The sequence below is a fragment of the Rattus norvegicus genome, chromosome 9, assembly GCF_021556685.1.
Source record: "Rattus norvegicus strain SHRSP/BbbUtx chromosome 9, alternate assembly SHRSP_T2T, whole genome shotgun sequence".
NCBI classification, from domain to species: Eukaryota; Metazoa; Chordata; class Mammalia; order Rodentia; family Muridae; genus Rattus; species Rattus norvegicus.
In genome coordinates this window covers 19,644,288-19,716,376 of record NC_141542.1, presented here as the reverse complement: position 1 = coordinate 19,716,376, position 72,089 = coordinate 19,644,288, and the positions used below count along the sequence as shown (strand labels likewise).

The 72,089-nt window shown below is 43.0% G+C and overlaps 2 protein-coding genes across 5 annotated transcripts in view; both read left to right on the top strand.

Annotated features, from left to right (window-relative positions):
* Positions 1–17,920: 17,920 nt before the first annotated feature.
* LOC134480478 (uncharacterized) lies at positions 17,921–51,972 on the top strand. Of its 4 annotated transcripts, none has more exons than XM_087568616.1 (6): positions 17,921–17,961; positions 18,115–18,478; positions 44,563–44,722; positions 46,053–46,184; positions 46,854–47,037; positions 51,181–51,972. In XM_087568616.1, exons 2-6 carry the CDS (start codon positions 18,199–18,201, stop codon positions 51,184–51,186), a joined length of 762 nt encoding a protein of 253 aa, XP_087424742.1. In that variant the 5' UTR covers positions 17,921–17,961; positions 18,115–18,198; the 3' UTR covers positions 51,187–51,972. The 4 variants fall into 4 exon arrangements, with proteins under 4 accessions (XP_087424742.1, XP_087424741.1, XP_087424740.1 ...); XM_087568615.1 differs by lacking the exons at positions 17,921–17,961; positions 18,115–18,478 and adding exons at positions 30,398–30,665; positions 40,196–40,464; XM_087568614.1 differs by lacking the exons at positions 17,921–17,961; positions 18,115–18,478 and adding an exon at positions 43,627–43,832.
* Positions 51,973–71,114: 19,142 nt separating this feature from the next.
* Positions 71,115–72,089, top strand: part of LOC148003417 (uncharacterized) — a 23,431-nt gene continuing 22,456 nt past the window's right edge. Inside the window, exon 1 of the mRNA XM_087568625.1 lies at positions 71,115–71,713. The gene's annotated coding sequence lies outside the window, so the exon portion shown is untranslated. The remainder of the gene's footprint in view (positions 71,714–72,089) is intronic.

Genomic DNA, 72,089 nt, shown 5'->3' with positions numbered 1-72,089 from the left:
AGCATTTGAATGTACAGCACCACAGGCCAACCCATTATAGGCCAATCTACTTTGTAGTTGGACTCAAAGCTTGGCTCTCACACCCGTTAGATGTTCAACCGTGAAGAAGTTATTTTACCTTTGTGTGACTCAATTCCCTTATCTGCACAGTGAGGATGATAACGAGTGTTTAATTCACAGAGTTGTCTTTGGGACTGATGAGTTAATATATCTAGTAGTTAAACATTAAACACCATCTACTTTGCATAATTAATAAAAGTCTGTGGAAGGGGCAAAGTAATAAAGCCAGAAGAACATTTGATTTGGAAATGGGTCCATACAACTACCTCTAATAACAAACTGAGAATCAGGGAATGGTGGAAGACTAAGGCCAGAGAATTGGGAAATCAAGGCCACCCTGAGCTGCGTAAGAAGATCATATCTCAAAATATCAAGACAAGTCATGGTTGTAGTAATAATAAATCAAGAAATAGTCATTGCGGCGGATCCCGGCCCGCAGCAGCTCTCTGCTCCCAAACCCCGTGGGAGAGGGACCTCACCGCCTGGTCAGGTGGGCACTCCTGAGGCTGCAGAGCAGAAGAGACCACCAACACGGCCCACCCCTGCCCACATCCCTGGCCCAAGGGAAAACTGTATACGGCCTCTGGGTTCCCGTAGAGGACGGCTCAGGAGCATCAGGATCGCTGTGCCTGAGACACCGCCATAATCTGAAGGCACCTACTGGATAAACAGTTCTCTGCACCCAAATCCTCGGGGAGGGAGAGGTAAACCTTCAGAGAGGCAGACACGCCTGGGGAACCAGAAGAGACTGCACTCTCCACACATCTCTGATGCCAGAGGAAAACACCAAACGCCATCTGGAACCCTGGTGCACACAGGCTCCCAGAAAGGGCGGCGCAGATCTTCCTGGTTGCTGCCCCTGTGGAGAGAGCGTAGGCAGCACCCCACAAGCAAACTTGAGCCTCGGGACCACAGGTAAGACCAACTTTTCTGCTGCAAGAGACCTGCCTGGTGAACTCAGGACACACAGAGGCAAAATTCCTCTAGGACCGGGCACTTCCGCTGTTTACCGGGATTCCCAAACCCATGGATCCCGGCCTGCAGCAGCTCTCTGCTCCCAAACCCCATGGGAGAGAGACCTCACCGCCTGGTCACGTGGACACTCCTGAGGCTGCAGAGCAGAAGAGACCACCAACACTGCCCACCCCTGACCACATCCCTGGCCCAAGAGAAAACTGTATACGGCCTCTGGGTTCCCTTAGAGGAGGGCCCAGGAACAGCAGACCGCCACACCTGAGGCACCGCCATAACCTGTAGGGACCTACTGGATAAACAGTTCTCTGCACCCAAATCCCCTAGAATGGAAAGATAAACCTTCGGAGAGGCAGACACGCCTGGGAAAGCAGAAGAGACTGCACTCTGCACACATCTCTGACGCCAGAGGAAAACACCCCACGAGCAAACTTGAGCCTCGGGACCACAGGTAAGACCAAATTTTCTGCTGCAAGTGACCTGCCAAGTGAACTCAGGACACAGGCCCACAGGAACAGCTGAAGACCTGTAGCTAGGAAAAACTACACGCCCGAAAGCAGAACACTCTGTCCCCATAACTGGCTGAAAGAAAACAGGAAAACAGGTCTACAGCACTTCTCACACGCAGGCTTATAGGACATCTTGCCACTGTCAGAAATAGCAGAACAAAGTAACACTAGAGATAATCTGATGGCGAGAGGCAAGCGCAGGAACCCAAGCAACAGAAACCAAGACTACATGGCATCATCAGAGCCCAATTCTCCCACCAAAGCAAACACGGAATATCCAAACACACCAGAAAAGCAAGATCTAGTTTCAAAACCATATTTGATCATGATGCTGGAGGACTTCAAGAAAGACGTGAAGAACTCCCTTAGAGAACAAGTAGAAGCCTACAGAGAGGAATCACAAAAATCCCTGAAAGAATTCCAGGAAAACACAATCAAACAGTTGAAGGAATTAAAAATGGAAATAGAAGCAATCAAGAAAGAACACATGGAAGCGACCCTGGATATAGAAAACCAAAAGAAGAGACAAGGAGCTGTAGATATGAGCTTCAACAACAGAATACAAGAGATGGAAGAGAGAATCTCAGGAGCAGAAGATTCCATAGAAATCATTGACTCAACTGTCAAAGATAATGTATAGCAGAAAAAGCTACTGGTCCAAAACATACAGGAAATCTAGGACGCAATGAGAAGATCAAACCTAAGGATAATAGGTATAGAAGAGAGTGAAGACTCCTAGCTCAAAGGACCAGTAAATATCTTCAACAAAATCATAGAAGAAAACTTCCCTAACCTAAAAAAAGAGATACCCACAGGCATACAAGAAGCCTACAGAACTCCAAATAGATTGGACCAGAAAAGAAACACCTCCCGTCACATAATAGTCAAAACACCAAACGCACAAAATAAAGAAAGAATATTAAAAGCATTAAGGGAAAAAAGTCAAGTAACATATAAAGGCAGATCTATCAGAATCACACCAGACTTTTCGCCAGAAACTATGAAGGCCAGAAGATCCTGGACTGATGTCATACAGACCCTAAGAGAACACAAATGCCAGCCCAGGTTACTGTATCCTGCAAAACTCTCAATTAACATAGATGGAGAAACCAAGATATTCCATGACAAAAACAAATTTACACAATATCTTTCTACAAATCCAGCACTACAAAGGATAATTGTCCCACGCGCGACTTTCTGCTGGCAAGAAGCACGCGAGACATAGAAATTCTTGCTATGAGTGGTACTTTATTCCTATCTCATGGAGAAGCCCCGCGCGCCGGCCAGGCGCGCCTATTTAACTCTCGCGCATGCATCCACACCTGATTGGTTGCTTACTCATGATCTCATCAGGCACGCCCCGGAATGGGCAAAGACCTGGCAGGAAGGCACTCTTGCACATGCGCACAGTTACCTTCCTGAGAGGGGGGCCAGCTGGCGCAGTGAAGGCTGGCGCCATCTTGACTGACTTGGCCTTCAACGTGGGGCGCAGTGGAAGCCAGCGCCATCTAGTGGTGGCGCATGTTATTGCGGCCCTCTACATCTCACCCTTATAATTATAATTTTATAGCAGTCATGATCACCCTATCACGTGCAATGAGGAAACCTCAGCGATGTGCAGGGGCTGATCAAAGGAAATCACTGAGTCTCCCTCAATCCCAGTGCAAATGGACCCACAGGTCCATGGGGTGCAAGAGCAGAGAACTCAGAATACAGAGAGAATCCCTCTCCTCCCAGTGCAAATGGACCCACAGGTCCATGGGGTGCAGGAGCAGGGAACTCAGATACAGAGTAAGTCCTGAGCAAGATAACCAAATTCCAGGTGAAGCCCTTTGTACAATGGCCACAAATGCTTGAGTGATAACGGCCTTGTCACGTTACTGTTGAGATCTGAGTTTGTAAACCAACCATGGTATGAATACTGATCCACAGCATAGGGCTGCATCAGACAGAGCCACTCCTGATAAGTAGTGGGCACCTCATATGGTCCTCCTCAGCTGTTGCCACCAAGGGCCGTGGTCAAGCTACTCCTATAATGAAATTTAGAATTTCCAATTGTTAGTAACTACTCCAGAAAGTTCACCCACTGTACTTGTCTAACAATAGATTGGGGGAGGATAACTCCAGACACTGCAGACACAATGTCTGCAGCAGTAATGGCTGCTACAATAGCAGCGAAAGTGTCAAGGTCTTTTCCAGGACAGTTCAGGATCAGTCATTCTTCTCTGGAACAACCAGCAGACAATGGAACCATTTCTGAGATCTGTATAACCAGGACAGAGTTCTCCAGTCACTCTAGCTTTACACAGGTGGCTTTCTGTGAAGCTACAGTCTGTAAAATGACAACACCAGTTACCAGTTAAGGCAGCAAGAGTCACCAGGGAAATGAAGGGACAGGGGTAACAGCTGGAGTCCAGTCTTCTCCAGGAAGCAGCAGTGTACAGAGTCTGAGCGTAGGCCACAGTGGGACGCGAACACACGCAGCGGTAACACTGACTGCAGCAACAGCAAAATCTCTGTGATGACAAAGGATGAAGGGGAATCTTCTACCTTCCTCTCAGGGCAGAGAAATGACTCCAGGGACCCGAACCAGGAGAGCTGAATAACCAGGATCAGCAAGTCTCAGCAACCACCCAGGCAGCTGGCACACTCCTGCAGCATCCTGTAGAAAAAACACAAACATTCCCTCTTCCCCATATAAAATATCTGGACAGGAACATGTCAATAAGTGGATCTCTCTATTTCACCTAGGTAGAAGTATGCCTAGTTGTAGGGTGCCATAAACTTTGGCATCCAAATTTTTAAAATTGAAATATTTTAAAATTGAAATAAAAGGAGCATTATTTAGCATACAGGGATAACTCCCCCTTTTTATTTATTAAGATATAGTAAAGATATTATTTATTAAGGTAAGTCCTCGAGGATTAAGTTGAGGACACTGAGCACTTGTATTTATAAATTGACTTGTATACCAAATTATTGTCTCCAGCATTATTCTTTTGGATATATAAAGAATAAGATTTTTTGACTAATTGTTCTTATGTAAGGCCTATAATCTGTCTGGAATCTTGTCCTCCCTTGTTAAGGAGCCCAGGCAATCCAGTTTGAGTTCTTAAATGTCCTATAAAGGAACAGTATTTAGTGCTCTTAACCACTAAGCCATTTTTCTAGCACCTCACAAACTTTATTTACCTAAACATAAGCATTAATTAGAAATGTCAAATCTTGTAAATATTGTCCAGATTCAGTCTTACTAGAAATCTCTGAGCTGGCAGGGTGAGGCTGGGAGTTGAAAGTAAAAAAATGGAGTCTTCCTCTTTTCATATCAACTCTATTATCATTTTCAAAGAGCTGGGTCTATGGTTTTGTTTAGTTGTCTGAGCCAGAGCACTGAAGGGACAGTGAGTTGTCAGACATTTACACTGAAATCACTCACTGATTTCATGTAGAAAACTTGCCTCTAATAAAGCATTAAGTAATTTAAATCAATTGTAAACCACAAACCACACAATGACTATCAGTATATGAAGTGAAAGCTTGATTTTTAACATTTAAAAACAGCAGCTAAAGCATGGAATTTAATAATCTGTGCTGAAGCAGCAGAAACTCAAGAGAATAAGCAAGTGATCCAATCATATCTGTAGCCTTTTCATTAGATGAACCACCTATAAATACTCTAAGCGCATTTCCTATGGGTAGTACGCACAAATATGTAGGAAGTACAAAACCATGTAAAGAATAAAATTATCAATTTTGTCTGAAAATTTTGTATATGTAATAGGCCAAATATCAGTATTTAGTAATAACCAATTAACTGTTGTTTGGAAATAAGATATGTTTTACCAGGTTTCTTTTCAAAATACTTCTATGACTCCAGTCCACAACTCTGTACTAACACAGCTGAAGCTTTATCTCCAATGTGCATAACAAAGACCTAAGTCCTCTGGTAAGGTGAGGTACTTAGCCAATTAACATATCTTTAGTAGCTTAAAATTAGTTTTAAATATTCTTTTTTGGAGTAGTGTAACAGCTACTCCCCAAATATTAAAGCTCATATTGAGAGCAAAGATATGTAGTAAAAATTTCCATATACACTAAAAGATTTAAGGTTCTAACTTCTTATATTGAAGAAGCAACAAAATTACCTAATATAAGGCTGTTAGCAATCCTCTAAATCTATCCTGAAATGGCAGTTGGAGTAAGTAAACTGGCTGTAATGTTCTCACAAGTTCCAAAACCTCATCAATCCTTCGTAAATCTTATAACAATCTCTACCTGTTTGATTTTTTCTCAATTATAAATAAGCTTGAGTTAGTGTAACGTTAGCAATCTTTAATTACAATCTTTAAGTTCTCCTTGTAACACCAGAGCACCACCACAAGGTCACCTGAGTTTTGAGTACATGACCGGGCAGTGGAAATTAGCATTAAAATACAGATAACTTCTGGGCAAACCACAACTTTGGAAAGTAAAACTCAACCTCCAACAAACAATCTAGTCTCCAGGGCACCCCAGGTCTATCTATTATGTTACAAAGTTTGACTGTCAATTCTTACATTTGGACACACAATGGTGTGGTCTCCAATACCTCAACCAGGGACAATGTCCTAAATTCTTTTAGAAGCCTGGTTTTTAGGATAAGAGTTCCATAAAAATATTACCTCAATTTAGACCTGTTTCCCTGGGTTGGCTCATGTCACATGTTATCTAGAATGACTCCATCCAGATTACCAGCTTTATGTCAACTTTCTGTTACCAATATTATACCTTTTTAACCATATCCAATAACTTGAAAGCCAATAGTCCACAACCAAGGCAAGTAGAGCATATTTATACATTTAAAACCAATGAGAAACAAAATTGAAGTGGCTACACCTATCTTTAATATTTAGACCAAACATCATTTTTACCCTTTTGTTATGATTTTAAGAGAAGCACCTTGTCACCTGTTGAGTCAATTAATAAGTCAGGGATTTTTTTAAGAGAAACAGCTATCAACTCTTGTATGAAGAAGCTGTTGGCACTTTTAAGATCAGCTCGTGCAGATGCTTAGCTTCTGGTCAGCTTCTCCAGCTAATCTAGACACCTGGCTCTAGGCACAGGGCTTCAAAGACCTGATTAAAACTGTTTTTTATTCATTGTTCCCTTCTTGAAGCGAGTTAAAACCAAGTCAAGGTGTGCATGACCGGCAGATAAAGTTTTTACCATTTTTTCTTTTGAACATGAAACATAAAACTTTTAGACAACGAGAAACAAAAACCACAGACATACACTGACAGACATGGGGACATCCTGGTGCACCAGAGACAAACAATAGACAAAGAGGGGAAAAAGCCAGATGGTGTTCACGGCGAGTGGAGCTGATATGGGTGATGGATTGTCTCAATTCCTGGACTAGTCCACCAACGTGTTGAAACCCAATTCTGTAAGACACTGAGAGATATTATCTGAGCAGTACGATCGACATTCGCCAATGGTATGGATGTGAAACATAGCCCTGAGTATTTTTACTCACAACCCAATTACATTAACTCTATCAGGCTGTGCACGGGCACTGAGATGTCCTTTTGTTTGATTCTCCTGAATAAATTTTCAGGCGGTCTGCCTCGATCAGATCTGATCAGTATGGCTCTGCAAAGCTGTCGAGTCAGCGCACGGACGCCGTGGCGTCCCGAGAGCCGGCGCGGGAGCTTAATTACACCTTTCATAAGCACTAAGACAAAGTTTTTCTCCCAAAATACTGTGTTCCTTTTACCTCCTCCCTTCTCACCCGGGGCATTCTTTCCCCAATTTTTCTCTCCCGCGGATCTAAGGTCCTCAGGAGGGTCTCTTTTCTTAAGTGCACTTTTCCCCTTTAAACTCTTTAATTCGTTATCTAACCCTGTTTCTGACGCACTGTCTTGCCCTTCCCCCAATGCTCTCCGCTTTGCTGTTATAGCTGAGCAGTTCCCACGCGACCTCCGAAGCCGTTTGGCGGTAGCTAGAAACTCAAAGGTCAATAGAAACAACTCGAGGGTTGCCAGAGCAACCATAGCGGCACCTGCCGCGTCCGGCAGGGGACTGAGTTGGAGCTGATCAAGGCTAGCCATGGTCTCTCAGAGTTTTTTACCTGTATTCCATAGCTTCTGAATTTCTTCCGTGAAACGGAGGCCTCTCGTAGCGCCGGCGATGTTTTTGTCCCGGGTTTCTTGGCACCAAATGTCCCACGCGCGACTTTCCGCCGGCAAGAAGCACGCGAGACATAGAAATTCTTGCTATGAGTGATACTTTATTCCTATCTCATGGAGAAGCCCCGCGCGCCGGTTAGGCACGCCTATTTAACCCTCGCGCACGCATCCACACCTGATTGGTTGCTTACTCATGATCTCATCAGGCATGCCCCTGAATGGGCAAAGACCTGGCAGGAAGGCACTCTTGCACATGCGCACAGTTAACTTCCTGAGAGGGGGGCCAGCTGGCGCAGCGAAGGCTGGCGCCATCTTGACTGACTTGGCCTTCCACGTGGGGCGCAGTGGAAGCCAGCGCCATCTAGTGGTGGCGCATGTTATTGCGGCCCTCTACAGATAATAAATGGTAAAGCCCCACATAAGGAGGCAAGCTATACCTTAGAAGAAGCAAGAAACTAATCATCTTGGCAACAAAACAAAGAGAAGAAAAGCACACAAACATAACCTCATATCCAAATATGAATATAACAGGAAGCAATAATCACTATTCCTTAATATCTCTCAACATCAATGGCCTCAACTCCCCAAGAAAAAGACAAAGATTCACAAACTGGATACGCAACGAGGACCCTACATTCTGCTGCCTACAGGAAACACACCTCAGAGACAAAGACAGACACTTCCTCAGAGTGAAAGGCTGGAAAACAACTTTCCAAGCAAATGGTCGGATGAAGGAAGCTGGAGTAGCCATTCTAATACCAAATAAAATCAATTATCAACTAAAATTCATCAAAAAAGATAAGGAAGGACACTTCATATTCATCAAAGGAAAAATCCACCAAGATGAACTCTCAATCCTAAATATTTATGCCCCAAATACAACGGCACCTACATACGTAAAAGAAACCTTACTAAAGCTCAAAACACACATTGCACCTCACACAATAATACTAGGAGATTTCAACACCCCACTCTCATCAATGGACAGATCATGGAAAAAGAAATTAAACAGAGACGTAGACAGACTAAGAGAAGTCATGAGCCAAATGGACTTAACAGATATGTATAGAACATTCTATCCTAAAGCAAAAGGATATACCTTCTTCTCACTCCTCATGGTACTTTCTCCAAAATTGACCATATAATTGGTCAAAAAACAGGCCTCAACAGGTACAGAAAGATAGAAATAATCCCATGCGTGCTATGGAACCACCACGCCCTAAAACTGGTCTTCAATAACAATAAGGGAAGAATGCCCACATATACGTGGAAATTGAACAATGCTCTACTCAATGATAACCTGGTCAAGGAAGAAATAAAGAAAAAATTTAAAGACTTTTTAGAATTTAATGAAAATGAAGGTACAACATACCCAAACTTATGGGACACAATGAAAGTTGTGCTAAGAGGAAAACTCATAGCGCTGAGTGCCTGCAGAAAGAAACAGGAAAGAACATATGTCAGCAGCTTGACAGCACACCTAAAAGCTCTAGAACAAAAAGAAGCAAATACACCCAGGAGGAGTAGAAGGCAGGAAATAATCAAACTCAGAGCTGAAATCAACCAAGTAGAAACAAAAAGGACCATAGAAAGAATCAACAGAACCAAAAGTTGGTTCTTTGAGAAAGTCCACAAGATAGATGAACCCTTAGCCAGACTAATGAGAGGACAAAGAGAGTGTGTCCTAATTAAAAAAATCAAAAATGAAAAGGGAGACATAACTACAGATTCAGAGGAATTTCAAAAAATCATCAGATCTTAATATAAAAGCCTATATTCACCAAACTTGAAAATCTGCAGGAAATGGACAATTTCCTAGAGAGATACCAGGTACTGAAGTTAAATCAGGAATAGATAAATGAGTTAAACAACCCCATAACTCCTAAGGAAATAGAAGCAGTCCTTAAAGTTCTCCCAGCCAAAAAGAGCACAGGTCCAGATGGGTTTAGTGCAGAATTCTATCAGACCTTCATAGAAGACCTCATACCAATACTATCCAAACTATTCCACAAAATTGAAACAAATGGAGCACTACCGCATTCCTTCTATGAAGCCACAATTACTCTTATACCTAAACCACACAAAGACCCAACAAAGAAAGAGAACTTCAGACCAATTTCCCTTATGAATATCGACGCAAAAATACTCAATAAAATTCTGGCAAACTGAATCCAAGAGCACATCAAAACAATCATCCACCATGATCAAGTAGGCTTCATCCCAGGCATGCAGGGATGGTTTAATATACGGAAAACCATCAACTTGATCCATTATATAAACAAACTGAAAGATCAAAACCACATGATCATTTCATTAGATGCTGAGAAAGCATTTGACAAAATTCAACACCCCTTCATGATAAAAGTCCTGGAAAGAATAGGAATTCAAATCCCATACCTAAACATAGTAAAAGCTATATACAGCAAACCAGTTGCTAACATTAAACTAAATGGAGAGAAACTTGATGCAATCCCACTAAAATCAGGGACTAGACAAGGTTGCCCACTCTCTCTCTACTTATTCAATATAGTTCTTGAAGTCCTAGCCAGAGCAACCAGACAACAAAAGGAGGTCAAGGGGATACAGATCGGAAAAGAAGAAGTCAAAATATCACTATTTGCAGATGATATGATAGTATATTTAAGTGATCCCAAAAGTTCCACCAGAGAACTACTAAAGCTGTTAGACAACTTCAGCAAAGTGGCTAGGTATAAACTTAACTCAAATAAATCAGTAGCCTTCCTCTACACAAAAGAGAAACAAGCCGAGAAAGAAATTAGGGAAACAACACCCTTCATAATAGACCCAAATAATATAAAGTACCTCGGTGTGACTTTAACCAAGCAAGTAAAAGATTTGTACAATAAGAACTTCAAGACACTGAAGAAAGAAATTGAAGAAGACCTCAGAAGATGGAAAGATCTCCCATCCTCATGGATTGGCAGGATTAATATAGTAAAAATGGCCATTTTACCAAAAGCGATCTACTTATTCAATGCAATCCCCATCAAAATACAAATCCAATTCACCAAAGAGTTAGACGGAACAATTTGCAAATTCATCTGTAATAACAAAAAACCCAGGATAGCTAAAACTATCCTCAACAATAAAAGGACTTCAGGGGGAATCACTATCCCTGAACTTAAGCAGTATTACAGCAATAGTGATAAAAACTGCATGGTATTGGTACAGAGACAGACAGATAGACCAATGGAACAGAATTGAAGACCCAGAAATGAACCCACACACCTATGGTCACTTGATTTTTGACAAAGGAGCCAAAACCATCCAATGGAAAAAAGATAGCATTTTCAGCAAATGGTGCTGGTTCAACTGGAGGTCAAGATGTAGAAGAATGCAGATCGATTCATGTTTATCACCCTGTACAAAGCTTAAGTCCACGTGGATCAAGGACCTCCACATCAAACCAGATACACTCAAACTAATAGAAGAAAAACTACGGAAGCATCTGGAACACATGGGCACTGGAAAAAATTTCCTGAACAAAACAGCAATGGCTTATGCTCTAAGAACAAGAATCGACAAATGGGATCTCATAAAACTGCAAAGCTTCTGTAAGTCAAAGGACACTGTGGTTAGGACAAAACGGCAACCAACAGATTGTGAAAAGATCTTTACCAATCCTACAATAGATAGAGGCCTTATATCCAAAATATACAAAGAACACAAGAAGTTAGACTGCAGGGAGACAAAAAACCCTATTAAAAAATGGGGTTGAGAGCTTAACAAATAATTCACAGCTGAGGAATGCCAAATGGCTGAGAAACACCTAAAGAAATGTTCAACAACTTTAGTCATAAGGGAAATCCAAATCAAAACAACCCTGAGATATCACCTCACACCAGTGAGAATGGCTAAGATCAAAAACTCAGGTGACAGCAGATGCTGGTGAGGATGCGGAAAAAGAGGAACACTCCTCCATTGTTGGTGGGATTGCAGACTGGTACAACCATTCTGGAAATCAGTCTGGAGGTTCCTCAGAAAATTGGACATTGAACTGCCTGAGGATCCAGCTATACCTCTCTTGGGCATATACCCAAAAGATGACCCAACATATAAAAAAGACACATGCCCCACTATGTTCATAGCAGCCTTATTTATAATAGCCAGACGCTGGAAAGAACCCAGATGCCCTTCAACAGAGGAATGGATACAGAAAAGTGGTACATCTACACAATGGAATATTACTCAGCTATCAAAAACAATGACTTTATGAAATTCGTAGGCAAATGGTTGGAACTGGAAAATATCATCCTGAGTGAGGTAACCCAATCACAGAAAAACACACATGGTATGCACTCATTGATAAGTGTCTATTAGGCCAAATGCTTGAATTACCCTAGAAGCCTAGAACAAATGAAACTCAAGACGGATGATCAAAATGTGAATGCTTCACTCCTTCTTTAAGAGGGGAACAAGAATACCCTTGGCAGGGAATAGAGAGGCAAAGATTAAAACAGACATAGAAGGAACACCCATTCAGAGCCTGCCCCACATGTGGCCCATGCATATACAGCCATCCAATTAGACAAGATGGATGAAGCAAAGAAGTGCAGGTCGACAGGAGCCGGATGTAGATCGCTCCTGAGAGACACAGCCAGAATACAGCAAACACAGAGGCGAATGCCAGCAGAAAACCACTGAACTGAGAATAGGACCCCCGTTGAAGGAATCAGAGAAAGAACTGGAAGAGCTTGAAGGGGCTCGAGACCCCTTATGAACAACTATGCCAAGCAACCAGAGCTTCCAGGGACTAAGCCACTACCTAAAGACTATACATGGACTGACCCTGGACTCTGACCTCATAGGTAGCAATGAATATCCTAGTAAGAGCACCAGTGGAAGGGGAAGCCCTGGGTCCTGCTAAGACTGAACCCCCAGTGAATTAGATTGTTGGGGGGAGGGCGGCATGGGGGGAGGATGGGGAGGGGAACACCCATAAAGAAGGGGAGGGGTGATAGGGATGTTTGCCTGGAAATTGGGAAAGGGAATAACACTCGAAATGTATACAAGAAATACTCAAGTTAATAAACAAACAAACAAACCATAAAAGAAATAGCCATTGTAAAGAATTACAAAAAGCAAAGCAGTGAAGCAGAGTGGACTCTGTGTGTCAAGTCCCTCTGCTGTCCATCTCTGGGACCAAGTATGCATCAGATCAGTGACGGGAATGGGGTGCTGAGAGCCTGGAGCAAAGGGATGCTGGCTGCATGGCCACATTTGAACAGCACTCAAGCAGGACTAAATGCTAAGAAAAAAAAAGCCACATGCAAACCATGTAAATTTTAATGTCCTCCAGAAAGGCAAAACCACAATAATTTTACTGTTTGTAAAGCTGCTTGTGTCACCAAACTTCTAATATTGGTAAGGATGTGAAAACTCTTGTGATGCAAACCAGTTGCCAATAAGAAGAACAACCACTGTCCAGACCAAGGTGACCTGGATGCTGTCAAATAGGCCGAGGCAGCCTGGACAGCCATCAGAGTATGTTTAACACACAGATATCTGTCATTTCAAAGGGGGGAAAATGAAGGCTGACTTTTCCCCCCACTTTATGCAAAACCAAGAATACTCCAGCATTGAGGCTTACAAATAAAAATATGCCAAGAAACTTCATAGAATATGGATTTCTCTTGTGTGTGCTCCTGAGTGTGTGTTTTGTATGTTTTGTGTGCGTGTATGTGTGAGTGTGTGTGTATGTGTGTGAGTGTGTGTATGTGTGTGAGTGTGTGTGCTTGTGTGTGTGAGTGTGTGTGTATGTGTGTGAGTATGTGTGTGTATGTGTGTGTGTGTGTGAGTGTGTGTGTTTTGTGTGTGTAAGTGTGTGATTTTTGTGTGTGTGAGTGTGTGTTTTGTATGTGTGTGTGTGTGTGTGTGTGTGTCTGTGTGTCTGTGTGCACTAATGCTTCAATTATGTGCTATGGTGAATACTGTCCCCAACTCAATTATGGAGGTTAGTAATAAGCTGTGAGTAGTATGTAGAGAGTGGTCACAAAGAATAATTAGGAGTCCTCTTCAGTTAAGTTGTCTGAGACTCCCAAATGCTGCATGCTGTGAGTGGGCCTCACATCTCAGCACACTAACTCTATTAAGTACAATTCCCATGTGTTTTTCTTAAACAATTTTCTATGAAAACCTTTAATAATTTTTTTCTCCCATTCATTTTTAGGGGGCACAAGGGTCTTTGGGGTTTTGTTTTCCTTGCTTATTTTAGGTCCACAGGATTTTCTGTAGCCTTTGAGGAAGTCATAGTTAGGACACTGGATCTGTATACTTTAGGGAATTAACCAGTTCACTGAGCACATTTTTTCTTTGTTTGGTTTCTGTTTTTCTTTTGAGATCTCACTGTGGGAGCAGAGGAAGCCCTGAGGAAGTGAATCCCTGAGTGGATGTGTGCTGTAAACCTGATATGACCATGCCATGGACCCAAAGCCATTTATCAGTGGGGAAAAGGCAAAGGCCCCCATGCCCCTTGAGGCTCAGAGACATGCCAAAGCCTTCTCAGGATGGCATTGATAGTGTGTGCAGAAAAAGTCTACTCTACCTTTCTCCCTGGCCCCATCTGGATATTTACAGCCTGAAGACTGCTCCCTGCACAGACTGCTCCTACTGAGATTAGCTAAATCTGCCCCTTGTCAGTTACATATGCATAGTCCTCCCCTCCTTGTTTATCTGCATGTACTGCCCACCTTCGTGCTGCCCTGTGCAACAGCCCTGCTTCCTGGCCAGCTCTATATAATAAACATGCTGAGCTTCTGGGATGCTGCATTTTCTCCAGCTCACGGACCCAGCCTTCCCCATGTATGTGTGTCCAATGTCATTCTTCATTTCCTCCTCACCCCTGGTCAGGCCCAAGTCCCTGGAGCCACACAAAGGACTTGGCAATCTCAGTCTGCTCCACTTTGAAGGAAGTGCTTTCTAAACTGAAATCTAAAGCACACAGTGGGTTCAGCTCCCTCCCAAGTGTCTTTGGTGAGGGTTGGGGTGGGTGTGAGACCAGTTGCATTATGACTATTGCAGAAGAGTAAAGGATTCACAGTTTGCTTTTGGTGAAGGTGAGCTCCCCAAGAGGCTCTCATTGCCAACGTTTTCCCAAGTCAACTTCTAGGCGGTCAACTGACTCCTAGATGAGTCTTTGGTTACACTGCTTCAGTTTTCTGTGGCTACACTGTCCAAATGGCACCCACTGGTCACACATGGCTATTTGAGATGAACTAAACTTAGAACTAAAATCTACCTCTTTAGTCACAGCAGGCAAACCAGGAGGCAAACAGCCAGTCAGAATCCATAGCCAGAAACACAGCAGATATAGAATATTTCTATCATCTAGAAATTTCTCCTGGACAGCAGTGGTCTAGGTTCTTGGTGTCTGGTTTTTCCTTCAGGGAGAATTACTTTCCATACTAATATCCAACGGTTTATTTTTAAAGCAACTTTACCAAAATATGAATTACTCACCCCCAAATTATCCAGTTTAAGTCTACAATGTAATGGTTCCCCATAAATCTACCTGAATTCGTCGCTAGTAAAATGTTATGCAATAGTATTGATCACTGCAGAATTATACTGCACTACTTTTGAATTCTTCAAAATCAGGCCTTTTATTGATAGTTGTACAAAAATACATCATCCTAGAGTTGAGAAAATATTACACAGTATTTCATCTGGGCTTTGTATTTCATTGAGACTTTAAAATTTTTGCCTCTTTTGCTAGTATCGTTAGATTATTTATAAGAGTTTTACTTTGTGGAGTTCATTATTTGTTGTTGTTGTTGTTTTTTGTTTTTTGTTTTTTTTGCCAATCTGGTCAGTATTTGATGCCATTTCAATGTTCTCATGATTTTGAGGATAATAATACCACAATGATAAAGTGATATTCATTTTCTTGAGCCATTTATATATGTATATGCGCACAGATGGGAAGTTATGTATACATATTTCTATGCTATACTGTGTAGAATAAAATTCTATTATATGTCAACATATACAGTTTACTCAATATGATTTCTGTGAATGTTATCAGTCATGGGGAAATATTAAGAGCCTGAATAAACATGGACAATATTTGCAGAATTCACATAAAATTGAAGATGGTATATGAGCAAAAATGTGAAGTATATCACTTACAGTTTTCATACCGAATGTACTTTAAAATTTTAATAGATTAAAAAATTTAAATCATCTTTAACCAATTTCATGTTTTTTTTTTCACAATGTGTCTCCTGGATGATTTGAATTATAATTATATATGCTGCTCAAGATCCTTTTAACAACAGTAACCTAATGCCTTAAATGTGTTTCTGATATTTCTGTTCACTTGATCACTGTTCAATAATTGTACCAAATTGATAGCTGTAATTTTTTTATCATTTTAAGAATGTAAATTTCATGTGTGTGTATACACTTTTGATCCTAACTCTTTGAGGCATAGGCAGGTGGATCTCCTTTTGAGGTCAACCTGGTCTACATAGGAAAACCCTATCTTAAAAAATCAATCAATAGGGGGTTGGGGATTTAGCTCAGTGGTAGAGCGCTTGCCTAGGAAGCACAAGGCCCTGGGTTCGGTCCCCAGCTCCGAAAAAAAGAACCAAAAAAAAAACAATCAATAAATAAATAAGCAAATAAATAAAAAGAATTTAAAACACTTGAAATTAATATGAACATAATCACATCTTTAATAACAATTGATTTTTTATTGCAGATAATTCATATAATCCATTTACAAAACGTTATATAGTGTCATATGGGAAATCAATTTCATCATAAAATAAACCTGCTTTTCTCTTTTCATTGGTTGCTCTTAGTTAACATTTTCATACACATATATAATTTATTCTGATTATTCTCTCCCCCACATCGTCTCATCCCCTCCCCTATGACTTAAACTTATACAGTCTTCTAAATTTAGGCTTTACAAATTTAGGATTTCTCTTTTATTTATTATAAATGTATATCCCTTTACTTTTCCATCTACATTTTATTATATCTTAATAAGAAACCCATTCTGTCATTCGCATTATCTCAGTGTTTGGTAGGAGACATTCACATTCTTCAGTAGCTTGTCATCAGTGCAAGAAATGACCTCGAGGTCTCTCTCTCTCTCTCTCTCTCTCTCTCTCTCTCTCTCTCTCTCTGGCGCTGTCTGTCTCTGTCTCCCTCTCCGTCTTTCTCTGTCTCTCTGTCTCTCTGTCTCTCTGTCTCTCTGTCTCTCTCTCCATCCCCTCCCCAATTGTTTTGTTTTCTAATACAAGGTCTCACACTTTAGTCTAGCATTGAACTCTAGACAATCCACCTACCTCAGCCTTGTGAGTGTCGGGATTCCAGGCATACACCATGTTGCCCAGTGATTTTTGTGACTCTCGTACATCCCTTTACCATTTCTGAATTATTTTTAATATTGCTGTGACCCTTTTCTAGCTTCTAGATGTAGATACATTAACTGATTAGAAGGTTTTATCTTTAAAGATTTATTTATTTCTGTACATGAACACTCTGTTTGCGAGTGTGCCTGAATGTCAGAAGAGAGCTTCAGACATAAGAGGGCTTTGGATCCCACTACAGATAGATGTCGGTCACCATGTGGTTGCTGGGAATTGAACTTGGGAGCACTGGAGAAGCAGCGCTCTTAACCACCAAGCCATCTCTCCAGCCTGATAAAAAAGATTTTAAATTTCATTCTTTTCGTGTTTGTTTGCAATCTTTCTTCTTGACAACACTGTAATGGAATGTCCAAATGGTGATTAGTGGCGGTTGGTAGAAGGAGCCATATGTGTGATGCTGCCATATGTGTGAGGGGCTGGCAACAAGGTGCAGAGCCAAGACCATGGCCCCGTGTCCTGAGGCTCGCCTGCTGGACATGGGCTCTGAAGCACCATCAGGATGCCTTCAGGTGAGGAAAGGTGGTGGTGGCTTGCGCCCTGCTGAGCCAGCCTAGGAGAGTGGCAACCACAATCACAATGTCCAAGCCTCCAGCCTGGGGCAGCGCGAAGCTCCGGAGGCAATGGCCTCGGGTAGGTCACGGTGGTCCCGGGGCCCCCAGAAGCCGCCCTGGGCCACCGCAGAGCCCTGAGGGGGGACTGACGGGCCTGGGCGGAGCCCGGAGCTCCACACCACAGGCCTCGCCATGTCCCGCCTCCCGGTGTTGCCTGCACCGCGGAGTGGGCACCCGTGTCCTTCCCACCCCGACCCTCGACCGCGCCCGAGCCGGGCCTCAGGGCACGCGGAGCTCGTGGGTGAGCGCGTGGCCTGAGGGGGCGGGGCGCTCGCGTTATATTTGGCGCCCGCAGCAGCGCGTGTTCCTGGGCGAGTTTTCCTTCCGCAGGTGCCAGCAGCCGGGGCGCCGCCGCCCAAGCTGACTCCTCTCTCTCCCTCTCCAACCACGGCAGGGCCCAGAGGTGAATCTGCCTGCACGATGTCCTCCTTGCTGGAGGGGAGCTCTTCGCAGGCGCCACATCGTGAACAAAAAGAGAATGAAGAAAAGAAAAGAAAAAGCAGAAGAAGCGGCCAGGGAAGCGGGCCTTAGCGGCTTTGGGGGTCAGCTCGGTCACCAGAGGGCGCGCTATGACAGTGGAGGGGTTTCCAACGGAGACTGCAGCCTCGCAGTGTCCAGGGACGAACCCCAGGCATGCCCTGCCAGGGGACCTGGAGGCGTGGTGCTCGCGCTGACCCCTAGACCAACCTCCGGTCTGGTCCCCAGGGACAGCAAGCAGCAAGCAGGGCGGGCTGCACCGCCAGAGCAGCAGAATCATGGTAGGTAGGAAACCCGAGTCCCTCCTTGGGCTGGTTCTGGCCCTGCCCCCCGCCCCTGGCCCCCTGCCCTGGGAAAGCAGTGGCAGAAGGAGGCAATGCAAAGTGAGCCCATTGGGTAGGGGAAGGGAGGGTTCAGGGATGTATGGAGAGCAGAAGCAGGGATTTGAAAGCCCATGGCATTGAGAAAGAATGGAGAGGTAATCTGAGTGTGCTGTTAAAGGACGGGGATCGTGGGAAAATATTTTCTTAAAACCTCAGGCAATGAATGTATTATTTAATAGATTTTTTCTGATCTACTTTGAAATTGGTTGCCCCTTGCAAGAGATTGTAATTGGAGGATGTTAAATACCCTCCTTCAATTACTTGGAGAAAGGGAACATGAACAGAGGTTTCCTCTTTTTTAGCCTCCAAAGCTCTGAGAGATTACAGTTCTGCATAATTTAATTCTTTCCTGCCTGCTATGAGCAGGCCTCCAGATCAGCAAGTTCCTTTGGAACGGTTTTGCTTGTTTTTATTTATTTTCCATGGTGCTGATTAGAAAGCCATGAATTATTTTGTGAATTTTAAATTTCAAGAGGTGACACCCAGAGTTTATGGTGGTTTCCTTCAAACACTGCAGTGTAGTTGCAGCATAAAAAAATACTTCTTGTGACAAGAAGTGGAAAAAGAAAGTTGATGAGGTAAGAAAAGTAGAGCCTTGAGCCAGATCAACCATTTGGCTTCCTCAAATATGGAGCAAGCATGGAATGTGGCTTTTTCAGAATCGAAGGGGTTTTTAGGATAGGACAGTGAATACTGTGTGGTGCTAACCTGTCCCTTTTGTGGCTGACAACCCTTAGGAGACAGGTCAGAATGTGCCAACGGCACAGAGTGGGCACTGGTGGTATTTGAACTCAGAAGTGCTCAGGAACTGTGAAAGTTTGTCTGTTATCACCCTGGAGCCATCTAGTGAAATAGACTACTGTGATGCTGTGTAAGAGGCCGTTGTGAGGACTGGAGAGATGGCTCAGTGGGTAAGAGCACCAAGTGTTCTTCCAGAGGTCCTGAGTTCAAATCCCAGCAACCACATGGTGGCTCACAACCATCTGTAATGAGTACTGATGCCCTCTTCTGTTGTGTCTGAAGACAGCTGCATTGTCTCACATATAAATAAATAAATTTTACAAAAGATTATCATCTACTGCAGTTTCTATGTGGACAGAGCACAGTTGAAGGGCTTAAAGATCAAGTACATTGCCTGTCTTTAAAGATCAAGTGTATCACCTAACTTTCAAACAGAGAAATGTAGTGTCTTTTTGCTGCTTGTGTAGCTTTTAGTGGTTTTTTCTCCTAGTACGTCGTTTGTTTCCATGATAGTTGTTTTCAAGTATATATGATTATCGCTCCTATTTGCAGAGCTATTCAATATTTTCATTGGATAAACATTTGTGGTGAATTTACATTGTGATATCAGTAAAAGGCTATGTGAAAATTTTAGAGAATATACGGGTTTGGGTAATTTTAATAACCTTTGCCCTCAAGTGGTGGCCTGTTTTCACATTGAAAAGACTGGAATTCATTACCATCCATAGCAGGATTGATAGGGAAGCGAAATGGACAGTGACAGTGTTGTTCTCTTTGACAGTTGTGGGAGCCAAGAAAGAAGTGTGACTTGCTTTTTGTGACTTACAAAATCAAGACTGAGTATCATTACGGTAGAAGCCCATGGCAAAAATGATGAAGTTTTCAGAAATCACCAGTTAAAGAAATGGTGGTTTTGCTTATATTGAATTCTGAGTTTCAAAGTTATGTTTCATTTTTCTTTATTCCTTACTGAGGCTTTTTATTGTTTTTATTTACCATTACACCCTTAGATGCACAGTACTAGGATCATAGTAGGTGCTCAATAAATCACTGACCATCGGGGAGGAGGAATGATAAGAAAGTATGTATTTTCTGTAAGTTCTGTTAGTTTTGGTTGACCAGTCATAGCTTGGTATCTTGTCCAACATAAGACAACTTGACAGAACCCCCTTTCTGGCCATTATGTTCAACTTATTTTACTATTATTCATTCTTGAAAATCATGGAAGTAGTGTGGAAAATTGATTTTACCTGCAGTATAGCAAAAAACAGCAGTCTAGATAGGTAAGCAGTTATGTTTCTCCATGAGCTGATGTCTTAAAACATCTAGATTTAGGAATTTAGTGTTGTGTTTTCTAAACATACATCATAAAGCATAGAGATAACATCGTAATAGAATAAAGGAATCTTTTGATTTAGCACCAAATTCCATAAAGCAGTGACTACTGCACAGTTCTCTTGGCCATATGAATACCCGAAATTATATTTCACTCTTTTAAAGAAATAATGAAAGAACTTAAGGTTAAGCAAAGCCCATGGGAAAAGTTTGCTGTGGTGTTTTTCTTTGGTTTCTTGTGCTCTTTCTAGAGAATGACTTTAAGAAGTCAGGGTGGTCAGGTGGTCAGTGTGGTCAGGCAGTCATGAGCAGATGGTTAAGTGATGTGCTAGGTCCCCATAGGCCAGTGAGCCCAGCTGAAGAGGACAGGCTAGCCAGTGAGCCTGACTGAAGAGCAGAGGCTAGCCAGTGAGCCTGACTGAAGAGCAGAGGCTACCCAGTGAGCCTGACTGAAGAGCAGAGGCTACCCAGTGAGCCTGACTGAAGAGCAGAGGCTAGCCAGTGAGCCTGACTGAAGAGCAGAGGCTAGACAGTGAGCCTGACTGAAGAGCAGAGGCTAGACAGTGAGCCTGACTGAACAGCAGAGGCTAGTCAGTGAGCCAGGCTGAAGAGCAGAGGCTAGACAGTGAGCCTGACTGAAGAGCAGAGGCTAGCCAGTGAGCCTGACTGAAGAGCAGAGGCTAGCCAGTGAGCCCAGCTGAAGAGGAGAGTCTAGCCAGTGAGCCTGACTGAAGAGCACAGGCTGGACAGTGAGCCAGGGTGAAGAGCAGAGGCTAGCCAGTGAGCCTGACTGAAGAGCAGAGGCTAGCCAGTGAGCCTGACTGAAGAGCAGAGGCTAGCCAGTGAGCCTGACTGAAGAGCAGAAGCTAGTCAGGGAACCTGACTGAAGAGCAGAGGCTAGCCAGTGAGCCTGACTGAAGAGCAGAGGCTAGCCAGTGAGCCTGACTGAAGAGCAGAGTCTAGCCAGTGAGCCTGACTGAAGAGCAGAGGCTAAACAGTGAGCCTGACTGAAGAGCAGAGGCTAGCCAGTGAGCCTGACTGAAGAGCAGAGGCTAGCCAGTGAGCCTGACTGAAGAGCAGAGGCTAGCCAGGGAACCTGACTGAAGAGCAGAGGCTAGCCAGTGAGGCTGACTGAAGAGCAGAGGCTAGTCAGTGAGCCTGACTGAAGAGCAGAGGCTAGACAGTGAGCCTGACTGAATAGCAGAGGCTAGTCAGTGAGCCAGGCTGAAGAGCAGAGGCTAGCCAGTGAGCCTGACTGAAGAGCAGAGGCTAGCCAGTGAGCCTGACTGAAGAGCAGAGGCTAGCCACTGAGCCAGGCTGAAGGATGAAGAGCAGTGATTTTAACGTTTATTTCTAAGTTCTTCAGTTTTCCTAAAAGACAAAAGTTTGCCTCCATAAAGTTTGACTTAGAAGGTTCTCCTTGCTCTCTTCTTCTTATCTCCTGTTCTCTTGCTCTTATGACACAATAATTTCCTTACTCTCATTGCCTTACTCTCAACGCTATGCCTTTACTTCTAAGTTCTTCTTGAGTTCTGTTCTCTTCAGTTCAGTTCTGTCTAAAAAGCTTTCTCTCTCTTTGTCCTCAGCATTTGTATATCTTTCTGAACACAGCATCACATGGTGAAAAGGTCACCACAAGTTTGCACAGGAATTCAAATCATAAGTTGGATAATCAGTTTAGGACAGGGAATGTTTACATGCATATCCATGAAGAGTAATCATCAGGATAAACCGTCACCATCTGTCACTGGCTCTGCACATTCATGGAGAGTTAAAAGCTGTAATTTTTATGAGAAAAGAATAAGTGAAATTGCCTATAGGCAAATCCAGTCAATTATTTATGTTCAGTCCATGCACCTATACTAAATCATTAGTTCTCTTTTTATGAACCTTGGTTAATTGGTTTATACCCTCTTAGGATGGGCTGTAATTTGTAGATCCTGCTTGGTATTGCAGAAGCAATTCACTCATGACACTTTAAGAATAGAAGAGATTTCAATGCAATTTTGATTACCAGAGAAAACATAATAGCAGTCCTATTATAAAAGCTTAAAATTACTAATCTAATTTTAGGAATTCTTATACAACCATCATTAGGAATTAAGAAATCAACTATTTGTCTACACATCATCAGGCCAACACAATACAACTTCGTTGCTCTGTGGTGATATGCTCAAAAGAGTGGCGTAAAGAGCATGACAAATACAGAAGCAGATACTTGCAGCCAACCATTTAGCTGAAAACAGGGTCCCAAATGGAGAAGTAAGAGAAAGGATTGAGGGAGCTGAAGGGGTTTACAGCCCCATAAGAACAACACTAAGAAACAGCCAGAGCTCCCAGGGCCTAAACCACCATCCAAAGAGTACACATGGACAGACCCATGGCTACAGCTGCATGTGTAGAAGAGGATGGCCTTCTTGGGTACAAATGGGAGGAGAAGCCCTTGGTCGTGTCAAGGCTTGATGCCCCAGTGTAGGGGAAACCAGAACAGGGAGGCAGGTAGGCCTGGGTGTTTGGGTGGGTGGTAACACCCTCACAGTAGAAGGGGGAGGCACGTTATAAGGGGTTTTGTGGATGGGAAACCAGGAAAAGGGTTAACATTTGAAATGTAACAAAAGCCCTCTCTGGGGATGGACTGCTGCTAAGGTGCTCTGAGACCCTACTTCCCTGCTGCCTCCCTTTGATCTCTACTGTGGTGCAAGGTGTTGGCCTGGGAGTCCCCATGGGCTGCTGCTGGCCCTGGTCCTGGTGTTCAGGGCCAAGAGCATGATGATCAAGGAGCACATGGTTTATCCCGATTCAGAGCTGGGCAAGTGGCCACCAGAGGACTAGCACAGCTTCCTGTACGATCATGAGGTCTTCCTGGGTAAGGAGAACTCCAAGACCTTTGATAGCTTAGCCTGGACGAGAGCAGGAGAGGCTGGGGAAAATTGTTGATCCAATTGACAGTGGCTTATGCTCTAAGATCAAGAATCAACAAATGTGATCTCATAAAACTGCAAAGCTTCTGTAAGGCAAAGGACACTGTGGTTAGGACAAAACAGCAACGAACACATTGTGAAAAGATCTTTACCAATCCTACAACAGATAGAGGCCTTATATCCAAAATACACAAAGAACTCAAGAAGTTAGACCGCAGGGAGACAAATAACCCTATTAAAAATGGGGTTCAGAGCTAAACAAAGAATTCACAGCTGAGGAATGTCGAATGTCTGAGAAACACCTAAAGAAATGTTCAAAATCTTTAGTCATAACGGAAATGCAAATCAAAACAACCCTGAGATTTCACCTCACACCAGTGAGAATGGCTAAGATCAAAAACTCAGGTGACAGCAGATGCTGGTGAGGATGCGGAGAAAGAGGAACACTCCTCCGTTGTTGGAGGGATTGCAGACTGGTACAACCATTCTGGAAATCAGTCTGGAGGTTCCTCAGAAAATTGGACACTGCCTGAGGATCCAGCTATACGTCTCTTGGTCATATACCCAAAAGATGCCCCAACATATAAAAAAGACACGTGCCCCACTATGTTCATAGCAGCCTTATTTATAATAGCCAGAAGCTGGAAAGAACCCAGATGCCCTTCAACAGAGGAATGGATACAGAAAATGTGGTACATCTACACAATGGAATATTACTCAGCTATCAAAAACAATGTCTTTATGAAATTCGTAGGCAAATAGAATGAACGAGAAAATATCCTCCTGAGTGAGTTAACCCAATCACAGAAAAACACACATGGTATGCACTCATTGATAAGTGTCTATTAGTCCAAATGCTTGAATTACCCTAGATGTCTAGAAGAAATGAAACTCAAGATGGATGATTAAAATGTGAATGCTTCACTCCTTCTTTAAAAGGGGAACAAGAATACACTTGGCAGGGAATAGAGAGGCAAAGATTAAAACAGACATAGAAGGAACACCCATTCAGAGCCTGCCCCACATATGGCCCATGCATATACAGCCATCCAGTTAGACAAGATGGATGAAGCAAAGAAGTGCAGGGTGACAGGAGCCGGATGTAGATCTCTCCCAAGAGACACAGCCAGAATACAACAAACACAGAGGTGAATGCCAGCAGCAAACCACTGAATTGAGAATAGGACCCCCGTTGAAGGAATTAGAGAAAGAACTGGAAGAGCTTGAAGGGGCTCGAGACCCCATATGTACAACAATGCCAAGCAACCAGAGCTTCCAGGGACTAAGCCACTACCTAAAGACTATACATGGACTGACCCTGGACTCTGACCTCATAGGTAGCAATGAATATCCTAGTAAGAGCACCAGTGGAAGGGGAACCCCTGGGTCCTGCTAAGACTGAACCCCCAGTGAACTAGATTGTTGAGGGGAGGGCAGAAACGGGGGGGGGGAGGATGGGGAGGGGAACACCCATAAAGAAGGGGAGGGGGGGGGTATGTTTGCCCGGAAACCGGGAAACAGAATAACACTCGAAATGTATATAAGAAATACACAAGTTAATAAAAAAATAAAATAAAGTACATAGCATGTGAAAAAAAAAGAAATAGCCATTGTAAAGAATTTGTAAAAAGCAAAGCAGTGGAGCAGAGTGGATGCTGTGTGTCAAGTCCCTCTGCTGTCCATCTCTGGGACCAAGTATGCATCAGATCAGTGACAGGAATGGGGTGCTGAGAGCCTGGAGCAAAGGGATGCTGGCTGCATGGCCACATTTGAACAGCGCTAAAGCAGGACTAAATGCTAAGAAAACAAGCAATATGCAAACCATGTAAATTTTAATGTCCTCCAGAAAGGCAAAACCACAATAGTTTTACTGTTTGTCAAGCTGCTTGTGTCACCAAACTTCTAATATTGGTAAGGATGTGGAAAACTCTTGTGATGCAAACCAGCTGCCAATAAGAAGAGCAACCACTGTCCTGACCAAGGTGACCTGGATGCTGTCAAATAGGCCGAGGCAGCCTGGACAGCCATCAGAGTATGTTTAACACACAGATATCTGTCATTTCAAAAGGGGGAAAATGAAGCCTGACTTTTCCCCCCTTTAAGCAAAAGCAAGAATACTAAAGCATTGAGGATTACAAATAAAAATATGCCAAGAAACTTCATAGAATATGCATTTCTCTTGTGTGTGCTACTGAGTGTGTGTGTGTTTTGTATGTGTTTTGTGTGTGTTTTGTGTGTGTGTGTATGTGTGTGTGCTTGTGTGTGTGAGTGTCTGTGTGTCTGTGTGTGTATGTGTGTGAGTGTGTGTGTATATGTGAGTGTGTGTGTATGCATGTGAGTGTGTGTGTTTTGTGTGTGTGTGCGTGTGTGAGTGTGTGTGTGTGTGTGTGTATCTGTGTGCACTAATGCTTCAATTATCTGCTATGGTGAATATTGTCCCCAACTCAATTATGAAGGTTAGTATTAAGCTTTGAGTAGTATGTGGAGAGTGGTCACAAAGAATAATTAGGAGTCCTCTTCTGTTAAGTTGTCTGAGACTCCCAAATGCTGCATGCTGTGAGTGGGCCTCACGTCTCAGCACACTAACGCTATTAAGTACATTGCCTCTGTTTTTCTTAAACATTTGTATGAAAACCTTTAATAATTTTTTCTCCCATTCATTTTTTTGGGAGGCACAAGGGTCTTTGTTTGGTTTTTGGTTTTTTTGGTTTTTTTTGTTTGTTTGTTTATTGCTTATTTTAGGTCCACAGGATTTTCTGTACCCTTTGAGGAAGTCCTAGACTTAGGACACTGGATCTGTATACTTTAGGGAATTAACCAGTTCACTGAGCACACTGTTCATTTGTTTGGTTTCTGTTTTTCTTTTGAGATCTCACTGTGGGAGCAGAGGAAGCCCTGAGGAAGTGCAGCCCTAACTGGATGTGTGTTGTAAACATGATATGACCATGCCATGGACCCAAAGCCATTTATCAGTGGGGAAAAGGCAAAGGCCCCCATGCCCCTTGAGGCTCAGAGACATGCCAAAGCCTTCTCAGGATGGCATTGATAGTGTGTGCAGAAAAAGTCTACTCTACCTTTCTCCCTGGCCCCATCTGTATATTTACAGCCTGAAGACTGCTCCTACTGAGATTAGCTAAATCTGCCCCTTGTCAGTTACATATGCATAGTCCTCCCCTCCTTGTTTATCTGCATGTAATGCCCACCTCCTTGTTTCCCTGTGCAACAGCCCTGCTTCCTGGCCAACTCTATATAATAAACATGCTGAGCTTCTGGGATGCTGCATTTTCTCCAGCTCACGGACCCAGCCTTCCCCATGTATGTGTGTCCAATGTCATTCTTCATTTCCTCCTCACTCCTGGTCAGGCCCAAGTCCCTGGAGCCACACAAAGGACTTGGCAATCTCAGTCTGCTCCACTTCGAAGTGAAATCTAAAGCACACAGTGGGTTCAGCTCCCTCTCAAGTGTCTTTGGTGAGGGGTGGGGTGGGTGTGAGACCAGTTACATTATGACTATTGCAGAAGAGTAAAGGATTCACAGTTTGCTTTTGGTGAAGGTGAGCTCCCCAAGAGGCTCTCATTGCCAACGATTTCCCAAGTCACTTCTAGGAGGTCAAATGACTCCTAGGTGAGTCTTTGGTTACACTGCTTCAGTTTTCTGTGGCTACACTGTCCAAATGGCACCCACTGGTCTCACATGGCTATTTGAGATGAACTGAACTAAGAACTAAAAATCTGCCTCTTTAGTCACAGCAGGCAAACCAGGAGGCAAACAGCCAGCCAGAATCCATAGCCAGAAACACTGCAGATATAGACTATTTTATCATCTAGAAATTTCTCCTGGACAGCAGTGGTCTAGGTTCCTGGTGTCTGGTTTTTCCTTCAGGGAGAGTTACTTGCTGTACTACTATCCAAAGGTTTATTTTTAAAGCAACTTTACCAAAATATGACTTACTCACCCCCAAATTAATCCAGTTTAAGTCTACAATGTAATGGTTCCCCATAAATCTACCCGAGTTCGTCTTAGGCCACGGAACAAAAGAACGAGAATGTTTGCAGTTATGTAAAATGGTATGCAACAGTATTGACCACTGCATAATTATACTGCACTACTTTTGAATTCTTCAAAATTCAGGCCTCTTATTGATAGTTGTACAAAAATACATTATCCTAGAGTTGAGAAAATATTATACAGTATTTCATCTGGGCTTTATATTTCATTTAGACTTTAATATTTTTGCATCTTTTGCTAGTATCGTTAGATTCTTTATAAGAGTTTTATTTTTTGGAGTTTTTTCCTTTTTTTTCCTTTTTTTGCCAATCTGGTCCGTATTTGATGCCATTTCAATGTTCTCAGGATTTTGATGAAAATAATACGACAATGAAAAAGTGATACTCATTTTCTTGAGCTATTGACATATGTATATACACACATATGGGAAGTTATGTATACATATTTCTATGCTATACTGTGTAGAATACAATTCTATTATACGTCAACATATACAGTTTGCTGAATATGATTTCTGTGAATGTCATGGTGAAATATTAAGAGCCTGAATAAACATGGACAATATTTGCAGGATGCACATAAAATTGACGATGGTATATAAGCAAAAATGTGAAGTATATCACTTGCAGCTTTCATATCAAATGCACTTTACAATTTTTAATAGATTATAAAAATTTAAATCATTTTACCCAGTTTCTTGATTTTTTTCAAAATGTGTCTCCTGGATGATTTGAATTATATATGCTGCTCAAGATCCTTTTAACAACAGTGACCTAATGCCTTAAATGTGTTTCTGATATTTCCATTCACTTGATCACTGTTCAATAATTGTACCAAGTTGATAACTGTACTTTTTTTTTATCACTTTAAGAATGTAACTTTCATGTGTGTGTATACACTTTTGATCCTAACTCTTTGGAAGTATAGGCAGGTGGATCTCTTTTTTGAGGTCAACCTGGTCTATATAGGAAAACCCTATCTTAAAAAAAAATCAATCAATAAATTAGCAAATAAATAAAAAGAATTTAAAACATTTGTAATTAATATGAACACAACCACATCTTTAATAACAATTGATTTTTTCTTGCAGATAATTCATATAATCAATTTACAAAATGTTACATAGTGTCATATGGGAACTCAATTTCATTGTAAAATAAACCTGCTTTTCTCTTTTAATTGGTTGCTCTTAGTTAACATTTTTATATGCATATGTAATTTATTCTGATTATTCTCTCCCCCACATCGGCACATCCCCTCCCCTAAGACTTCAACATATACAGTCCTCTAAATTTAGGCTTTCCAATGTCTGATTTCTCTTTTAATTATTATACATTACTTTTCCATCTATAGTTTATGATATCTTAATAAGAAACCCATTCTGTCATTCGCATTATCTCAGTGTTTGGTAGGAGACATTCACATTCTTCAGTAGCTTGTCATCAGTGCAGGAAATGACATCGAGGTCTCTCTCTGTCTCTGTCTCTCTCTGTGTCTTTCTCTGTCTCTCTGTCTCTCTGTCTCTTCTGTCTCTCTGTCTCTCTGTCTCTTTCTCCATCCCCTCCCCAATTGTTTTGTTTTCTAATACAAGGTCTCACACTTTAGTCTTGAAATCAAGGCAATCCACCTACCTCAGCCTTGTGAGTGTCGGGATTCCAGGCATACACCATCTTGCCCAGTGAATTTTGTGACTCTCGTACATCCCTTTACCATTTCTGAATTATTTTTAATATTGCTGTGACCCTTTTCTAGCTTCTAGATGTAGATACATTAACTGATTAGAAGGTTTTATTTTTAAAGATTTATTTATTTCTGTACATGAACACTCTGTTTGTGAGTGTGCCTACATGTCAGAAGAGAGCTTCAGACAGAAGAGGGCATTGGATCCCACTACAGATAGTTGTAGGTCACCATGTGGTTGCTGGGAATTGAACTTGGGAGCACTGGAGAAGCAGCGCTCTTAACCACCAAGCCATCTCTCCAGCCTGATAAAAAAGATTTTAAATTTCATTCTTTTCGTGTTTGTTTGCAATCTTTCTTCTTGAGAACACTGTAATGGAATGTCCAAATGGTAATTAGTGGCGGTTGGTAGAAGGAGCCATATGTGTAATGCTGCCATATGTGTGAGGGGCTGGCAACAGGGGGCAGAGCCAAGACCATGGCCCTGTGCCCTGAGGCTCGCCTGCTGGATGTGGGCTCTCAGCCCCATCAGGATGCCTTCAGGTGAGGACAGCAGGTGGTGGCTAGTGCCCTGCTGAGTCAGCCTAGGAGAGTGGCAACCACAATTGCCATTACCAAGCCTCCAGCCTGGGGCAGCTGGAAGCTCTGGCTGTGATGGCCTCGGGTTGGTCACAGTGGGCCTGGAGGCCTGAAGAAGCCGCCCTGGCCTCCGCAGAGCATTGAGAGGGTACTGACAGGCCTGGGCGGAGCCCGGAGCTCCGCACCACGGGCCTCCCGGTGTCGCGCCTCCCGGTGTTGTCTGCCCCACGGAGTGGGCACACGTGTCCTTCCCACCCCGCCGCTCGACCGCGCCCGAGCCGGGCCTCAGGTCAGGCGGAGCTCGTGGGTGAGCGCGTGGCCTGAGGGGACGGGGCGCGCGCGTTATATTTGGCGCCCGCAGCAGCGCGTGTTCCTGGGCGAGTTTTCCTTCCGCTGGTGCGGGCAGCCGGGGCGCCGCCGCCCAAGCTGACTCCTCTCTCTCCCTCTCCGACCCCGGCAGGGCCCTGAGGTGATTCTGCCTGCACGATGTCCTCCTTGCTGGAGGCGAGCTCTTCGCAGGCGCCACATCGCGAACAAAAAGAGAAAAGAAAAAAAGAAAAGGAAAAGCAGAAGAGACCAGGGAAGGTGGCGGTAATGGCGTGGGGGTCACCTCGGACACCGGAGGGCGCGCTATGACAGCGGCGGGGTTTCCAACGGAGACTGCAGCCTCGCAGTGTCCAGGGACTAATCCCAGGCCAGCCCTGCCAGGGGACCAGGAGGCGTGGCGCTCGGGCAGACCCCTTGCCAGACCTCCGGTCTGGTCCCCAGGGACAGCAAGCAGCAAGCAGGGCGGGCTGCACCTTAAGAGCAGCATTATCAAGGTAGGTAGGAGACCCGCGCCCCTCCTTAGGCTCCTTCTGGCCCCCCTCCCCCGCCCTGGGAAAGCAGTGGCAGAAGGAGGCAATGCAAAGTGAGCCCATTGGGTAGGGGAAGGGAGTGTTCAGGGATGGATGGAGAGCTGAAGCAGGGATTGGAAAGCCTGTGTATTGGAAAAGAGTGGAGAGGTGGTCTGGAGTGTGCATGAGAGCTGTGCTCTGACATCCCCAGAGCAACTTGGGGCTGTCACCACTCTCCAGATGACTTGGAATTGAATGGCCTGTACCTGCCAGGGCAGGACAGGCTTTTCAGAGGCAGCTTAGCCTGGTGGCACACTCCCTGTAATGTTTCCATTGTATGCTAAAGGACGGGGATCATGGGAAAATATTTTCTTAAAACCTCAGGCAATGAATTATTATTTAATAGATTTCTTCTGATCTACTTTGTAATTGGTTGCCCCTTGCAAGAGATTGTATTTGGAGGATGTAAAATACCCTCCTTCAATTCCTCAGAAAAAGGGAACATAAACAGAGATTTCCTCCTTTTTAGCCTCCAAAGCTCTGAGAGATTACAGTTCTGCATAATTTAATTCTTTCCTGCCTGCTATGAGCAGCCCTCCAGATCAGCAAGTTCCTGTGGAATGGTTTTGCTTGTTTTTGTTTATTTTCCATGGTGCTGATTAGAAAGCCATGAATTATTTTGTGAATTTTAAATATTAAGAGGTGGCACCCAGAGTTGATGGTGGTTTCCTTCAAACAAGGCAGTGTAGTTGCAGCATAAAAAAAAAAATTTCTTGTGACAAGAAGTGGAAAAAGAAAGTTGATGAGCTAAGAAAAGTAGACCCTTGAGCCAGATCAACCATTTGGCTTCCTCAAATATGGAGCAAGCATGGAATATTGCTTTTTCAGAATCGATGGGGTTTTTAGGATTGGGCAGTGAATGCTGTCTGGGGCTAACCCGTCCCTTTTGTGGCTGACAACTCTTAGGAGACAGGTCAGAATGTGCCAACAACACAGAGTGGGCACTGGTGGTATTTGAACTCAGAAGTGCTCAGGAACTGTGAAAGTTTCTCTGTTATCGCCCTGGATCCATCTAGTGAAATAGACTACTGTGATGCTGTGTAAGAGGCCGACGTGAGGGCTGGAGAGATGGCTCAGTGGGTAAGAGCACCAAGTGTTCTTCCAGAGGTCCTGAGTTCAAATCCCAGCAACCACATGGTGGCTCACAACCATCTATAATGAGTACTGATGCCCTCTTCTGGTGTGTCTGAAGACAGCTGCATTGTCTCACATATAAATAAATAAATCTTACAAAAGATTGTCATCTACTGCAGTTTCTATGTGGACAGGGCACAGTTAAAGGGCTTAAAGATCAAGTACATTGCCTGTCTTTAAAGATCAAGTGTATCACCTAACTTTTAAACCAAGAAATGTAGTGTCTTTTTTGCTGCTTGTGTAGCTTTTAGTGATGTATCTTTTCTCCTAGTACGTCCTTTGTTTCCATAATAGTTGTTTTCAAGTATATATGATTATCGCTCCTATTTGCAGAGCTATTCAATATTTTCATTGGTTAAATATTTGTGGTGAATTTACATTGTGATATCAGTAAAATGCTATGTGAAAATTTTAGAGAATATACCGGTTTGGGTAATTTTAATAACCTTTGCCCTCAAGTGGTGGCCTGTTTTCACATTGAAAAGACTGGAATTCATTACCATCCATAGCAGGATTGATAGGGAAGCACAATGGACAGCAACAGTGTTGTTCCCTTTGACAGTTGTGGGAGCCAAGAAAGAAGTGTGACTTGCTTTTTGTGATTTACCAAATCAAGACTCAGTATCATTACTGTAGAAGCCCATGGAAAAAATGATGAAGTTTTCAGAAATCACCAGTAGAAGAAATGGTGGTTTTGCTTATATTGAATTCTGAGTTTCAAAGTTATGTTTCATTTTTCTTTATTCCTTAATGAGGCTTTTTATTAAGTTTTTTATTCACCATTACACACTTAGATGCGCAGTGCTAGGATCTTGTAGGTGCTCATTAAATCACTGATCATTGGGGAGGAGGAATGATAAGAAAGTATGTATTTTCTGTAAGTACTCTTAGTTTTGGGAACAGGTGGTTTTAGGTTTACCATCATAGTTTGGTATCTTGTCCCACATAAGACAACTTGACAGAACCCCCTTTCTGGCCATTATGTTCAACTTATTTTTCTCTTAAACATTCTTGAAAATCATGGAAGTAGTGTGGAAAATTGATTGTACCTGCATTATAGCAAAAAAGCCCAGTCTAGATAGGAAGCAGTTATGTTTCTCCATGAGCTGATGAATTAAAACATCTAGATTTTAGGAATTTGGTGTTGTGTTTTCTAAACATACATCTTACAGCATACAGATAACATCATGATAGAATAAAGGAATCTTTTGATTTAGCACCAAATTCCCTAAAGCAATGACTACTGCACAGCTCTCTTGGCCATATGAATAGCCGAAATTATATTTCACTCTTTTAAAGAAATAATGAAAGCACTTAAGGTTAAAGCAGAGCCCATGGGAAAAGTTTGCTGTGGTGTTTCTCTTTGGTTTCTTGTGCTCTTTCTAGAGAATGACTTTAAGAAGTCAGGGCGACCGGTCAGGTGGTCAGTGTGGTCAGGCAGTCATGAGCAGATGGTTAAGCGATGTGCTAGGGCCCCATAGGCCAGTGAGCCCAGCTGAGAAGCAGAGTCTAGCCAGTGAGCCTAACTGAATAGCAGAGGCTAGACAGTGTACCTGACTGAAGATCAGAGGCTAGCCAGTGAGCCAGGCTGAAGAGCAGAGGCTAGCCAGTGAGCCTAGCTGAAGAGCAGAGGCTAGCCAGTGAGTCTGACTGAAGAGCAGAGGCTAACCAGTGAGCCAGGCTGAAGAGCAGAGGCTAACCAGTGAGCCTGACTGAAGAGCAGAGGCTAGTCAGTGAGCCTAACTGAAGAACAGAGGCTAGCCAGTGAGCCTGATTGAAGAGCAGAAGCTAGCCAGGGAACCTGACTGAAGAGCACAGGGTAGACAGTGAGCCGGACTGAAGAGCAGAGGCTAGCCAGTGAGCCTGACTGAAGAGCAGAGGCTAGCCAGTGAGCCTGACTGAAGAGCACAGGCTAGCCAGTGAGCCAGGCTGAAGAGCAGAGGCTAGCCAGTGAGCCTGACTGAAGAGCAGAGGCTAGCCAGTGAGCCAGGCTGAAGAGCAGAGGCTAGCCAGTGAGCCTGACTGAAGAGCAGAGGCTAGCCAGTGAGCCAGGCTGAAGACTGAAGAGCAGTGATTTTAACCTTTATTTATAAGTTCTTCCGTTTTCCTAAAATTTCTACAAAGGTTTGCCTCCATAAAGTTTGACTTATAAGGTTCTCCTTGCTCTCTTCTTCTTATCTCCTTTCCTCTTGCTCTTATGACACAATAATTTCCTTACTCTCAATGCCTTACTCTCAACGCTATGCCTTTACTTCTAAGTTCTTCTTGAGTTCTGTTCTCTTCAGTTCAGTTCTGTCTAAAAAGCTTTCTCTCTCTTTGTCCTCAGCATTTGTATATCTTTCTGAACACAGCATCACATGGTGAAAAGGTCACCACAAGTTTGCACAGGAATTCAAATCATAAGTTGGATAATCAGTTTAGGACAGGGAATGTTTACATGCATATCCATGAAGAGTAATCATCAGGATAAACCGTCACCATCTGTCACTGGCTCTGCATGTTCATGGAGAGTTAAAAGCTGTAATTTTTATGAGAAAAGAATAAGTGAAATTTCCTATAGGCAAATCCAGTCAATTATTTATGTTCAGTCCTTGCACCTATAGTAAATCATTAGTTCTCTTTTTATGAACTTTGGTTAATTGGTTTATACCCTCTTAGCATGGGTTCTAATTTGTAGATGCCTGCTTGGTATTGCAGAAGCAATTCACTCATGAAACTTTTAGAAGGAAGAGTTCTCAATGCAATTTTGATTACCAGAGAAAACATAATAGCTGTCCCATTATAAAGGAGCCTAAAATTACTAATCTATTTTAGGAACTCTTATAGAACCATCATAAGAATTAAGAAATCATCTATTTGTCCGTACATCATCATGCCAAGACAATACATCTTCGTTGCTCTGTGGTGATCTGCTCAAAAGAGTGGGGTAAAGAGCATGACAAATACAGAGGCAGATACTTGCAGCCAACCATTCAGCTGAGACCAGGGTCCCCAATGGAGGAGTAAGAGAAAGGATTGAGGGAGCTGAAGGGGTTTACAGCCCCATAAGAACAACACTAAAATACACCCAGAGCTCCCAGCACCCAAAATCACCATCCAAAGAGTACACATGGACAGACCCATGGCTACAGCTGCATGTGTGGAAGAGGATGGCCTTCTTGTGCACAAATGGGAGGAGAAGCCCTTGGTCTTGTCAAGGCTTGATGCCCCAGTGTAGGGGAAACCAGAACAGGGAGGCAGATAGGCCTGGGTGTTTGGGTGGGTGTGGTAACACCTTCACAGTAGAAGGGGGAGGGGGTTTTATAAGGGGTTTTGTGGAAACCAGGAAAACGGATAACGTTTGAAATGTAACAAAAGCCCTCTCTGGGGAAGGGACAGCGGATAAGCTGCTCTGAGCACCTACTTCCCTGCTGCCTCCCTTTGATCACGACTGTGGTACATGGTGTCAGCCTGGGACTCTCCATGGGCTGCTGCTGGCACTGGTCCTGGCGTTCATGGCCAAGAGCATGATGAGCAAGGAGCACATGGTTTGTCCTGATTCAGAGCAGGGCGAATGGCCACCAGAGAATAAGTACAGCTTCCTGTACGATCATGAGGTCTTCCTGGGCAAGGACGACTCCAAGACCTTTGATAGCTAATCCTGGACGAGAGCAGGAGAGGCTGGGGAAAATTGTTGATCCAATCAACAGTGATGAAGGCAGCCTTGTTACTACTGAGGACCTGAAAGTTTGGATCAAACAGGTACAGAAAAGATACATCAACCCAAAGGTGGCTAAACTCTGGAAGGATTATGATAGGGACATAGATGAAAAATCTCCTGGGAAGAATACAAGCAGGCTACCTATGGCTACTACCTGGGAAACCTTTGCTGAATTCCAAGATAGCTCTGATCATCACAACTTTAAAAAGGTGCCTCCACGAGATGAGAGGATGTTTAAGGCCTTGATGGTGACCTGACAGCTACTCAGGACGGGTTCATTGCTTTTCTGCACTAAGAGGATTTAGAACATATGAAGGAGATTGTAGTTCTGGAAACGCTGGAGAATATCGACAAGAACGGGGATGGTTTTGTGGACCAGGATGAGTACATTGTGGACATCTTTTTCTCACGAGGACAATTGCCCTGAGACCGACTGGGTTTTGTCTGGGGAGCAGTTCAATGATTTCCCAGATCTGAACAAGGATGGGAAACTGGACTAGGATGAGATTCACCACTGGATCCTCCCTCAGTACTATGACCATGCACAGGCTGAGGCCCAGCATCTGGTGTATGAGTCAGATAAGAACAAGGATGAGATGCTGACCAAGGAGGAGATTCTAGACAACTGGACCATGTTTGTGGGAAGCCATGCCACCAATTACAGGGAAGATCTTACCAAAAATCATGATGATCTTTGAAAGAAACTCATCCTCATGTGGCCACAGTCACATGCTTTCTACGGATATTCTGGTTGATTGCTATATTTGTCAAGTATATAGCAGTTGTGTCCCTAAACAATAAGAAACCTTTCTAAAGCTCAAAAAAATCATACATTGCACCACAAACAATAATAGTAGGAGATTTAAACACGCCACTTTCATCAATGGACAGATCAGGGAAACAGAAATTAAACAGAGACACAGAAAGACTAACAGGTTATGAAACAAATGGATTTAACATATATTTATAGAACACTCCACCCTAAAACCAAAGGATATACCTTCTTATCAGCATCCCACGGTACCTTCTCCAAAAGTGACCATATAATCGGTCACAAAACAAGCCTCAACAGGTACAGGAAGATAGAAATAATCCCATGCATCCTTTCAAAAAACCACGGACTAAGGCTGCTGATCAATAACAACAAATAGGACAGAAAGCCCACATATACATGGAAGTTGAAGTCAATGACAACTTGGTCATTGGAGACATAAGAAAGAAATTAAAGACTTCTTAGAATTTAATGAAAATGAAGATACAACATACCCAAACTTATGGGACACAATAAAAGCAGCGCTAAGAGGAAAACTCATTGCTCTGAGTGCCTGCAAAAAGAAACAAGAGAGAGCATATGTCAGCAGCTTGACAGCACACCTAAAAGCTCTAGAAAAAATTAAATAAACCCTAGAGGAGTAGAAGGCAGGAAATAATCAAACTCAGGGCTGAAATCAAACAAGCAGAAACAAAACCGAGTATCAAAAGAATCAGCAAACCCAGGAGCTGGTTCTTTGAGAAAATCAACAAAATACATAAACACTTAGCCATATTAACCAGAGGTCACAGAGAGTGTATCCAAATTAATAAAATCAGAAATAAAAGGGAGACATAACAACAAAATCTGAAGAAATTAAAAAGATCATCAGATCCTACTACAAAAACATATATTCAATAAAACTGGAAAATGTGGAGGAAATTGACAATTTTCTATACTGATACCAGGTACCACAGTTAAATCAGGAACAAATAAACCATCAAAACAACCCCATAACTCATAAAGACATAGAAACTGTTATTAAACATCTCCCATCCAAAAAGTGCCCAGGACCAGATGGATTTAGTGCAGAATTCTATCAGACCTTCATAGAAGACTTCATACCAATACTGTCCAAACTATTCCGCAAAATAGAAACAGACAGAGCACTACCAAACTCCTTCTATGAAGCCACAATTACTCTTATACCTAAACCACACAAAGATACAACAAAGATAGAGAAATTCAGACCTATTTGATTTATGAAAATTGATCAAAAACGCTCAATAAAATTCTTGCAAACTGAATCCAAGAACGCATCCAAACAATCATCCATCATGGTCAAGTACGCCTCATGGCAAGGATGCAGGGATGGTTTAATATACGGAAGTCCATCAACGAAATTCATCATATAAACAAAGTCAAAACCACATGATCATTTCATTAGATGCTGAGAAATCATTTGACAAAACTCATTACCCTTTCATTAATAAAGTCCTGGAAAGATCAGGAATTCAAGGCCCATATCTAAATATAGGAAAAGGCAAAATACATCCAACCAGTAGCTAATATCAAACTAAACTGAGAAAATTGAAGGAATCCCACTAAAATCAGGGACTAGACAAGGCTGCCCACTCTTTCCTTACTTTTTCAATATGGTACTTAACGTCCTAGCCATAGCAATCAAACAATGAAAGTAGGTCAAAGGGAAAAAATTAGAAGGGATGAAGTCAAAACACTAATATTTGAAGATGATATGATAGTCTACTTAAGCAACACCAAAATTCTACCAGAGAACTACTTAACCTGATCAACAACTTCAGCAAACTGTCCGAGTATAAAATTAACCCAAACAATTCAGTAGTCTTCCTCTACTCAAAGGGTAAACAGGCTGAGAAAGAAATTAGGGAAATGACACCCTTCACAATAGTCCCAAATAATATAAAATAACTTGCTGTTACTTGAACCAAGCAAGTAAAAAATCTGTATGACAAGAACTTCAAATCTCTGAAGAAATTGAAGAAGGTCTCAGAAGATTGAAAGATCTCCCATGCTCATAGATTGGCAGGATGAATATGGTAAAAAATGACCATTTTGCCAAAGGCAATCTACACATTCAATGCCATCACCAACAATATTCCTACTCAATTCTTTATAAAGGTAGAAAGTGCAATTTGCCGTCATTTGGTATAACATAAAACCCAGGATAGCAAAACTCTACTCAACAATAAAAGAACTTCTGGGGGAATCATCATCTCTGACCTCAAGCAGTATTACAGAGCAATAGTTTGAATGGTATTGGCATACAGACCGGCAGCTCAGTGGAACATAATTGAAGACACAGAAATGAACCCACACACCTATGGTCATTTGATCTTTGACAAAGGAGTTAAATCATCCAATGGAAGAAAGATAGTATTTTTAACAAATGGTGCTGATTCAACTGGAGGTCAACATGTAGAAGAATGCAAGTTGACCCATTCTTATTACCCTGTACAAAGCTTAAGTCCAAGTGGATCAAGGACCTCCACATCAAACCAGATACACTAAAAGTAGTGGATAAAAAGTAGGGAAGAGTCTCGAAGACATGAGCACTAAGGAAAATTTCCTAAACAAAATACCAATGGCTTATGCTTTAAGATCAAGAATCGACAAATGGGACCTCATAAAACTGAAAAGCTTCTGTAAGGCAAAGGACAGTGTCATTAGGACAAAAAGGCAACCCACAGATTGGGAAAAAATCTTGACCAATCCTGCATCTGATGGAGGGCTTATATCCAAAGTATACACAAAACAGAAGAAGTTAGAGTACAGAGAGCCAAACACCCCTGTTAATAAATGGGGTTCGGAGCTGAAGAAAATATTCTCAGCTGAGGAATATAGAATAGCTGAAAAGCACCTAAAGAAATGCCCAATATCTTTAGTTATCAGAGAAATGCAAATCAAAACAACCCTAAGAATCCACCTCACACCAGTCAGGATGTCTAAGATCAAAAAATCAGGTGACAACAGATGCTGGCGAGGATGTGGAGAAAGAGGAACACTTGTCCATTATTGCTGGGATTGCAAACTGGTACAAGAACTCTGGAAATCAGTCTGAACGTTCCTGGAAATTTGGACATTGCACTACCTGAGCACACAGCTATACCTGTCCTGGGCATATACTCAAAAGATGCTCCAACATACAATAACACATATGATCCACTATGTTCATAGCAGCCTTATTCATAATAGCCAGAAGCTGGAATGAACCCAGATGCCCTTCAACAGAGGAATTTATTCGAAAAATGTGGTATATCTACACAATGGAGTACCACTCAGCTATCAAAAACAATGACTACGTTCAATTCATAGGCAAATGGAAAGAACTAGAAAATATCATCCACAGTGAGGTAACCCAATCACAGAAAAACACACTTGGTATGCTCTTGGGAGCGATGGCCTTGAAGCCCTCCATTATTGATGTTATTATTATGGTTAGCATTAAGTATGACTGGGTTCATGGAAAATAGCCAGCCAGCTGCAGAAGACTAATACAAATGTGGTGGTCAAGATGAATAATCATATGATAACGTCTGACATTAAGATACCCAAAGTCATGACCTGTAACCTTTCTGAAAAAACAACATCCTGCTGACTAATAGATATTACAAACCTGTGACCTTTCTGACAACCTGTCAACATCAGCCGATTCCCTGACCACATGAATATTGTGTCCTTGGCGTGGGTAAATGTTTCTTACTACTCTCCTCTCTCTGTTATCCATTTTATGCTACAAATTCAGCCTTGGGGAAAAATAAAATTGTCGCCTTGATCAGACTCTTGTCTTGGAGTCCTTCTTCACATCTCTTGTCCCTCATTCTCTTCCAGGTACTCAGAAGCCCTCATTGACAGTATGCACTCATTGATAAGTGGATATTGACCAAAACCTCGAATTACCCAAGATGCAATCTACAGATCTCAGGAAACTCAAGAAGAAGGATGACCAAAGTGCAGATGCTCCCACTCCTTCCTAAAATGGGGAACAAAAATATCCATAGGAGGGGATATGGAGGCCAAATCTAAAGCAGAGACCGAAGGAACAGCCATTCAGAGTCTGCCCCACATGTGGCCCATATATATACAGCCACCAAAACTAGGTAAGATTGATGAAGCTAAAAAATGCTTACTGAAAGGGACAGAATATGCATCTCCCCTGAGAGACACATCCAGGGCATGTCAAATCAAGAGGTCAGTGCTGGCAGTAAACTACTAAACTGAGAACAGGACGCCCTTTATGGGAATTAGAAGAAGGATTCAAAGAGCTGAAGGGCTTGCAACCCCATAAGAACAGCAATGCCAACCAAATAAACCACTAGCAAAAGACTATACGTGGACTGACCCAGGGGTCCAACTGCATATGTAGGAGAGAATATCCTTGTTGGGGCACCTGTGAAAGGGGAAGCCCTTGTTCTTAACAAGGTTGGACCCTCAGTGCAGGGAAATGTCCGGGAAGGGGTTTCTAAGTGGCATGGATTGGGGGACCATACATATGGGAGAGGGCACGGCAGGGGGGCTTATGGACCAAAAGCTGGGAAAGGGAATAACGTTTGAATAAAACATATATATCTATTAAAAAAACTGAAATTTAAAAAAATGATACTAATACCAAAAAATAATCAAAAAATGTGAATAAGAAAGAAATTTTAGGTTTTGGAAAAAGATGAAGGCCAGGTATTTGAAAAACTGTATGACCATGGTAAACACTTTAATATACTTGAGAAATTTTTTATATGTTAATGAACTGCATCTTTTTTTTTAAATAGTGAATGGAAAAACAGTCCCTCCCTGGCTGTGAGGCTAGGTATCCAGATGTAGTGGAATTTATTATTTGTTGGTCCTGAATCTTTGAGTCTGCTTCTAATTCAGCTTATGCCAAGGAAACTAGGCCAAGGTGATATCTAAGCCATTGACCCAACTATCTGGACTACCAATTACATGTGAAATTCCAACTTGTAAATGGGAGGAGAGGAATAAAAGATACCTTTAAGGATTTAAAAAAGATGAAATGTACCCAAAAAAATCCAATAAAAAAGTTTAAAATAAAAATAACTTAGGAAATACAAAATACTGGGGTGCCATTCCACAATCATGATGTGTTTCTTCTTTGATAGCTTACAGGTTAATTTACTTCTCTATGACTGTTTTCTTATTTCAAAGTAAGTAATGGCATCATCTGTGGAGTGATGGTGAGAACAAAAGCTTTGTCGAACTTGAATAATTGATCCCTCTGGAGCATGTGCTTAACATTCTAAGCACAGGGAAATTTCCTGAGGGGATTAAAAGACAAAATCCAAACATAAAACAGGAACAACAACGATGTAAAAACATTCTGCACTCTGGGTATGAAGGCATGTTGCAACTTTAATCAGCTTTGTAGGTATTTCTAATAAACACACAAAGAAACAAAAATCCTATCACAGTCCTAGCAGTTGCATCTAACAAAGAGAGAGCTGTGAGGTAGTGCATGCTGCTTCTCTCCCCAGATACCCCTGGGCCTCAGGCCTGCACCCAGTGAGCTGGACCAAGAGCAGCCAGGTTGAAATTCCTGCTGCCATGGCAGGATTCTGCAGGAACATTTCCCTTTGACAACAAGGAACCGTGTGGAGAAGACCTCTTGGTGAGTCCTCAAGGACTCTATGTGTCCTATTCTACAGGGAGAAGCCCTGCCAGGTCTTTGGCAAGGCCAGCCATTTGTATGGGGAAGTCTCTGGTCCTGTGGCAGAGGGCGAGGAATGGCAGAAAGAATGGCAGCTCCACTGAGAGCAAAGGCTACCCCTTCTAAGCCTGTGACCTCCTAATTAATTTATCTTTCACCCAATGCCCTATTCACATTTTCTTACTATCATACAACTGTGATCTTGATGAGCAGCTGGGCTCTTGTTTTCTTAATCAGTTCTTTGTTATCACAGACGTTTTTAACTTACTCCAGCCCCTGAGACTTATTCATACCTTCTGTATGCAGTAGGACCCTTGGTGGGCCTGTCATCTCAAAAATAGAAGGTTCGGTAATCCAAAAGATTGGACTCCAGTTTACCTCAGGCCAGAAAAGAAGTCAACCACCATTAGTAAAAGAGCAAGGGAAATATTACATAGGAAAAACAAGTGGCTTAATCAGAAGAAAAGATCCTCAACTTCTAGGGCCCGCACATCTGCACCCCTCTCTTCTGAGCTTTGTATAGTGATGTTGTATAACTCCAGATGGTAGTAAAAGTCAGAGTTCTTCCCAGAATGGTCAGACATGATTTTCACTCTTACATCTCTGAGGTGGGGTGGCATTATACCACACATTCATGTTGAATTATTATAACACCTATGATAAGAAGACAGAATCCATATATCACAATGCCAAATAGACTCCCTCCTGAACGTATGGACCCATTAAAATTGAGGTTCAACCTGAACTCAGGCCATTCCACTCCCTTTCCATCCTCCTGATTCTTCTGTTTGCTACAAGTAAAAGTTCATGGTGTAGTCCCCAATATTCTCATGCCTAGACTTGTCTATTCACGAAGAATGATATTGGAGAAGTGATGGCTATATAGTTACAATGTTTTAACACAAGGTACTGGTTGACATTTGCTCACTGATGTCCAATTTAATTGTCTTGTTATATATGAGAAAGGGAGGATGTCCTACATAATATATAAAACAGACAGAAATTTATTATTTTATATATGCCATGTAGTTGATCCCTATGTTCCCAAGAAAAAGTTTTTATTGCAAAAAAATAGGATTATAGACCATTGATTTTGAGAAATACATGGATATGTAAATGAAAACAATGTCGGCTTTCAAGGACTGCACAGTAAGCAAATATTTCCAGGTTTTATACACTCAGAGGTATAGAAGAAATATATTGGCCTCCAGAAGAAGGGAAAAGCTTAGGAATGGAAATGTGTGTCACATACATTGTCTCAAGTAGTTGATTTACTTTTAAGAAAAATCTCCCTCCTCCTTAGTCCCTAGAGATTTGGGTGCTAAGAAAAATCTGTTCTCCAATTCAGGGTTGTAAGCAACCCTCCCCAGCAAAAGCATTGTTGACTTCTAATGAAGCAGAGAGACATATCTAGCTTTGAAATAGAGGTTGCCAAATGGTATTCCCAGTGACACATGGGAGACTGGAGGAAAGGGTCCCCACAGAAATTCATCAGTGAGGGGAGAGCTGGTTGGTAGGTAGGCCATAGAATTTTCCAGTGACATTACCAGTAAGCCGTTCACTGGACACTCTATTGTATCTAAGAGATCCCTAGAATCTTCTGTGATGTCACCAGTGTTGTGGTGACACCAACTGCCTTTGGGATATTACTTCAGTTCCCTTTGGGTTCACAAGCAGGCATGTTTCGCCAGCTGCTCAGGCTTTTTCGGAAGGAAAGTGTTGATCAAGGAGAGACCACACCAGGTCAGAGAGAAGCTGTCCCCCTCTCTAGTGACACAGGAAGGAGGAAATCATTCTGGGGAAGGCTTGGTGAGTCGTGGGCAGAGTTGGGGAACATCCTCAAAGAGGTAGGTTTGAGATGTGCTTTCTAAGACTAGGCCTTACAAGCAGGAGCCTTGGGATTTTTCAAAGGCAAACCAAGAGTCAGGAGTTCCTGTTCTTTAATTTGAGAGAAAGCCATAAAGTGGAAAGACTTTAGTGTCTTTTCTTGAAGCTTTTTAACTGTGAGTGTCAACGAATGGCAGTAGGAGGCACTGTGGGATTAACAATGTGACGATCCATGGTTGGGAGTTGAAGCACTTCATCCTCTAGATTACTGTAGGTTACATAAGTGTCTGATGGCGAGAACAAGGAAGGATGCACCCCTAGTCATGAATTGAGTTCTCAGACACTTTGGGCTGGACCACACTTGGTTAGAGCTTGATGGTGGTAAGCATTATGAAGTCATTATGAACTCCAGGATTATCTGCACCACATCTGATATGAGATAACAATGTCGCAGATGTTTATGTCTCAGTCAGAAAATAACTTTCAGTGCCGGGGGTTGTGTAATAGTGAGTGTGGCACGTTTATGGCATTAGAGGTTGGGAAGAGGGACATAGCTTAAGAATCAATCTTTAAGAAAGCTTTTCTGCTCTTTCAGGGATTCACCCAGTCTCTACCATTTCCCCTTCCTCAACCTCCTTTTCGAATTCAGAATGATCTTTTCTGCCCACGGGCCATCAAATATGCAAATTCACTTGGGTTTATATGTCTACAGGTTTTGGTAGGAAGGCATCATCCCAAAATGTCATCAGTAAGCAAGAGGAGTGTCTAAAGGAACTGGAGGAACTCAAATTTGAAATCCAGAAGTGTCAATTCGAGAGGGATGAACTTTATCAAATCCTGGATCTTTATATCTATGATGAGTGGGACCACAGGTAGTCATTATGCCCAGTAACCTGTTCACTGTCTTGCGCTCTCTCTCTGCTACCTCGAGATTTACTCATAGCACGAGAAAGTTTCACCTCTCATCCTGGATTTTAAGGAGATTTGGCAAGCATTTGCTTGTGAGATAAGCTAGGTGCTGTGTGTTTAGGGTCAACCTCTTTTGTACTTGACCCTGAGCTCCTTGGATTAGCGTTGGTTTTGTCAGCAGCTGGAAGGACATGGTCACACTTGCTGAAACTGTGTGTGTGAATGAAATGCCTGCATGTCATCACTCTTTTACTCTGAATTTGTTCATTATACTCTGATTCTATGGCACCTCCATGGATGTAGTTGGCATTCTAAATGTGTTTGGATATGGGTTGGTATGCATGTATGTGGAAGTACATGTGGTGTTTTACTCAGGATCAGGACGTCTGGGACCTTTGATGGGGTCTGAGGATTTGTTTGATCAACACTTTGCAGGTCATGATAGTGATGAGTACGTGGAGGCCCACACTGATCAAAAGAGCACTTTGCTCCTTCAGTATACCTTGGTGGCACCCAGGACTCTCCTGACGGGAGGAGGTGCTATAAATCCTCTTCCCGGTCAAACTTAGTTATGCCCTCTGGGAATTCATGTAACGATAGAAACCAAGGATTGAGTATACCTGCTTTCAAAACAAGAGAAAGGTCATCACAGTTTTCTCTTGGGCCCAAAGCTGTGGCACAGACTGGAGGAATCTTCTTCCTGAACTAGTCAATTCCATCATGCTCACCTTGCCAGCTCTTTAAGGTCAGGTCCTTCCAATTGGTACCGTGGCTCTGTTGTCCTGTGCCCAGGATAATAAACTTAACCAGTACAAATACTTTGAAGGAGCAAATATGTGGTACATACTGAGTTTAAGTAATAGAGAGAACAGTCTGATTTTACCTAATTTGTTTCACCTGCTTTGGTCTTTAGTTTTTTATTTTTTTAACTATCCAGGGATTGATTATTGTGACCTAGAAAGGTCACTGTGGTATTGACCGTTGTTATTCCCAAACAGGCAGCTCTCAGGCTCTGCCCCCTCCTATATAGTGAGTCTTTGCAGAACCATATCTCTCAGGATTCCAAGGAGTCCTTATTTCAAAACAAATGTTTGCTTATGTACATAGAAATATTTTCTGTGGATTGAGTCTCACTGTTGGGTTTTGGTCTGGTTTTTGACTTTGCCACTTTCTTCCCTTCCACCATTCCTTGAATTTGAAATTTTTTATTATATATTTTCATTTACATTTCACCTAATTCTGAAATCGTGAGTTCAAAACATTATTTGTTCCTTTGGCCATGACCTAACCCAGGCTGCATGTCGAATTGCCAGTCCTTCAATCTGAACATGAGATGAGAATGATGGCTATGCAAATGATGACCAACTCAATAAGCGATGCCATGGAGAGGTACAAGGAGCTCATACAAGTGAACAGTTCCTACCGGTGAGTCGCTGACAGAGATGAGAACCCAGCACTAGGCAGGGAATGCTTCTGTCCTGTATGACTTTGAACCAAAGTCAGGGCTCTGGTTCTGTAGTGTCTGACTCTTAACAAGAAGGCTGCCTCCTGGCAAGGGTCTTAGATTTGTAGCTCTTGGACTCAGTTGTCGTACATGTGAAGGTTGTAGAAGACCCTCCAATTGTTATTTTCCCCGTTAAAGTTCCTCTAGATAGAAAAGGTTTGCACCATGATGGGAGTATCAATCAACTCTGAATCTCTAGGACTCTGACAGGAGATTTAAAGATCTGTGATCCATGAGAAACACATGGAAAGTTTGTATAGCTATTGGGTCTTCAACTCCCCCTCAGAGGGGCTTTCCCCACAACGTGAAGATGGTTTCACCATACCATGGACATACGAGCTCCCTTATGGACCATCTCTTCTACCTTGATTTATATAAACCGTCTTAGTGTCAGGATTTTCAGAAGTACTTTGATTCATGTGGAATGTGTGCTCTGGATTTGACCTCCTCTAATTGGTGCTAACTTGTATAGTGTGGCTCTATTCTGGGGATTTCTGAGGATGAGGACCCTTGAAGGGATGATTGTACTTGCAGGAGTGACAGGCAAATAGAAGCTGGCTGGTATTTACCATTTTTTGTTTGTGGTTCAGCATCAGGCAATCCCAGCTCCTGCGTGAACAAGCTCAATTGAAGAACAATATACAGATTTTGCTGAATGAGAAGAGAGAACTGCTGGTGGAGCAGACTGAACTGCCAGCATCCTCTGTGGAGACAAAGAGGCTCTGTGAAGAGGCTGGAATGAACATCTGTGACCCCAGAGCCACGCAACAGCAGGTAGGGTTAGGACTCAGGGTCAGGTTGTCCTCAGGTCTTACCATAACCATAGACAAACCAATGTAACTGTCTATTGACTGATCCATGTCCTGACCTAGGTCTCATCCAAGTGTTCATTCATGTGATGGTTTACAAGGCTCTCTGTGGAGATAGCCCCTTTTCAAGAAACTGCATGTTTGGAAAGCAAATGCTCCTGATCTTCGAGAGTCTGCACTTCATTAAAGGAGATAGGTTGATCACACAGGACAGCACTACGTGCCATTATGTATGGAGGGTGCTATGTGGGAGCCCCTCTTTAGACTAGAACAGGGCTTTGAGGGATGAAGCAAAAGCCCGGAGCTCATTTTCTTTACAGGGATCATGTGAGACTCAAGAAGTAAGTAGTTTTCAAGGAGGAGAGCCTGCTGGAAATGCCAAAGAAATGGTTCTCATTGTCATTTGTGGTGGCTTTTGTTCTTCCTCCCCTCATGTCCCTGTATATGAAGATGGTGACTTCATGCTTCATAGATCTTGGGTAACTACAGAGCCTGTATATCAGCATGTCAGTCCTGTCTTATTTGAGTGCTCCTGGAGAGTTCATAACTGGGCCTTACAACCTGAAGCTGGTTAGAAGAGCAAGGATGTGGAAAAGGTTTCTCAAAGGCTGAGGGTTGGCATGAGAGACTTGAGACTTCAAGAACAAAGTTATCCGTATGTACCCCCAATTCTCACCAAGAAAGGTGCATTGCTGTGCTGACCTGCATCTTAGGGAGCATGCGGGGAGGCCAGTTCATGACATGCAGTTTTGTCCAGTCATTATCTAACTTAGTCCCTTAAGCCTACGTCTCTCAACAAACATGAAGCTTCCTGTTTTGTGCTGGCCAGCAGTCTTTGCATCATTCGTCCAGTTCCAAGTGGAGCCCCCTCTCTTATTTGTCTCAACACATTCTTAAACCATTCAGCTCTTTTAAAAATAAGGATTAGATTTCTTCGCTTTACCTGAACAGAGTTATCCCCCGGGGAAGATTCTGGATTGTCTTATTCCATGATATTGCATGGAATCCTAGAGTGCAACCCTCTGCTGACATTGCTTTGCTGACTATATCATGGGCACTGCATTCTTTCAGGATAGATTCCCTCTCAATATTGTACACAGTGCTGCATTTCAGAAAAGTCAGGGTATGTTATTTATTTAGCCTTTTTCTGACTGACACAGAGGTTGTTTTAATATCACAGGAACTCTAATGTCATGAAATGTTCCTGGTAACTGACCGTGAGTTACTGTCTTCTCTGATGCTTCCAAAGTCTTCTATGAAGGAAACAGGGTAGTTTTAGTGAGGGGCCTATGATGAGTCAGCATAGAGCTCGATGGAGTCTTTTCCTAGAAATCTCTCTCTTGGGGATTTGATGTTGTGTTGTTTAGGCTATCTGTGCAGAACATGTAACTTACTTGTCGGACCAGCAAGTATCTGCATAGAAAGGTTTCCTGAAGTGGAAATGAGTACAGGCCAGGGCAGCACAGCCTGCTTGAGTCTAAGAGACTTGTACACAGCATTGTTCCCACTAATTCCTCACTCAACAGGAAATGTGCTGCATAAGAGCAAAGTTTTCATTTGTGCATGCGAGTGTGTATCTGTGTCTGTGTGTGTGTGTGTGTGTTTGTGTGTGTGTGTGTGTGTGTGGGTATGTGTGTGTGTGTGTGTGTGTGTGTGTGTGTGTGTGTTTGCAGTAGTGAACCTGTGTTTCCCTCAATTCCAAGTTTCATGAGAAAAGTACTCTAAGCATTCACTTTACATCCATGAAACATGAAATAGAGCTGCCCAGTCATTTGGCATCTCCATCTAGCTCTGTACAGCAAAAGGACACTTAAATTACTAACTTACTCTGTTTCCAAAAATTTCAGAACAGAATTATCTTGTGAAGTCTGGGGGAGGAGTGGAAATATGTTCAACTGAGTCGTGTTTCACAGGGGTAACAAATGGTACAGGCCTAGAGCTTGCAGGTCCCTTTTTGTTATGGTGTAGAAGCAGGACAATAAAATCCTTTAGAAATGCAACCCCCAAAAAGAGGACACAAAAACACCTGTAAAGTTAGATTTTCAAGTGATTAGGGGCAAAACTACTGATCTGCATTGAAATCCTTTGGAGCACATCAAAGGAATGGAGTACTGGGAGGTAAGGGCAAGGCTTCTCTAGAAAAATCCATGAGTTTATTCTGCTTCTCTGTTCTTTGTGAATTGTGAAAGCCCACTGGAAGGTTGTGTCACTCACTGTGTCTTCTCCAAGGTTGCTTTCCACATTGCCTGCTACCATTTCTTTCGAGCTACCTTGGCACACTACAACTTCCCCTGGGAGTTTGGCTTGGATTTTATTCATTGAGAATTCGAGTTGCTTGGAATTGTATCGTCATCCAGAAAAAGTCCCATAGCTATGCTGTGGTGCAAGAACAGGGCAGTTTCAGGAACCCCTTTAGGTGCACAGTTAATCCAAAGCGCTCCTCTATGTTATCTGTGTAGCATTCTGCAAGTTCTGTCGATCAACATCATTTTCTCTCAGTTAATTTCAGCCTCAATGGGTTAGGAGAAATGATGAGCCTCAAATGGGTCTGACAGTGTAAGAACAGGTAGCCCTATGAGAAGCCATGTTCAGAAAGTGCAACAGAAGTTTTAGTTAACCCAGTGATTCCACAACAAGGAGTAGGTATTGCCATTGCAACTATGGAGCATCAATGTTGTAGTTGTCCCAGAGTAACCTTGAAGGAGAATCTATCCAGAAGTCCATCAGCCAAGGAGTAAAAGTGTACCATACGATGGAGCCCTTCCATAGATTCTGATTCAGTGTGAGATAATCCATGCAAGCTTTTACTTACTTATTCAAATTATCTGTGGAACAATCACATTACGGGGAGAAAATTTGTTGATTTGGATCCTGGTTATGGAGATTTCCTATGATTCTAGCTTTGGGCATGAAGTCACTCAGGCTATGGTAAAGACAGCTCCGATTAGAAGAAGTTGCACACTTTGGGGAAAGTCTGAAAGAGTGAACAAGAACAAGAGTCTAGTCCACCACCAACATATGATCCTTTGCTGAGCAACAAGACAGCTCTACACAGCCTTTGGGACTTGCTAAGCCGGATTGTTAATGGGGAAAGAACCCTGAGTCTATGACGGTTTATGGGAGGACAGCACATCACTGACTGAGCTGTCTATAGGCTCTGGCCACTATGTACATATCCCACTCAACATTTGTTTTTATGTCTCCAGCGAATCCTGGGGAATCTTTACATTAAGCATTAATGTTCAGGTAGGAACATAGGCTGGAAGAAGCCACTTGAATATCCTTCCGTATATAAATACCCTTTTTGGGTGGATGACCACCCCACCTGGATTTCAGCCTCAGGCAGTTAAAGAGCTACTCAGAGTATTGTTCTGGTACAGTTCATGTGAATTTTGCCCATGAAACAATATATTTGATCCTCTGGATTTCTTGCTATGTTCTACTCCTTTCTTCCTGTGATCTCTCCGGAAAGATCTGAGGGCATTTTCTCTTCTGTCCTCTCACAAATTGCCTTACACTAGCCATAGACTTACGGGAGTGCTGTTCTCTTTCTACATCACAATCACCTTTAATGTCCGTGTGTACGCTGGGAAGATTTGCATGGAGCACATTCTCAGTGATTACAGGATCTATGCAATTCCCATGGATTTGATGTGAGATGGCTTCTCTGTGTATTTGCAGATACAGTGGTTACAAATTGAACCTACGCAGGTTCCTTCAGTCCTAACATAATCAGAAATTTCACCTCAATTCTGGGCATGTTCTCCAGAAGGATTCCATATGGTATTCTAGGTTGCTCATACCTCTCTTGAACTCAGATTCAGACATAGCTACAATGTTATTATTCAATGTCATATACCTGGACCAGTGGGAAAAAATGCTCATTTTTCTCTTAATCCCAGTACAGTGCATAGTCCACAGTTCAAATTCTAGCAGTGTTAAAAGCTGAGATATAAATCCAAGCGCAGGTACTCTATGTCACTTGGGGATGCAGGGACTGACCTCAGCTGACAGGTCATGCTGGATAGTCCAACTGAATAGAGCTGATGTAAGAGGGAGAGCTGAATTGACAACCACTCAATAAATCTTTATTCCCTTGCTCTGCTAGGTCTGAAATTCTCCAGCAGAAACTCGAACATGACACAGACCAGGACAAGATCTCCCTTGGAGAGAAGAGCTACAGGAGGAGAACTAAGTGTGCACAGCAAATACACCACTATTGCGTCTCATCTGTAGTGTCCATAGCAATTGTGGACTGCATTTTCCTCCTTTAGTTTAACTTCTTTGGATTGAATAGGCCGTACTTTCACCTCAGCTCTCTCCAGCAAGTGTGCACATTTAGGGGGACTCAGAGAAGTGCTGATGCACATCAATCAAGAGCTGCTGGTCATCCAGAAAGACTGTGCACGTGTAAATTTGTACTTGTCCTGATGGGTCATCCAGAAGAGTTTCATGGAGATCAGTTCACAACATTGGAAAGACTTTGTGACAAAGTCTGTAATATCATTTATACTCAGTATTGGTAGGCTTTTTCCTTAATACCCCCACTCCAACAAAACAGACCTACTTCCACTCCTCTCGAAAAGATTGTTACCATCACTAACTGCTTGTCTACTATGTCTCCAAGGCAAGCCACAGGCTATAAGTCTATTCTGCAAAAGGAGCAGCAAAAGAATGCTTAGCGCAATTCTTCTATTTAAAGTTTGGTTAATTTTTAATTGTTTTGGTTATTTGGTTTTCCTTCTATTCATTTGAAGATTTATTATTTATCTGTTGTTGTTGTTTTGTTCATTTGCTTTTCTATTTTGATAAGGATATAGTCTCTACATATTGACTGCCTGCATCTGGTTACTATCAAGTAAATTGGATGTATTCTGGTCAATAAAGGAGTAATCTCAAACTCTTCACTCTTAAGAACCTTCTTTATTGATCATTAGTGTCAACATCTGAAGTCCCACAGCTATCAGGGAGGGATGGATCTCTGCATTCTCATTGGGACTGGGCATCAAATCACTTCCCAGTCAGACTGAGATTCACAGGCATTTATACAGTCACTGTGCACTGTGTTTCCAACTCTGAATTTCAACTTTGTCATGCATACATTACCCACTGTGTATGCTTGCTGTCAAATATATAGTTACCTCTAAAAATACTCTGTCGATGACAGTTTTGACCAAATTAATAGGATAAACATAAATTTTTCTGTAATACCTCCCAGGACATATAAACATGGTATAAGGGAGTTTAAAGCCATCGGGAATCCTGCACCCAAATCCTGGGGCAGAAAATGCTGAAAACCCTGGAATGCAGATAATCCTGAGACCACAGGAAATAAAGCAACTTCTGACCAGCTCTTCCCACATCTCTGGCCCAATATTAATCTGCATGGTGCCTCTGGAAACAGGAATAGAGGAGCAGTCAGTGGCAGGAACCTGCTTGGTTCAGCCTAGGCCCAGAACCTACCTGGGCCCCAAGCATATTTGAAGAAAACCAGAGGCATACAATTCTCTGTTTCCTGACTGTGGCTTTTTTTGATTCGAAGCTCAAAGTACCATTTTGTTGTTGTTGATTTTTAGTTGGATATTTTTCATTTCTAATTCAAATGTTATTCCTTCCTTGTTTTCCAGAAATAAGTCTGAATACCATCGCCCTCCACCTCTGCTATAAAAGTATTCCCTTCACCAGCCATCCACTTTCCCAGCCTAGGCAGGACCAAGGGCTGCTCATTCCATTTGTGCCCAAGAAGACCATCCTCTGATACACATGCAGATGGAGCCATGGCACAGTCCCTGTATAGTGGTTGGGTACTGGTTTAGTCTCTGGGAACTCTGCTTGGCAGCCATGGTTGTTCTTATGGGTTTGCAAGTCCCTTCAGCTCTTTCAATCTTTCTGTAATTCCTCCAACTGAGGTCCAGTTCTCAGTTCAATGGTTTGCTGCTAGCATTCACCGCTGTATTTGACATGATCTGGCTGTGCCTCTCAGGAGACATCTATATCCAGTTCCTATCAGCCTGCACTTCTTAGCTTCATCCACCTTATCTAGTTTGAAGGCTGTATATGTATAGGCCACATGTGGGGTAGACTCTGAATGGCCATTCCTCTAGGCTCTGTTTTAAACTTTGCATCCCTATCCCTTCAATAGGGATTCTTCTTCTCCTTTAAAGGAAGGAGTGAAGAATCAGCATTTTGGTCATCCTTCCTGAGTTTCATTTGGTCTGTGAATCTTGGAGAATTTGAGCATTTGTGGTAATATCCACTTATCAATGAGTGCATACCATGTGTGTGTTTCTGTGATTGGGTTAACTCATTCAGGATGATATGTTTTAGTTCATTCTCTTTGCCTATGAATTTCATGAAGTCATTGTTTTTGATATCTCTGTAGTACTCCATTGTGTAGATGTACCACACTTTCTGTTTCCATTCCTCTGTTGAAGGGCATCTGGGATCTTTTCATTTTCTGACTATTATAAATAAGGCTGCTATGAACATGGTGGAGCATGTGCCCTGTTGTATGTTGGAGCATCTTTTGGGTATATGTGCAAGAGAGGTATAGCTGGGTCCTCAGCTAGTGCAATGTCTAATTTTCTGAGGAACCTCCAGACTGATATCCAGAATGGTTGTACCTGTCTGCAATCTCACCAACAATGGAGGAGTGTTCCTCTTTCTCACATCCGTGCAAGCATCTTCTATAGCCTGAGTGTTTGATCTTAGCCATTCAGACTGGTGTGAGGTGGAATCTCAGGGTTGTTTTGATTTGCATTTCCCACATAACTAAAGATGTTGAACATTTCTTTTGGTGCTTTCAGCCACTCCATATTCCTCAGCTATGATTTCTTGTTTAGCTCTGAACTGCAATTTTTAATAGGGTTATTAGTCTCCCTGCAGTCCAACTTCATGAGTTCCTGTATATTTTGGATATTAGCCCTCTATCAGTTGTAGGATTAGTAAAGGTCTTTTCCCAATATGTTGGTTGCTGTTTTGTCCTAACCACAGTGTCCTTTGTCTTGCAGAAGCTTTGTAGCTTTATGAGGTCCCATTTGTCTATTCTTGATCTTAGAGCATAAGCCATTCGTGTTTTGTTCAGGAAATTTTTTCCAGTGTCCTTGTGTTCAAGATTCTTCCCTGCTTTTGCTTCTATTAGTTTGAGTGATCTGGTTTGATGTAGAGGTCCTTGATCCACCTGGACTTAAGCTTTACACAGGGCAATAAGAAGAGGATGACTTGTACTCCTCCATATGCTGACCTCCATTTGAACCAGCACCCTTTGCTAAAAATGCTATCCTTTTTCCACTGGATGCTTTTGTCTCCTTTGTCAAAAATCAAGGGACCATAGGTGTGCTGGTTCATTTCTGGGTCTGCAGTACTATTCCACTGGTCTATCTTCCTGTCTCTGTACCAATACCATACAGTTTTATCACTAATGCTCTGTAAACAGCTTGAGTTCAGGGATGGTGATTCCCAGGGAAGTCCTTTTATTGTTGAGGATAGTTTTAGCTATCCTGCGTTACTTGTTACTCCAAATGAATTTGCAAATTGTTCTGTCTAACCCTATGAAGAATTGGAATCGAATTTTGATGGAGATTGCATTGCAACTGTAGGTCACTTTGGGAAAATGGCCATTTTTACTATCTCCATACTGCCAAGCCATGAACATGGGAGATCTTTCCATTTTCTGAGACCTTCTTCAATTTCTTTCTTCATATCATGAAGTTCTTGTCACACAGATATTTCACTAGTTTGATATAAGTCACACTGAGGTATTTTTATATGATTTGGGACTATTATGAAAGGTGTCATTTCCCTAATTTCTTTCTCAACTTGTTTATCTTTTGTGTAGAGGAAGGCTACTGATTTGTTTGAGTTAATTTTGCCCAGCCACTTTGCTGAAGTTGTTTATCAGGCTTAGGTGTTCTCCGTTGTAACTTTTGGGGTGTCCCATGTATACTACCCTATCCTCTGCCACAGTGATATTTTGACTTCTTCCTTTCCAATCTGAATCCTTTTGACCTCCCTTTGTTGTCTGAGTTCTGGCTAATGCTGGGGACAACATACAATGGAAACATCTCAGTAGCCCGCAGTAGCTTTTTGTAAAAACTGGTTGTTTCCATTTCTCCAAACCTTAGCCCTGGACAACGGCTGTATAGATTTCATTTGTGTGTGCCTGCCTATCAGTTGGCCTTGGTGTGCACAATTATTGTATTATATCTGACTTTTCTACTTCTTTCTCCTTCTGCTCTGGTGAATTCTGTGAACCTAGATGTTCCTTGATGTTATGATTCTTAGACAATTGGAAATTGATGCATAGGGGCACAGCACAGCACAGCCCTAGTGGCCCAGGTGGATACTGTGTGTTCTCATCTTGGAAAAAATGTAATAACTGCAGAATTGTAGTTCTAGATTAGGGTTTGATTTGCAAAGACAGCTTGAAGAAAATAAGAGAAAATGAATTAGAGCCAACATTGGGACCCTAAGAAAGGAAAAAGTTATTGAAGTTAGGAAGTAAGTTTTACATAATATTATAGACTAGTTAAGGAAGTATAGAATATATAAAATAATATACTAGTAAACTAAGTCTAACTACTGGAACCCTTATGAGTGTCATTGTGTGCAAGGAGCAGAACGCTAGTGGAATTTGTGTGCTAAGGGTTACCTTGATTCTTTCTGGCCACTGCCTGGCAGTTTTGCCTATGTCATTTATCATTAGAGTGTCTAGGAAAATGCAATTAGCTGATATCGGGGCTTTGGACTCTGAAGTATAAAAGTAAAGAGTTAAAGTTTAAATAATGATAAGTTTACAATTATTATTATTATATTGGCCACAGGCCTGGATATAGGGCAAGCCTGAAACTTTGTAGAACGGTTGTAATTCTTAGTTCTTGGTGAGATGTAGTCATTCTTTGCATTTGATTTGGCAATGATTATAAATCTTTTTTCTACCCGATTTTGGATTATTAATAAAGGACTGGGGCAAGAGAAAGGCTACAGAACATGTGAAGACAAAATGAGAGAGCATGAGGGAGTGAATGAGAGAGTAAATGACAGAGCTAATGTAAGAACAAATGTGAGAGCGAATGATAGAGCATGACAAGAGCATGTGAAGAGTGAGTGGAGAGAGAATGTGAAGAGTGAATGAGGGAGCTAATGAGGGAGCGAGTCTGAGAACAAATGTGAGAGCCAGGGAGAGAGCATGAGGAGAGCATGTGAGAATGAGTGAGGAGAGAATGTGAGGTGTCTGTGAAGACTGTGTGTGTGCGTGACAGGAGAGTGCATGTGGTGTGTGTGAGATATGTGTGAGGTGTGTGTGAAGATTGTGTGTGTGCATGACAGGAGAGTGCATGTGCTGTGTGTGAGATATGTATGAGGTGTGTATGAAGACTGTGTGTGTGCGTGACAGGAGAGTGCATGTGGTGTGTGTGAGATATGTATGAGGTGTGTATGAAGAGTGTGTGTGAGAATGAAAGGGTAATGAACAGACGTGTGCATGATTGTGGGAGTTTGAGAAAAGAAAACTGCAATAAAAAAAGCAGAGTGCACAAAAGAATGCAGCGTGTGTGCAGCCTCAAGCTGAGAGAGAGAGAGAGAGAGAGAGAGAGAGAGAGAGAGAGAGAGAGAGAGAGAGAATGACTTTAAGCCTTGAAGTTGCCTATCAGTTTGTACCCAAAGAGGAATCTGTGGATATGTATTATGTGCCTTCCAGATAACCCTGCTTCCAGGTGAGAACTCTGATCCTGTGACCGAGGGCCAGGAAAGGCTGACAGAATGGCTGCTCCCCTGAGGGCAAAGGATAAAACTTTTAGGTCTATGACCTCCTAATTTATCTTTTCACCTGAAGACTTATTATTCAAATTTTCTTACTGGGATAAAACTATGATCCTGGTGAGCGTCTTGTCTCTTGGATGCTCAATCAGTTCTTTGTTGTCACAGACTGTTTGAGCTTACTCCAGTCACTGGGACTTATTCACATCTTCAATTTTCCTGAACTTTTCAGATTTCTAACATTTGTGGCAAACTGAGTAAAAAAGCAATGAATGTTGAGCACTTCCCTGGGGTCCAGTGCATATGGAGCTACGGGTGTATGGATATGGTAAATCACTAGGAGTTACTCTAAGAATATAGGACTGTGCTCTTAAGACCCCTGCCTGACCTCACTTCACTTTGCCAGCTTTGTGGGCTTCTACACTGCTGCTCTGAGAAGAACTGAAAACTAAGGGAATAGATGTGTAGCCTCCCATTACCTTTGTTATTGTTAGGATATTAGTAGGATAGGTTGGATTGAAATATACTCTCAAAAATATTAACAAAACCATTGCCTCTTGTGTACCATCTGGATGAAGGACCAAGTTCACAGACATTTCTTCACAAACTTCCGAAAGCCAGCAAATTGGAGCATGAAGAAAGCCAAGTCCAAGGCATTCAAAACCAGCATCCTCACCAATGCCCCCAGGAAAGGCTTTGGTTAAAGAAGGGAGGTACTGAGACAGTTGGCCCTCATACACTCAGAGAAGACTGTGCCAGGAGAATTGGGGAAGGATTGTGGGAGAGTAATTAGGTATCAGTAGTCAGTGAGCAGAACGTAAAGTGAAAAAGAAAAAATATATAAATAGAAATAAAACAAAGTTCTTTAACAAAATGGGATACAATGTATTGCTGAACTAACTCTACTGTATTTACATTTGCACATGCTTTAACAGATAGAGAGACTAGATGTGATAAAGTAGGATGCCCTTTTCATTTACATATATTATGTATACAAGATAAATGAGGTGGAGAACATGCAGTTCAAAGATCCATTGTTCCCTCACATCTATGTGACTCTGCTTCCCTTTATCAGGACTGTGGAGGCCTCTGCTCATCCAGGTCTCAGGGCTCAACCAAAATGCAGTCCCCTATGATCTCTGGCCAAGTGCTCTTGTGATCACAACAGAACTCTGCCTCAGGCTGCAGAGGCACTGAAGGGCCAGCCTTCACCTTCAAGGTGCAACCACTCTTTCAGTCTTTCCAGGCTCTCTGTTACTCAACTGGAGGTTTCAACAGAGGCCTTTCATCTCAATAACAGAAGCTTACCTAACCCAAAACATTGGGAAGCCATCCTACACTCCTGATTGGCTGGTTACCTGAGACCAAACTACATAGCTCTCTTCTTTATGCCTGTTTTCCTGATTTGAAAGTAAATAATGTGATCATCTGTGGTGTTGGTGGTAAGAATAAAATTCTTAACATGAATAAGAGGACCATGCAGAGCACTGGCTTCACATTCTAGGTACAGAGTGAAGAGCTAGAGAGAATTACCAAAGAAAACAATAAGAATCCTAAAAACAATTACAGAAATAATGAAATGAAATAAAACAAAAACAAAAGCAAAAACAAAAATACCTTGTGGGTGCTGGTATTAAAGGCATGTATTAATTCTGACCAGCTTTGTAGGAATTTCCAATAAAAACAAACAAACAAACAAACAGCCTTATTACACTTGCAGCAAGTGCAGGAGAGAAAGCTGGGAGAAATCCTATGCTGCTGCCCCCATGCTGTGATTCTGCAGCAACAACTTCCTTGGGAATAGGAACCTGTATGCAGTGGGATCCCTTGCTGGGCCTATCATCTCAAAAAGAGGGGCTTCCCTAATCCAAACCTTAGAATCCAGTTTACTTCAGGCCAGGAATGAAGTCAACCATCATTAGTGAAAGAGCAAGGGAAAAATTATACAGGAAAAAATATGTGCCTTAATCAGAAAAGATCCTCAACTTCTAAGGCCTCCACAATCTCCACCCCTCTCTTCTGAGCTTTGCATAGTGATGTTGTATAACTCCAGATGGTAGGAAAAGGCAGAGTTCTTCCCAGAAAAGATCATACATGATTTTCACCCTGACATATGTGAGTTGAGGTGGCATCGTATCACAGAGTCAGCACACCCGGGATAAGGACACAGAAGCCACAGATGACAATGATAAAATGGACTCCCTCCTGAACTTATGGACCCATTAAAATTGAGGTTTAGCTTAACCTTAGGCCATTCCACTCCCTGCCCATCCACCTGATTTTTATGTTTGCTCTGAGTAAAAGATCAGAGTGGACACCCAAATATCCTCATGATTGGACTTGGAAATTCCGGAAGAATGATATTGGAGAAGGGATGGCTATGTGGTTACAATGTGGTAACTAGTTTCTGACCAGGAACCTCGTCCGTAGCCAATGGGGAATTTAAGGCCGGGCCTCCTGCTTGTTCCAGTCTAGGCTAAGACTTCAGGGTCAGGCCAGCTCCTGAGCCCCACACAGGGCTGCCTGCATACTCTTGTGACTTCATTAGAGCCAGAGTGCTCTCCACCCTATCCTCTTCTCTCCTCTTTGTCACAGCCATGGTCCCCAAGAGCACTTGTCAAACACATTTATACATCTATCTCTATCTCAAAGTCAGGTTCCCAGAGAATCAATCCCCATAGCTGACCATAAATGAGGATTCACTGTGTGTGTGTGTGTGTGTGTGTGTGTGTGTGTGTGTGTGTGTGTGTGTGTGTGTGTGTATAGTATTTTAGAACACAGAATGGGGATTCTTGGTGAAAGCTTCATGGACATGTATTGCAGAACTAGAGTTTTAAAAAGGTTACTCATTGTCAGAGTCCGGATGTGCAGGGCCGGACATGCCTGAGGGAGAGCCAGAGATAGGACTTGCCAAACCAGCTATCAGCCCCAAGGACATTGACCATCTACAGTCACCCCCTCCCCTTCCTTCACCCCCCTGAGTGAGATGAGCCACCCTACCTGCCTGCCGAGCTGCTAGAGAGCACGTACTCCTTGCTGATGTAATTTCGCGCCGAACGTAACTGTGCACCATTTGAATTGACCAATCATGTGTAACCTCGAGAATGCCCCTAACCTCCCCTATATAAACCCTTGAGTTTGGAGGCTCGGGGTCGATTCCTCTGTCTCCTGTGTGAGATACGTGTCGACCCGGGATCCTGCTAAGACCCGGGATCTTGTTAATTAAAGCTACCTCTTGCTGTTACATCAAGAATGGCTACTCGTGATTCCTGGGGGCACCCCAGCCCGCGATCGGAGCGAGAGACGGGGCTCCCCGTTTTGGGGTATGCTCTTTCATTTGGAGCTCGTCCGGGATCTGACCGTGACCCCCCCGGAACCACAAATGCCACTTGGAGGTACGTTAGTGTGAGTGCTGGAAAGCGGCTGCTGTGTGTGAGTGTGTGTGAATTAAGTCCTGTAGTCTGTGTTTTTCAGTACCGGTTTAAGGTCTTGGTGCACTGTCTGGGCAGATGAAGGATTCCTGCCCTGTGCACGGGTGGAAGAAGGATTCCCACCCCGTAGAAAGCTAGCTTGAGAGTGCACTGTCTGGGCAGAAGGAGGATTCCTGCCCTGTGCACGGGTGGAAGAAGGATTCCCACCCAGTAGAAAGCTACCTTGAGAGTGCACTGTCTGGGCAGAAGGAGGATTCCTGCCCTGTGCACGGGTGGAAGAAGTTTCCCCACCCCGAATAGGCGCCTGTGAGTAGATGAAGGATTCCTACTCCGAATAGTCTTTTTTTTTTCCTTTTCCTTTTAGAAAGCGCACAGGGGGACGCCCCAATCGCGCAGGTTCTGGGACGCATGAGAACGTTCCACGAGCTGAATTTTGCAGGGAGGACCCGGCAACTGACAGTCAAAAAGATCTGACTGTGTTTAAAATCTTGGACCGACGACTGTGTTTGAAATCATGTTTTGCTTTGTTGGTCGAAGAGTTTTACTTGGTCCCCTTAATGCTTAGTGAGTAAGAAACTTAATCTTATGGACCCTGCTCTAGTGGCGGTGTGTTGGTTGATAGCCAAAGTTAATTTTTAAAACAGTGTTTTATCTGTGCTTGTGCTCGCAGCCAGCTGAGATAAGCTAGAGAAAGATTTAAATTTTGCTTGGGAGTAAGGAATCTTAAAGGCGGAGTTTCAGCCGTTTTGACACTTAGTGCGTAGCTGCCTAAAAGATCAGAAATGCTGTCAACAGGCTATCAAAAAAAAAAAGAGAGAGAGAGAGAGACAGGCTGTGTTAGAAATGCTACAGGAGGAACTATCTGAAAAGGCTGAGAGCGAGGTGGGAGAGGACTATAAGGAAAACAAGAACAAGAAAGGAATTTCTGACATTTGCTCACAGTAGGAGAGCGCTCATTTAGAGAAGTTCTTTAAGGGAACCTGCCTTATCAGGCGGTGGCCAAGGTCAGGATTAATGTTTTCTTTTCCATGGGCCTTTAAACCCAGTGAGACAGTTTGGTAAAGGGCTGCTACTGAGGTCCTGATCGCCCCAGGTGAATTGGTTACGATTCTTTTGTCAGCCACCTGTCCTCTAGCACCCAGGTTCTAACCATCTCTCCATCCTTTGGTTATACTCCTTGAGGGAAAAATCTAAGTCTAGAGAGATAGTCGATAACAGATCTGCTGCCTCTCTGCTCACCTTTCCGTTTCATAGACAAAGCTTGTGCTTATTTGTACAATGGCTTTTTGTCCAAGAAGGCCTCCTGGTTTAGCTGTGTGACTAAATGCTGTTTGCCCTCTTCATGCTTGTTAGTAACTGTTACAGGTTTTCTTTACCACTGAGGAAAGACGGGATCCTACTAGAGGCCAGAAAAAATGTTCCAGACACGGATAGAAGGCCCTCACTTCTGCCTGCTCTCTTCAGACGCCTGAAGGTAGGGAGTGCTCCAGGTCTGCCGCCAGGCTCAAAGGGTGGTCTCTGAGGGGCTGGAAAATGCCCCACCAATCTGGCTAAGATAAGGAAAGGATATGAAGAGAAAGTTACAGAAACTTGAAGGGTTAAGCTAAGTCACTGAGAGAGTTATTGTAAGTTGCAGAGAAAAATAGCTGTAGAAGAAGGTGCAGACAGAGAGATTGAAAAAAAGAAAGAAAGAAAGAGGATAAAAAGAGCAGGGAGCTAAGGAAAAAAAGAGACAAAAAGAAGAAGAAGTTAGAGAGCTAAAGAGAGATAAAAGATGAGAGAGGAACATATACTGGCCAAGTAGTTAGGGAACCTAGGAAGATAGTACCTGGCAACAGAAGAGAATTCCTGGCTAAAGATCAGTGTGCCTAATGCAAAGAAAAAGGACACTGGGGCAGGGACTGCCCAAGAAAGAACAGGAGGGGCCACTGGAGAGCTTCTTGGTCCTAGAGTGCTGGACAGGGACACAATGCTCTGTGCTCCTATGCCCCCCAGTGGGACAATATCCAAAGACGTTGAGTGCAAGGGGCTACTGGCAACGAACAATACTTATGGACTGCCCGAAGAACAGTGGACCTTGGCGTGTGCCGGGTAACCCACCCACTAATTCATGGTCATCCCTGACTGCCCCTATCCCTTGCTCATGAGAAAATTGCTCTCCAAATTGGCTTGCGTGGGCTGAAATCGCTGGGTGAGGCCATGTGTATGCATATCTACAGACTGTGAATGTGGAGCTTAAGACCTGTCTCAGTGCACCAGTACCTGATGCTGGGAGATGTGTGACTTAGTCCTGTTCTGCTTGGAACACACCGTTCCTGCCAGCCGGGCACTGGCAATTATCACCCAATCCAGGACTTAAACTGTGATAGAGTGGCTGATGTTTTGCCTTTAAATAGAGTGTCCCAAAAGATGGAACCACTGGTCAGCTGCCATGGACTAGATTCTCCACCGGTTGGGGACAATCTGGTCACCTTGCTGCCCAATCCAGACCTGGAGCCACCACAGCACGAGTGTCAAGCACTGACAGAAGCCCATGGGTGGAGGAAAGACCTCTGCAACTGGCTGATTGACCCATGCTGAAAGCCGAGGACCTTGTCCACAGACGGGAACAGTTCTCTTCATGAATGAAGGTCAGAGACAAGTGGGTGTGGCCATGGTGGACAACACGATGTCATCTGGGATAGCTGAACTTCTACCCCCCAGCACATCAGCACTTCAGATGCCTTTACCATCTCTTGGATGCCCTGGTGAAGCCAACAACTGCAAGAGACGGCCTCGACAGTCATCAAGAAGATACTGGAAGAAATCTTCCCCCAGTCTGGAGTACCCAAGGTAATCTGGTCAGACAACAGCCCTATTTTCATTGCCAAGGTAAGCCAGGGTGTGGCCAAATATTTAGAGGTCGATTGGAAATTACATTGTATCTACAGACCTCAAAGTTCAGGACAGGTAGAGTAAATAAATAAAACTCTAAAATTTTTAGAGACCCTGTCCAAATTAAATTAACCATGGAGACTGGCGCAGACTGGGTGACACTCCTTCCCTCTTGCTCTCTTCAGAGCAAGAAATACCCCTTCCAGATTCAGCCTTACCCCCTTTGAGATCTTATATGGGGCCTCAGCCCCCCTGACTGTATTAGATGATGTTACTGAACCAACACATCATAGTGCCAAAGTAATAATGATTTGTGTGCCAGGCTAAAAGACCTATAGGTGATACAGAAAGAAATCTGCTCACAGCTGACAGCAGCCTATGCCCCGGAGACCCCTGAGACATCCCATCAGTTCCAGGGCTTAGACTGCAGCTACACTGAGCCCACACACTCGAGCCTCGCTGGAAAGGACCATACCTGGTGCTGCTGACCACCCTGACAGCTGTCAATTCTCAGCCCTCACCAGTCATGTACTAGATGTTTGGGCTGAGAGCTGGGACCTAGAGGGAAATTCAGTCATGTTTGTCCCGGGTTCTATCAAGATAGGTGTGGGATAGGCTTGATTTCCATTACAAATGATGTAACATTGCATATGTTACTACTCTTAATACTTCTTGGGACCGTGCCTCAGGGATCACAGTCTGTATAAGCTTAGAAGTTCTAAAAGCTAGTCATGACCTTGGTGTATAGGCTTAGATAGTGTCCAGATTAGAATCCTCATGTTAAGACAACAATACCAAGCTGTTATGCTAGATGAAGCTGAGTTCTCCATGAAGTTCTAAGATTAGAACTATTAACAAAAAAGGAGAAGGGAATGTAGAACTAGAGTTTTTAAAAAGTTACTCATTGTCAGAGTCCGGATGTGCAGGGCTGGACGTGCCTGAGGGAGAGCCAGAGATAGGACTTGCCGGACCAGCTACAAGCCCCAAGGACATTGTCCATCAGTAGCCACTCCCTCCCCTTCCTTCACCCCCCTGAGTGAGATGAGCCACCCTACCTGCCTGCCGAGCTGCTAGGGAGCACGTACTCCTTGCTGATGTAATTTCACACTGAAAGTAACTGTGCACCATTTGAATTGACCAATCATGTGTAACCGTGCAAATGCCCCTAACCTCCCTATATAAACCCCCCAGGTTGGAGGCTCGGGGTCGATTCCTCTGTCTCCTGTGTGAGATATGTATCGACCCGGGATCCCGCTTAGACCTGGGATCTCCTTAATAAAAGCTACCTCTTGCTGTTACATCAAGAATGGCTACTCGTGATTCCTGGGGGCACCCCAGCCCGCGATCAGAGCGAGAGACGGGGCTCCCCGTTTTGGGGTACACTCTTTCAGTATCTTTGCTACATGTCTTTGCACTGGGATCTTTCCACATGACTTAGATATCCTTGCCATGGGGTCATTACCCGTCACCTTGCCATTTCAATTTTGTGTTTCTTTTGGATGCTAACGCTGTTTGACGTAAGATCCAAGGATGAACTTCCATAATGGGCTATGGTTTCAGACTTGATTTACAGCCATGTGCCCCTCAGGTTGCTTCCTTTTGATCCTAGAGGTTGATTAATCTTTCCAGCAAGGCTTCCAGTACTTGATAGGATTGTGCTACATGCTATCAGAGCAGAGTTATACCGAAGTCATATGCTGGCCTTCCTCTGACAGTGCTTACCCTTGAAAAGTCCTCAAACAGGGCAGCGCTTGCAGAAAAAAAAAAAAAACCCTGTAGGCAATAAATCATATATCTGGGTCTACCCCTGGCTCCTTGAGAAATGAAAGAGGAATATGGTCTTGGCTTACTGGAAGTCTTATCCCAAGACTAGGGAAGGGGACTCCAGAGAGCACTAAGCCTTCTCCTCATCCATCATAGTCTGTATAGCCTGTGGCTTTCATTTGGTCGGTGTGGTGACCTTAAAATGTTCTAGGTATTTCTGCCATGTTCTGTCTCTATACCTACACATGACCTCAGGTGTACAGTCACATTGGAAATATACAAAAACTTGCATATGAATTGTAAAATTCAATGTGTGTTATATTTAAAATACCACAATAATTGAGTGGCCGTTGCTACAGTAAATATTATTACGGGGTTTCTACCCGACCGTAGATCATTTAGTTCCCAAATAAAAGACACAAAACTTTTAGATTTATAATAAGCTTTAAAGTACTAGAACTGAGCAGACATCAACCCTCTGTGCTATTTTTTCTGCTTCCCTGTCAATAACCCTGAGGTTTTGCTTGCCATGCTCTGCCTGGGCCACGCCTGTTCTAACAGACTGGCCCACATGGCAATACACTCATGATCCAACTACCCTATGGGGTGGTGTCTCCTTCCTTCTCCTCCATGTCCTTTCCCTCTCCTTGTGGACCCTGCCTGAGCACCCAAGCCAAGGGCAACTTTGCTCTGTCCCTTCTCTTCTTCCAAGCCCATGTTGTAGGGATTTTATTAACCAATCAGGGATAACTTAGGACGCAAAAAAAAAAAATCTGGTATACATGAGGGTCTCCTTGTTTGAAGCAACCAGACCTTAGGGTACAGAATTTAGCATTTGAATATACAGCACCACAGGCCAACCCATTATAGGCCAATCTACTTTGTAGTTGGACTCAAAGCTTGGCTCTCACACCCATTAGATGTTCAACTGTGGAGAAGTTATTTTACCTTTGTGTGACTCAATTCCCTTATCTGCACAGTGAGGATGATAATGAGTGTTAAATTCACAGAGTTGTCTTGGGGACTGATGAGTTAATATATCTAGTATTTAAACATTTAACACCATCTACTTTGCATAATTAATAAAAGTCTGTGGAAAGGGCAAAGTCATAATGCCAGAAGAACATTTGATTTGGAAATAGGGCCATACAACTACCTCTAATAACAAATTGAGAATCAGGGAATGGTGGAAGACTAAGGCCAGAGAATTGGGAAATCAAGGCCAGCCTGGGCTGCATAATAAGATCCTATCTCAAAATATCAAGACAAGTCATGTTCGTAGAAATAATAAATCAAGAAATAGCCATTGTAAAGAATTTACAAAAAGCAAAGCAGTGGAGCAGAGTGGATGCTGTGTGTCAAATCCCTCTGCTGTCCATCTCTGGGACCAAGTATGCATCAGATCAGTGACAGGAATGGGGTGCTGAGAGCCTGGAGCAAAGGGATGCTGGCTGCATGGCCACATTTGAACAGCACTAAAGCAGGACTAAATGCTAAGAAAAAAAAGTGATATGCAAACCATGTAAATTTTAATGTCCTCCAGAAAGGCAAAACCACAATAGTTTTACTGTTTCTCCAGCTGCTTCTGTCACCAAACTTCTAACATTGGTAAGGATGTGGAAAACTCTTGTGATGCAAACCAGTTGCCAATAAGAAGAGCAACCACTGTCCTGACCAAGGTGACCTGGATGCAGTCAAATAGGCCGAGGCAGCCTGGACAGCCATCAGAGTATGTTTAACACACAGATATCTGTCATTTCAAAAGGGGGAAATGAAGCCTGACTTTTCCCCCCTTTAAGCAAAACCAAGAATACTAAAGCATTGAGGATTACAAATAAAAATATGCCAAGAAACTTCATAGAATATACATTTCTTTTATGTGTGCTCCTGAATGTGTGTGTTTTGTATGTGTTTTGTGTTTTGTGTGTATGTGTGAGTGTGTGTGTATGTGTGTGTACTTGTGTGTGTGAGTGTCTGTGTGTCTGTGTGTGTATGTGTGTGACTGTGTATGCATGTGTGAGTGTGTGTGTATGCGTGTGAGTGTGTGTGTTTTGTGTGTGTGTGCGTGTGTGAGTGTGTGTATGAGTGTGTGTGTGTCTGTGTCTGTGTGCACTAATGCTTCAATTATCTGCTATGGTGAATACTATCCCCAACTCAATTATGAAGGTTAGTATTAAGCTGTGAGTAGTATGTGGAGAGTGGTCACAAAGAATAATTAGGAGTCCTCTTCTGTTAAGTTGTCTGAGACTTCCAAATGCTGCATGATGTGAGTGGGCCTCACATCTCGGCACACTAACTCTATTAAGTAAATTCCCGTGTGTTTTTCTTAAACAATTTTTATGAAAACCTTAATTTTTTCTCCCATTCATTTTTTTTTGGGGGGGGGGCGCAAGGGTCTTTGTTTGGTTTTTGGTTTTGTTTTTGTGTTTTTTTTTTTGTTTTCTTTTTGTTTGTTTGTTTGTTTTTTGCTTATTTTAGGTCCACAGGATTTTCTGTATCCTTGGAGGAAGTCCTAGACTGGATCTGTACAGTTAAGGGAATTAACCAGTTCACTGAGCACATTTTTTCTTTGTTTGGTTTCTGTTTTTCTTTTGAGATCTCACTGTGGGAGCAGAGGAAGCCCTGAGAAAGTACAGCCCTAAGCGGATGTGTGTTGGAAACATGATATGACCATGCCTTGGACCCAAAGCCATTTATCCATGTGGAAAAGACAAAGGCCCCCATGCCCCTTGAGGCTCAGAGACATGACAACACCTTCTCAGGATGGCATTGATAGTGTGTGCAGAAAAAGTCTACTCTACCTTTCTCTCTGGCCCCATCTGGATATTTACAGCCTGAAGACTGCTCCCTGCAGAGACTGCTCCTACTGAGATTAGCTAAATCTGCCCCTTGTCAGTTATATATGCATAGTCCTCCCCTCCTTGTTTATTGGCATGCAATGCCCACCTCCTTGCTGCCCTGTGCAACAGCCCTGCTTCCTGGCCAGCTCTATATAATAAACCTGCTGAGCTTCTGGGATGCTGCATTTTCTCCAGCTCACGGACCCAGCCTTCCCCATGTATGTGTGTCCAATGTCAATCTTCATTTCCTCCTCACCCCTGGTCAGACCCAAGTCCCTGGAGCCACTCAAAGGACTTGGCAATCTCAGTCTGCTCCACTTTGAAGGAAGTGCTTTCTAAACTGAAATCTAAAGCACACAGTGGGTTCAGCTCCCTCTCAAGTGTCTTTGGTGAGGGTTGGGGTGGGTGTGAGACCAGTTACATTCTGACTATTGCAGAAGAGTAAAGGATTCACAGTTTGCTTTTGGTGAAGGTGAGCTCCCCAAGAGGCTATCATTGCCAACGTTTTCCCAAGTCACTTCTAGGAGGTCAACTGACTCCTAGGTGAGTCTTTGGTTACACTGCTTCAGTTTTCTGTGGCTACACTGTCCAAATGGCACCCACTGGTCACACATGGCTATTTGAGATGAACTAAACTTAGAACTAAAATCTGCCTCTTTAGTCACAGCAGGCAAACCAGGAGGCAAACAGCCAGCCAGAATCCATAGCAAGAAACACAGCAGATATAGAATATTTCTATCATCTAGAAATTTCTCCTGGACAGCAGTGGTCTAGGTTCTTGGTGTCTGGTTTTTCCTTCAGGGAGAATTATTTGCCGTACTAATATCAAAAGGTTTATTTTTAAAGCAACTTTACCAAAATATGACTTACTCACCCCCAAATTAATCCAGTTTAAGTCTACAATGTAATGGTTCCCCATAAATCTATCCGAGTTCGACGGTAGACCACAGAACAAAAGAAAGACAGTTTATGCAGTTATGTAAAATGGTATGCATCAATATTGACCACTGCATAATTATACTGTACTACTTTTGATTTCTTCAAAATTCAGGCCTTTTATTGATTGTTTTACAAAAATACATTATCCTAGAGTTGAGAAAATATTATACAATATTTCATCTGGGCTTTTTATTTCATTGAGACTTTAATATTTTTGCATCTTTTACTAGTATTGTTAGATTCTTTATAAGAGTTTTATTTTGTGGATTTTTTTGCCGATCTGGTCACTATTTGACGCCATTTCAATGTTCTCAGGATTTTGATGACAATAATACCACAATGATAAAGTGATACTCATTTTCTTGAGCCATTTACATATGTATATACACACATATATGGGAAGTTATGTATACATATTTCTATGCTATACTGTGTAGAATACAATTCTATTATACGTCAACATATACAGTTTGCTCAATATGATTTCTGTGAATGTTATCAGTCATGGGGAAATAATAAGAGCCTGAATAAACATGGACAATATTTGCAGAATGCACATAAAATTGAAGATGGTATATAAGCAAAAGTGTGAAGTATATCACTTAGAGCTTTCATATCGAATGCACTTTAAAATTTTTAATAGATTAAAAAAATTTAAATCATCTTTACCCAGTTTCATGTTTTTTTTTACAATGTATCTCCTGGATGATTTGAATTATATATGCTGCTCAAGATCTTTTTAACAACAGTAACGTAATGCCTTAAATGTGTTTCTGATATTTCTATTCACTTGATCACTGTTCAATAATTGTACCAAGTTGATAGCTGTAATTTTTTATCACTTTAAGAATGTAAATTTCATGTGTGTGTATACACTTTTGATCCTAACTCTGTGGAGGCATAGGCAGGTGGATCTCTTTTTTGAGGTCCACCTGGTCTACATAGGAAAACCCTATCTTAAAAAAATCAATCAATGAATAAGCAAATAAAAGAAGAATTTAAAACACTTGAAATTAATATGAACACAACCACATCTTTAATAACAATTGATTTTTTATTGCAGATAATTCATATAATCCAAAATGTTATATAGTGTCATATGGGAACTCAATTTCATCATAAAATAAACCTGCTTTTCTCTTTTCATTGGTTGCTCTTAGTTAACATTTTCATACACATATATAATTTATTCTGATTATTCTCTCCCCCACATCGTCTCATCCCCTCCCCTATGACTTTAACTTATACAGTCTTCTAACTTAGGCTTTCCAAATTCAGGATTTCTCTTTTATTTATTATACATTCCTTTACTTTCCCATCTACAGTTTATGATATCTTAATAAGAAAACCATTCTATCATTAGCATTATCTCAGTGTTTGGTAGGAGACATTCACATTCTTCAGTAGCTTGTCATCAGTGCAGGAAATGACATCTAGGTCTCTCTCTGTCTCTGTCTCCCTCTCTGTCTCTCTCTGTCTCTCTGTCTCTTCTGTCTCTCTGTCTCTCTCTCCATCCCCTCCCCAATTGTTTTGTTTTCTAATACAAGGTCTCACACTTTAGTCTAGGCTAGCCTTGAACTCAAGGCAATCCACCTACCTCAGCCTTGTGAGTGTTGGGATTCCAGGCATACACCATCTTGCCCAGTGAATTTTGTGACTCTCGTACATCCCTTTACCATTTCTGAATTATTTTTAATATTGCTGTGACCTTTTTCTAGCTTCTAGATGTACATACATTAACTTGATTAGAAGGTTTTATTTTTAAAGATTTATTTATTTATGTACATGAGCACTCTGTTTGCGAGTGTGCCTGCCTGTCAGAAGAGAGCTTCAGACAGAAGAGGGCATTGGGTCCCACTACAGATAGTTGTAGGTCACCATGTGGTTGCTGGGAATTGAACTTGGGAGCAATGGAGAAGCAGCGCTCTTAACCACCAAGCCATCTCTCCAGCCTGATAAAAAAGATTTTAAATTTCATTCTTTTTGTGTTTGTTTGCAATCTTTCTTCTTGAGAACACTGTGATGGAATCTCCAAATGGTAATTGGTGGCGGTTGGTAGAAGGAGCCATATGTGTGATGCTGCCATATGTGTGAGGGGCTGGCAACAAGGTGCAGAGCCAAGACCATGGCCCGGTTCCCTGAGGCTCGCCTGCTGGATGTGGGCTCACAGCCCCATCAGGATGCCTTCAGGTGAGGACAGCAGGTGGTGGCTTGCGCCCTGCTGAGCCGGCCTAGGAGAGTGGCAACCACAATCGCCATGCCCAAGCCTCCAGCCTGGGGCACCTGGAAGATCTGGAGGCTTTGGCCGCGGTTAGGTCACGGTGGGCCTGGGGGCCTCAGAAGCAGCCCTGCGCCTCCGCAGAGCCCTGAGGGGGACTGACGGGCCTGGGCGCAGCCCGGAGCTCCACACCAGGCGCCTCCGCGTGTCGCACTTCCGCGTGTTGCCTGCACCAGGGAGTGGGCACACGTGTCCTTCCCACCCCGCCATTCGACCGCGCCCGAGCCCGGCCTCAGGGCACGCGGAGCTCGTGGGTGAGCGCGGGGCCTGAGGGGACGGGGCGCCGCGTTATATTTGGCGCCCGCAGCAGCGCGTGTGCCTGGGCGAGTTTTCCTTCCGCAGGTGCCGGCAGCCGGGGCGCCGCCGCCCAAGCTGACTCCTCTCTCTCCCTCTCCGACCACGGCAGGGCCCAGAGGTGATTCTGCCTGCACGATGTCCTCCTTCCTGTAGACGAGCTCTTCGCAGGCGCCACGTCGCGAACAAAAAGAGAGAGAAAAAAAGAAAAGAAAAAGCAGAAGAAGAGACCAGGGAAGCGGGCCTTAGCGGCCTTGGGGTCACCTCGGCCGCGGGAGGGCGCGCTATGACAGCGGCGGTGTTTCCAACGGAGACTGCAGCCTCTCAGTGTCCAGGAACGAAGCCCAGGCCAGGGGACCTCGAGGCGTGGAGCTCGCGCTGACCCTAGCCCGACCTCCGGTCTGGTCCCCAGGGACAGCAAGCAGCAAGCAGGGCGGGCTGCACCGCCAGAGCAAGAGAATCAAGGTAGGTAGGAGACCCGCGTCTGTCCTTGGCTGGTTCTGGCCCCGCCCCCTCCCCTCCCCTCCCTCCCCTTCCCCCTGTCCTAGGAAAGCAGTGGCAGAAGGAGGCAATGCAAAGTGAGCCCATTGGGTAGGGGAAGGGAGGGTTCATGGATGTATGGAGAGCTGAAGTAGGGATTGGAAAGCCCAAGGCATTGGGAAAGAATGGAGAGGTAATCTGGAGTGTGCTGTTAATGGACGGGGATCCTGGGAAAATATTTTCTTAAAACCTCAGGCAATGAATGTATTATTTAATAGATTTCTTCTGATCTACTTTGAAATTGGTTGCCCCTTGCAAGAGATTGTATTTGTAGGATGTAAAATACCCTCCTTCAATTACT

Bases quoted from the DNA above. Each gene is read 5' to 3' on its own strand.
- LOC134480478 (XM_087568616.1), top strand. From the start codon at position 18,199: ATGAAGAAAAGAAAAGAAAAAGCAGAAGAAGCGGCCAGGGAAGCGGGC. The intron at 18,479-44,562 runs GTAGGTAGGAAA...ATATGTCTACAG, and splicing joins GCCAGAGCAGCAGAATCATG to GTTTTGGTAGGAAGGCATCA. The intron at 46,185-46,853 runs GTGAGTCGCTGA...TTTGTGGTTCAG, and splicing joins CAAGTGAACAGTTCCTACCG to CATCAGGCAATCCCAGCTCC.